The sequence below is a fragment of the Mytilus californianus genome, unplaced genomic scaffold, assembly GCF_021869535.1.
Source record: "Mytilus californianus isolate M0D057914Y unplaced genomic scaffold, xbMytCali1.0.p SCAF_15, whole genome shotgun sequence".
In the NCBI taxonomy this organism is placed as follows: Eukaryota; Metazoa; Mollusca; class Bivalvia; order Mytilida; family Mytilidae; genus Mytilus; species Mytilus californianus.
The window spans coordinates 13,527,596-13,588,543 of NW_026262637.1; the positions used below are offsets into that span (position 1 = coordinate 13,527,596).

At 32.6% G+C, this 60,948-nt stretch overlaps 3 protein-coding genes across 4 annotated transcripts in view; all 3 read left to right on the forward strand.

Annotated features, from left to right (window-relative positions):
• LOC127725453 (uncharacterized) overlaps window positions 1-1,425 on the forward strand; it is a 2,863-nt gene extending 1,438 nt beyond the window's left edge. The window contains exons 4-5 of the mRNA XM_052232416.1: window positions 90-365; window positions 592-1,425. Of these exons, the coding sequence (XP_052088376.1) occupies window positions 90-365; window positions 592-1,080 (765 nt within the window). The 3' untranslated portion in view covers window positions 1,081-1,425. The remainder of the gene's footprint in view (window positions 1-89; window positions 366-591) is intronic.
• Window positions 1,426-5,997: 4,572 nt separating this feature from the next.
• LOC127725454 (uncharacterized) lies at window positions 5,998-9,403 on the forward strand. Its single transcript, XM_052232417.1, has 5 exons — window positions 5,998-6,128; window positions 6,436-6,886; window positions 7,581-7,751; window positions 8,056-8,331; window positions 8,555-9,403. Exons 2-5 carry the CDS (start codon window positions 6,443-6,445, stop codon window positions 9,038-9,040), a joined length of 1,377 nt encoding a protein of 458 aa, XP_052088377.1. The 5' UTR covers window positions 5,998-6,128; window positions 6,436-6,442; the 3' UTR covers window positions 9,041-9,403.
• A 19,667-nt stretch (window positions 9,404-29,070) lies between these two features.
• Window positions 29,071-55,658, forward strand: LOC127725455 (uncharacterized). Of its 2 annotated transcripts, none has more exons than XM_052232418.1 (2): window positions 29,071-29,326; window positions 53,113-55,658. In XM_052232418.1, the coding sequence occupies exon 2, from the start codon at window positions 53,441-53,443 to the stop codon at window positions 55,604-55,606; it is 2,166 nt and encodes a 721-aa protein (XP_052088378.1). In that variant the 5' UTR covers window positions 29,071-29,326; window positions 53,113-53,440; the 3' UTR covers window positions 55,607-55,658. The 2 variants fall into 2 exon arrangements, with proteins under 2 accessions (XP_052088378.1, XP_052088379.1); XM_052232419.1 differs by lacking the exon at window positions 29,071-29,326 and adding an exon at window positions 45,167-45,858.
• Window positions 55,659-60,948: the final 5,290 nt, after the last annotated feature.

Here is a 60,948-nt window from a genome sequence, read left to right on the forward strand (position 1 = left end):
GAAACAAACAATTTTCATCATATCAGAACATTTTGATAAATTCAAGGCACAACATGCTTGTTTCTAAAATATATTTATTACATTTTTAGAATTACGAGAAAGAGGTTCGAGCTAGAGGGTCAACAGTTCATAAAGATTTAGATGCATTATTTGGAAAATTGAGATCAGACGCTGATGTCATGGATACAGTTCCTGCTCCCATAACAAAGATACCATCGTTGACAAAGCCTGGATCTATAAAAGCCCTCAAACCTAGTCCAAAGCCAGTCCTTAAGAAAACTTTAAAGACAAAGACACCAGGTTTCAAACCAAAGCATGATACATTGATGGACCAAAGGAAAAACAGTCTTTTTGATAAATACAAGGTAAGGTAATAAGCAGTCAGTAACAAACTGTGTTAGTGATTAAAATATGTAAAGGAATTTTAGGTACTTGTAGTACCTTTTCGTGCAGTGTTTATTTATTATATAAACGTCGTATTCAAAGATATATCATAGGATAGAAATATATTAAACTTTACAAAAGGCACTTAACTATATAGGACCAATTTGGAAATACAATCTTATAATAGACTACTTTTGTACATTTTAGCTAAAAAACTTGCCAAAACTTATGAGGGAAAATGTTCCAGAGACCAATTTCATGTTGAAAAGCGCACATTGGTCAAAATGGCAGGTAGCAATGGCACCGTCTGTACCAGCTGACGAAGAATACATGTGGGAAAAACGGCATGGCGATTCAGAAGGATACAGAAGGAAAGTAATTTGTGGCGGACTTTTCAAGAAACCAGCTTTATACGAATTCTCAGTGCAAACTGGAGAACGTTGTAAGAGATACGTTGTTTACTGCAAATCAAGTAAAGGTTTCATTTTGGATAGAGGATCATGGGAAACTAGATTGTTGAAAAAGTCAGATGTGAAATCTCAGATTAATGACATTTTGAAAAAAGACATGCGACTGTTTGTCAGAAGTTGTCCATTAATAAAAAGCCAAGAGAAACTACTCGCTTTGAATCATTATGACTACGCTTGGTCGTCTAACAAAGGGCCAATAAGAACCATGAAACATATACAAGTATAGAAAAATACATGTGCATTCATAACTTTTAATTACTAGTGCATTTGTAATAAATAAATATCTTGGAAGGGGATAACTAACAATATATTATGTTCCAGATAAACATCTAAATTTGTATTACGCTGTGCATATTTCATTACAGATAAATTGTATTCCTGATTGTAAATAATGTAAATAATTTAAGTTAAACTAAAGTAAGAAGGCATACTTCAGTCCCATAAACATCTGTGATAATTATGATAACTAAGGTTTCAATATTGTATATCTTGTAAATAATCATTAACCTTCAATATATATATATATATGTAAATACATGTAAATAAAATATGTATCAAATATGATTATTGATCAATGTCGTTGCTGGTTATATCATGTGATATACTAACATCTTGTTTACATTTGATTTTTATCAAAAAACCTGATAATAGTAGAAGTCATTTATTTTACATGCGTTTGGTTTTTTCCTGATAAAAGGAAGATATTTGAAAAAAAACAGTCAGAGATTTCCATTGTCTAAGGTTATACAGGTTTGTTTATTTTTTACCTTTACGTTTATTTTGGAATTTATATTGTTAGGTTGCTGTCTCATTTTCGAATATTCCGCATCTTATTTTATTCATTTTGAGTAATATGTATAGATCTGTCGCTTTTTCGGAAGAAATCGCAAGACGCAACATCACGAACCACACCAAAACAGCTAAGCTGAACTCTTTACTTGTGACACCCGCTGTGTTACTCTTGTTAAATATTAATACTTTTGATGATAGCAGACATCATATAATAGATGTTGGGTTTCTTGTCTAGCCCTAATTCATAACCATCGGTACATATAAACTATCTAACCCTTATCTTTACCAAATGTGAAAGTTGAGATGATAAACAAAACAGGTTTAATGTTTCGTTATATCAGTCTTAATTGTTTTAGCACAAATCAGGTCGTTTCGTTTGTTTTCTCGTTTGAATTGTTTACATTTGGTCATGTCTGGGCCTTTTATAGCTTACTATCCGGTATGGATTTTGCTCATTGTTGAAGGCCGTATGGTGACCTATAGTTGCTATATCTATCCGTCATTTGATCTCTGGTGGATAGTACTACATAATTTTGATTTTGGTTAAGGATGTCCTTCTTATACCTTTTTTGATAGTATTAAATATTAACCAAAATCTGTCAAAAGTGCAGTTGTGAGCGTGGTTAGGCATTGATAATTTGGTCTCGTGTTAGAAAATTCCTCCCAAATGATGTTTAAACTTTAGAGTACACATTTCAATCGATGACACTGTGAATTTTACAAAAGATTAAAGGACTATAATTAGAAAATGGCCCTGGTGTAAAATAAATTCAGGGAACATTTGCCTTTCATCTTTTGATGTTTAGAATCGCATATAACTCTTTAAAAGCAATTCCGAAAAAAAATCTAAATCGAAAAGTCGCTAACGTTCACTAATCCAAACAACAAAGTTTAAAAAAGAGGGGCAAAAGATACCAGAAGGACATTCAAACTCATAGATCGAAAATAAACTGACAACGCCATGGCTAAAAAAGAAAAAAACAAACAGACAAATAATAGTACACAAGACACAACATAGAAACTAAAGACTAAGCAATTTGAACAAGTCGTACATGTACTTGTCATGGATCTGACTTTTAAGTCTTATAACTTTAAAAAGACAAAAAGTAAAGTAACAAAAATACCGAAAATTCAAAACGGAAAGTCCTTTATCAAATGGCAAAATCAAAAGCTCAAACACATCAAACGAATGAGAAACAACTGTCATATTCCTGACTTGGTACAGCCATTTCTTTATGTAGAAAATGGCGAATTAAACCTGGTTTTATAACTAGCTGAACTTCTCACAGTTCTGACAGTTGAATAGAATTCCATAATATTGACAACAGTGTGTGAGCAAAAAAAACCAGACATAATAGGTAAAAATGTAAAAAATTGGGATACAGAGCTTTCTTCATTTATCCCAGCTATTAAACTGATACACGCATGCTCAAATCATTGTGACATATATGCACAATTGACTTTTGAAATATGACAGTGAAAGTCACATATTACTCTGGAATGACAAACATTTTTTTTTTCAAATTGATCCACTATTATTAATCCAAACAACAGCGTTATGTTTCAAGAAAACTCTAACTAAAGCAAGTTAGTGCGCGATAATAGTATACTAGTATGTGAAAATTGCTTTAAATCTCACAGGTAACATCCTGTAACTCTGTAACGAAACACCGGCAAAAATAAAATGGTCAGGAACCTTTCTTCAAAGATTCAATACAAATTGAAGAAATTTGTCTATTGCTTTTGTAAGATGTGTTAAGAGAATGACGGACAGACGGACGGAAAAGGATATACAATAAAGAATACTATGTTTCGTCAACAAGTGGTGTATATAAACTACTTTTCATTGTCGCGCGAAAATGTAATGAGTTGGTATTGTGTGTAAGAAATTGGAGACTGTTATTGCGTAAGCGCAATTATTCTGAAGTACATGTAAAACAGTTGTCAGTCGATTGCATACTGTACAAATACCTTTAATCAAAACATTTAGCACAAAATTAATCACGACTATATCTTCTATTTTTTTCAGCCGTTATAGAATAGTCATACACGCATGCACTTAAAACGGAGTGAGAGCAGGTGCGTCTTTGAGATAGGCTTCTCCAGGTTTGCATGTAAACCCAGTCACATGATTCTAAAGTATTATTGTATACCAGTAGTAATCGTCAATTGCAGAAACATGCCTAGCCTGATACGGTTGTAATAATGTCATGAAATGGATATAGTAGACATATTGTAAAATGACATCTTGGCCCAATATGTCATTTGCGTCGATCTCACAGTGTTAGACATAAGGGTGCTATGACAGCTTTAATTGTCACTATTGAGTTGATAAAGAGACACTTGAACAACCCATGGTGGAAAATTATAACTTAATTGTGAAGTGAAAAATTTTGGAAAACGACAAGATTTGATGCCTATTTGGCCCTATAAATATGTCGAAGATAAAATAATTGGATGACACATTTACGCGTTACTTGTTAAACACCCTCAATACGCTTTATCGCTATTTCTCCGCCATTACTGGACACCACAAAGGTCAAGTAAAATTTTTACGTCACAATAGAACATTTCTGACTCCAAAAACAAAAAAGTGATTGTTGTATAACGTCAAAAGTTCAACTATCGCAAATTCTCAGGTCAAGTGTCGCAGAATCCCAATTAGCGATTAGGTCTATGGAGTCTTTAATTAAAATGACAGTAACTGGTTAGTCTTGATGACGCAAATTGATTGGGATGTCATTGAAGTGACGTCATAGTGGCGACTTACCCAATTCAAGTTAAAAAAAAAAAAAGGCTAAATTCGTGAACATATTTGTTAAATTAGTATAGATCACACTCTTCACCTTAAACATTTGTTTGTCAACAAGTAGTAAGCAAAACATATACATCCTGTGTGGATGCCTTTTTGGGCGAGACGTCTTCTTTGTATTATTTCGTAGCATCTGTGTGTCAAATTGTCACATTTATCGGTAAATTTGTATTTTTACTGAATGCACTGCCCTTTGGTGGCATTATTACCAATGAGCTACAAATTTTTTAAACTGAAAATCAAATGCTTGATTATTTATCACAGATTCAAGATTTCATTCTGCAAATTTAAGAATTTTTCAAATACGATTCTTTATATGGTCAATTTGGTCCGAAACAATACCTTGTCCTTTCAACTTTCGTTTCAAAAACTTCAGTAATTGATCATTTACGCTTCACTTATTTGTCAAATGCTACCATGGCGGATCGTCGAAGACTTTGTTCTAAAATAGGCGTAGCGCTACATCTACGAAAACATTTCCTTGTTGTAAAAGTAACATTGACTTGACTATTTAAATTATTTATTTTATTAACCAAAAAGTTCAGGTTTTTATAATTCAACAAGAAAAAGACAAGATCGAACAACGATTCATATTGCCATACAAAAGCAGTGATTAGGTATCAATTTGATGACAATGAGATAGAAGCAATGAAGATCATAACACTATAAAACTCTTTTGAAAATGTAACTTTCCCTGTTTTATCTAAACAAATTGCTCTTTTTAGAATAAGAAAAAAAAATAAAACTGTTATTAATTCTATGTAAACTAGCTATAGTCGTATCATATATTCTTGTCTGACGCCAACTATATGAGAAAAACTATATATAATACTACCTACAAGTCTCTTTATATTTAAGTAGGGAGAAATAATAAACATAATTTCTATGTTAAAGTTAATATGCATTTTCATTTTAATTATTCATGCGCAAAGAAAACGTATCTAAACTAATTAGAGTGAAGATATTCTTCAATTAAACTATATAATACTATAACATACAATATTCCCATGTTCCTGATTAAATACATTTTGTACATGTACCATTTATCTCACTAAGTATAAAATCTCCCAAGCAGCTACGTACCCTGACAATATTGTAGTAATTGTAGTAAACAAATGCGAACATATATGCATGTGGCCACAGTATAGTCAAAAAAAGAAAAAAATATGACCTTCTTTATACATGATATTATTCATCGAAATCTTTGAACAGTTTGTGCAGGCTAAATTTCAATTTAAACAATTTGGTCATAATTAAAATTCTCCTAACTAAACGGCCATGGATCGATGTTATAAAGCAATATATAAGTTGGGAGAATTTAAATTTAAATTTCATTAATACAATGACTTATCAAATTAAGCTTATCAAAACAAAAAATTAAAATACCAATCAAGTGAACAAGCAAAGCAAATTAAAATATTATTGAGGCAAAATTGATATAGCTTTACTACAAATACGATAACTTTAATAGTTCTGTCGGTATAGTTATCTACTCGGACATCCTCGTGTGTTTTCTTTTAAAGTGTGTACATGATCAGACTTATTTTTATCGATATAAATGTTTACGTCAACAGATTTTAACAGTATATAAACAGAATGATTACTCATATGGATCATAACATATCTGTATTCCAAGGCACACAGACAGCAAGAAATATACTGTAATAAAAGTGAGTATTATTTTCTTATCAACAAAACGCAGCTACAGCAGCTACATATCAGTTATTTTCAAAAAGGATCGACCAAAACGGGTGCCAGTAGTAAATTATGTTTCAAAAAACAAAAATGTTCGGCGATGAGTTGGGCTTAAACAACTTATTTGACCAACTGTATTTGAATCTGCTCCAAACCAGTAACATTTATAGATAACAATAGGAGGGAATACAAGGTAGATAAAAGATGTGTTTAAGCATACCCTGTACATTAAAAAAATATAATTTTCAATTAAGTATGATTAATATTCATTATAATTTTTAGGTAAAAGATGGCTATACCAGGTGGACCGATTGAAATATGCTTTTCTTTTGATACGACTGGATCCATGTCTGGCTGTATCAATGAAGTGAAGGGAAATGTTCAGGACATGATACAACGCCTCCAAGCGGATATTCCTGGTATTAGGATGGCAGTATTTGCTCATGGTGACTACTGTGACAAACACAACTACATCACGAAACATATTGACTTCTCTACAAATGTAGCAGAATTATGTACTTGGGTAAAAAATGTTGGATCTACTGGCGGTGGTGATGGTGATGAATGCTACGAACTTGTTTTACAAAACGTCCAAAAGCTGTCCTGGACACCAGGGTCAAAGAGGGCGCTTGTGATGATTGGTGATGCTGATCCACACGAACCTGGATATAAATATGGCGGGAAAACTTATAAAATAGACTGGAGGAACGAAGCATACCAGCTAATTACAATGGTAAGTTCTTTTGTTTAGTATAATGTTCATAACTATATTTAGAAAAAGACCTTTTCAACGGGAAATATTTTATACTTATTATCCCAAAAATCAACTTAATCTCATATTATAGAAAAACAAAGGATATGGGGTATCCATCCATGACTCAAAATCAGTACATGCACAGCAACAAAAAACCACACACAATAAGCAAAGGAACAGAGCTCTTATTGCTGTTCTTCATCTCAAAGTGAGACCTTCAACACGGAGCAAAAAAAACTCTCACCTCACTGCAAGTTTAAGAGGGCCTCTGGCACCGGCTTGAGCGGAATTCTTTGCAAAAATAAATTTGAACAAACTTTGTAAGATGCAACACCACCTTATCAGGCCCGGTCAAAAAAGAACATACTGGACAGTAGTACATATTTAAAACAAAATAGTTCCTACGCATAGGTGTAAATCTAAAACTTTTTTAGTAATTAAGGTATCAGATGAAAGGTGAAGGACTAGTGATCCTTGTAGAATACATAATTTACTGATAACTTTGAATAATACAAACATGTATGAATGAATTTACATGTTATATATACAGTCCTTTTAAAAAAGGTTGAATTGTCTATATTTATACAAATGATTAGTACATTTGTATACATATTTTTTATGTGATAACTTGCATGTTTTCTCCTTGCATTATTATTGTAAAAACATATTTCAGAATGTTAGAATATATGGCGTACAGTGCAGAGGTTATAATTCAACGAAGGACTTTTACAAAAAGATATCTACTGCCACTGATGGCAAATGTTTAGAATTAGCAGACTTCAGCAACATGTTTGACTTTATGATGGCAATTTGTTACAGAGAACATGATGAAACTCTCCTACAGGTAGATATTTAATATTCCATCAAAATGATTTTGATCTAGAAGACAATTATGAACTCAATTCAAAACAAAACTAACCTAGCCCCAAATGAACGGCTGTAATTATTACATATTGAAATTCAAAAATAAATATAAAAATATCTTAGTTCACCGATCAAGGACCAACAAGTGAAAATGACGATTAATCATTATAGTAGGAGGCATACAAAAGAAACAAACAATTTTCACCATATCAGAAAAGTTTAACATTTATCAAAATTCAAGGCACAATATGCTTGTTTCTAAAAGATGTTCATTTCATTTTTAGAATTACGAGAAAGAGGTTCGAGCTAGAGGGTCGACGGTTCATAAAGATTTAGATGCATTATTTGGAAAATTGAGATCAGACGCTGATGTCATGGATACAGTTTCTGCTCCCATTACAAAGATACCATCGTTGACAAAGCCGGGATCTATCAAAGGCCTAAAACCTAGCCCAAAGCCAGTTCTTAAGAAAACGTTAAAGACAAAGACGCCACGTTTCAAATCAAAGCACGATAAATTGACGGAAAAACGGAAGAACAGGCTTTTTGATAAGTACAAGGTATGGCATTTGGATGTGATATTAGCAGTCAGTTACAAACTGTGTTAGTGATTAAACATATGTAAAGAAATTTCAGTTACTTAAGTTATTATATAAACGTCGTTTCAAAGATATATTATACTAGGATAATAAATAGATTAAAATTTACAAAAGAATCTTAACTATATAGGACCAATTTTGGAAATACAACCGTTTTATAAGAGACTACTTTTGTACATTTCAGCTAGAAAACTTGCCAAAACTTAAGAGGGAAAATGTTCCAGAAACAAATTTCATGTTGAAAAGCGCACATTGGTCAAAATGGCATTTAGCAATGGCACCGTCTGTACCAGCTGACAAAGAACACATGTGGGAAAAACGACATGGGGATTCAGAAGGATACAGAAGGAAAGTAATTTGTGGCGGACTTTACAAGAAACCAGCTTTATACGAATTCTCAGTGCAAACAGGCGAACGATGCAAGAGATACGTTGTTTACTGCAAGTCAAGTAAAGGTTTCAGTTTGGATAGAGGATCATGGGAAACTAGATTGTTGAAAAAGTCAGACGTGAAATCTCAGATTAATGTCATTTTGAAAAAGGACATGCGATTGTTTGTCAGGAGTTCTCCGTTAATGAAAAGCCATGAGAAACTACTTGCGTTGAATCACTATGACTACGCTTGGTCTAACAAAGGGCCAATAAGAACTGTGAAACATATACATGTATAGAAATATATATATGGTCACTCATATCGTTATAAATACTGAAGCATTTGTAATAAATAAACAGCTTGGAATATAATAGCTAACAATACATTATGTCTCAGATAAACTATTATACGTTTGTTACGCTATGCATATTTCATAACAGGTAAATAATTATTCGTAATTGTAAATAATGTCAATAAATGTTAGTTAATTTAAAGTAGGAAGGCCCATTTCAGTCACACTATCTTCTGTGATAATCATGATAACTAAGGTTTTTAGTAGTGTATATCTGTAAATAACTATTAACTTGCTGTATATATGTATGTATACACAAGTAAATAAAATATACATGTCCTGAAATAAAATAAGTATCAACTTTGAATATTGATAACTGTCGTTGCTGGATTTATCGTCGTGTTGCTCATGTAAGTACAAAACTAGTGATAGGTCTAATCAATAAAATTGAGAATGGAAATGGGGAATATGTCAAAGAGACAACAACCCGACCAAAGAGCAGATAACAGCCGAAGGCCAGCAATGGGTCTTTAACGCAGCGAGAAAATCCCGCACCCGGAGGTGGTCCTCAGCTGGCTCCTAAATAAAATTGTGTACTTGTTCAGTGAAAATGGACGTCACACTAAACTCCAAAACATATAAAGGAACTAAAATTAAAAAACATACAAGACTAACAAAGGCCAGAGACTCCTGACTTGGGATAGGCGCAAAAATGCTGCGGGGTTAAACATGTTTTGTGAGATCTCAACCCTCCCCTTATACATGTAGCCAATGTAGAATAAAGAAACACATAGCAATACACACAGTAAAACTCAGTTTAAAAGAAGTTCGAGTCCGATGTCAGATCAGGTAACAAAAGAAACTAAGCAAAATGACAATGATACATAAATTAACAAAGGACAATTAGCAGTTACTGACATGCCAGCTCCAGACCTCAATTAAACTGATTGAAAGATTATGTCTTCATCATACCGTTAGGGGTTTAGTATCATACCATCATAAAATATATGAGAAGAACATAACACGTATCATACAACTGGTAGGTCACATTCGGTGAAAAGGAGGACGGGAATGTGGTTCTGACGATTGGAATATATCCGTCGTCATCTGTGAAAAAGTTATTCCATAGCGGTCAACCAACTCGTGTGATGGTGTCTTAAAGTTATCGAAGGATGATTTCGACTTCACCACTTGGAACTCTTGTTTTGATAGCTTCCTTGTGAGCAGCAACACTCTATCACGGAAATCGTGATAGGAAACGCAAGCCCAAAAATATAGTATCAACTGGGAGATATATACTCCATATGCAGGCCCGGCTGGAATGTTGCTACATAGAAATGGAAAGTTCAACAATCGGGAGGCTGAAATCTTCTCTTTTGTCGTAATGTTTTGTTCTCAACCGACCCCCATTGGCAATTCCTAGATGTAAGTAAAGGATGCTTATCCGCTCCCAAGGATACTAGGTTTGGTTTCTCAAGATGAGAAGAAGATAACGACAAAGAATAAGTGGACAATTAAAAAGTGTATTTGAGAACATTTCAAGTGATGGAAATATTGTTGGGTTTAGTGGTTCCAGAGTTATTGATTCAGAAGCCCGGGAAATGTCCATGGAGGTTGACAAGCCAACAACACCACCTGTGGAGATTGGAAGAAAAATACAAAAGGTCACGAGACCAACTCCAGTGCACGCACCAAGAGGCAAGGTACAGGATTTAAGACAAAAATTGGAAAAGACTTTGGCCCCTAAATTAGTGAGTACCCCTAAGACTCAAACTATTAGGAAAATGGAAACAGTTGATACAAAGGACCGATCCGTAAAGGAAACAAGATTTGTGACTACGTACGTGAAAATAATTATGAAGAAAATGGCAAATAGATCCCCATCATTTAGAAGAAAGTGCCAGCTGATTCGAAGTAGACATTCCTAGTTTGTCTTTAGTGGTAGTCCAAATTCCTACATGTTTGAGCATAACCAGAAATTTTTGTGGTAATAAAACATAATCCAGGATACCAAGATAACCAATAGTTGTACATAGTTTTATTTTGAAGTTACTAATAAACAACAAGCAAGGACGAATGATTTTTTAGGCATGGGTAGTGTAACGAAAATACCTGTTATGGCATGAAATAATTCAGGGGAATGGAAAGGGTTTAGACATGTCAAGTTCGTTTTTTATTTATTTTATTAAGTTCCTCCTAAGTTCAGTGCAGAATTTCTTGAAACACCCCTTTTATAGACTTGATATCAGTCGTGTAACTAGTAAACCTTCCAAACTACCCTTAACTTACAATGAGACTTGAACTCATCCATTTGGGTAGTATATAATGCAGGAGAGGCAGTAGTTCAGAATCGGAGTTTTGATCATTCTCCAGAATGTTGGCGGATTTATAGATATTGTGAAAAGTGAGTATAATTTATTCTTTGGATTAAGATAGTGAATACCAAGTGAAGAGTGAAGTATTATTAATAGTTCTAAGATTCGGAGTTCTAATAATATATTCAATGAATAAATGAGTGATAGTTATTTGACAGTGTGAATATATAGTGTTCAATTTGATAGTTTAGTTGTGTATAGTTGGGTTAATTGATTTTGAATAGTCAATAATTCATTTTGCCGAAGTTGGAGTGTTCTTTTTCTGTTGATCATTCAAATGTAACCATGATTATACGTCATAATGTTTCATATTGCTACCAAGTGGTCAATTTGACAGATAGTGCTAGTTATTGACAATGCCGTTTGACTTGACATGTTTGTTTCATTGTGCTGTACAAATTGACTTGTTTGTTTCATTGTGCTGTACAAATTGACAGTACCGTTTGACTTGTTTGTTTCATTGTGCTGTACAAATTGACAGTACCGTTTGACTTGTTTGTTTCATTGTGCTGTACAAATTGACAGTACCGTTTGACTTGCTTTGTTTCATTGTGCTGTACAAATTGACAGTACCGTTTGACTTGCTTTGTTTCATTGTGCTGTACAAATTGACAGTACCGTTTGACTTGCTTTGTTTCATTGTGCTGTACAACGTGATAGTTGACTACTGTGTTATCTTGCTATCCGGAAGTCAGTTTGATAGATAATGTAAATTAACCGATTAGATGTACAGTGCTGTTTACAAGTGTTACTTTCTTCAGAATTATGAATACGTTGATTTAAGCTATCTTTTTTCATATTGAGGTGATTTGCAGATAACGACTCAGATTTTTTTTTTAGATATATTTTGAAAACTGGAATTCGTTCATTTTGGTACGAATCCATGTGATTGCTCGGGTTTATATGTTAGATAAAATAAAGAAAGAAATAATCTATATTTCAGGAGGATAATCCCATTATTTAAAACTAATCTTCCTGAGAGTCCTCAAAATAATAATAACACAAATATCTAGTGCATTTTCATTCTTTCTTTTTTCATATTTAATGTAAATTTACATTTCATGATAAACCACTTGCCGTACGCAACACGACGGTTGCTAATGATGGTTATTCCTTAAGACCCCCTTTGATCGTATACTGTTGATTCATAATTGTCCATGGGATATACATTTTCGTGGATTGCATTGGTAAAGGAATACTATGTATACAGTTATTCAATGAAATAAAAGTGTTGTATAGGCTTATATGATCACAGAATTAGTGAAAACCACGATTAAAGTATCAATATAATTACAAATTCTCCTGTATCCACGAAAATTGGTGCCTACGAAATCAAAAGAATTCCCAGTATCTTTTAAATTGCTTATGTAGCTGTACATTTTTAACTTTCATTTTTCAGACTTGAGCGAATCTGGTGAAGGTGAATGCAGAAAAGCGCTTCGGACGCAATAAATATTACTTGTTTGTTAGAGTTACTTCTCTTTAAACAGTGCCACATTTTAATATTGATCTACTAGTATTTATGAGAAACTGAACATAAGAAGAAAGAGATAAAACCATGAGGTGCTCTGATCGTATGCACAGCAGTTTTCAGTGGTCAAATTTTATCACTAGAATATCTATGAGTATTCCAATAGCAGTCATAAAATATATGTAATTAAAGCATTTTTGTCTTACCTCGACGAAGATTTTTCCGGTGATGTCGGCATTTGGTTTGTGATTAGATCAGTTTAAGGGGGACCATAGCTAATGGAAAGTCAATGATATTTGGTAGGGAGTTGTAATCAATCTCATTTCTCTTAATATTATTTGGCCTGAACCTTTCCTGGGTTCATTTAGTTCCAAACTTTACATGCTGAATGTTAAAGCTTATGTTTGTTTCATTGTCGGCAGTTGTATTAGCATTGGCATATCTCATTGCCATGAAGATTATTACAGCCCCTCAACATCAGTCAGGGTCCATTGCCTCACATAGTTTACATGTTAATGTGTTGTGATTTCAATATCATGAAGCAGGTGCTATCTCTGAAAGAGAAAGAAGTCTGTATTATTTTTCGGATACTTTTTGATCATCGAATATATAGATTTGCGGGAAATCGTATGCTTTGCTACATGGTAGCCTCTCCCAACAGAATTATAGCGCAAGTTCAACTGTTGTAAAAGAGTTAAAATTTTGGATTCACTAGTTTATCGATTTTTTAACTGTTTTTTTTTTCATTTTATATTGATTTATTAATCAACTGTTGTGTATCTTCCCTTTTCACGAATGTGACCTACCGAATTAGACTATTTACCGGATTTGTAATAACATAAGCAACACGACGGGTGCCACATGTGGAGCAGGATCTGCTTACCCTTCCGGAGCACCTGAGATCACCCCCAGTTTTTGGTGGGGTTCGTGTTGCTTAGTCTTTAGTTTTCTATGTTATGTCATCTGTACTATTATTTGTCTGTTTGTCTTTTTATTTTTGGCCATGGCGTTGTCAGTTTGTTTTCGATCTATGAGTTTGACTGTCCCTCTGGTATCTTTCGTCCCTCTTCTATCGCAAGACTGAATTCTGAAAATATAAATCCTTTGCTTAAAGAAGCATTTACATTGTCAAAACTGTTGGACTTGCATGGTACTTATTCCTAGTTTACATATGCCAAGACTATTTCTCCCAACCAAGATCTTTTAGATAAAATTACAAATTGTATGGACTTAAATGAAGTAAACTCTTTAAAGCCTTTGATTAAAAATGAACTTATAAAAAAAATATAAAAATAGAATAAATAGCTACATGTATGATGAAAACAGTAAACTATTACTTTATAAGAATTTAAAACTTTAGTTAGCTTGGATAGAGAATTTTATTTAGCTTCAAATTACCTTAAATTTCTATAATAGGTTGAGATCTCAAAAATATATTTAATCACACCAAGTTTTGCGCCTGTCCTAAGTCATGAACCTCTAGCCTTTGTTAGTCTTGTTTGTGTGTGTGTGATTTTTTTTGTTTTTTTGTTTTTGTTTTATTTTGGTTCATTTGTATGTTTCGGAGTTCAGACTGGCGTCCATTTCACTGAACTAGTACACATTATCATGTAGGGCCTCCAGGTCCGGTATATTTTTGCTGAGTTGAAGACCCATTGCGGGCCTTGGGCTGTTTTCTGCTCTTTGGTCGGGTTGGTTGTTGTCTCTTTGACACATTCCCCGTTTCCGTTTTCTATTCTGTTCACGAAGTTGGAAATTAGTGACCCTAATTTAGAAATAGAAAAAAGTCGCTATCATACAATTCCTATAGATTAGATCGATTATATAAACTGTGCCACTTGCTGGAGGATGAAAAACACTTTCTCCTTGAATGTAAAATTAACAAACATCTAAGGGATATCCTATTTAAAAATTGTTTACCTTCCATTTTATGTCTCTTACCCAAGAACAAAAAGTAAAAGAAGTGCTAAACCCCTCTACCATGGAACATGTTAAATATATTGACTTCTTTATAAAACAGTCATTAGAACTGAGGGATTAAGTCTTATATTTTGTTTTCCATGTGTTCATTTATAATAAGATTGTTATTTCTTTGCTATATCATGTTTTGTTTTGTCACAAACTAAATATGTTTATATGACAATAAAGATATTATTATGTTATTAAGACTTCGTTCTCTACAAAATGTACATTATACCGTATCGAAATTACAATGAGGCGAGATTTATATTTTGTATCTCTATTTGTCAACTGTTTTAAATGTATTCTGAAAACAATATTGCCTGATCGAGAAGCTAGTGTAAAAGGACTTTCAATGAGTTAATATCAGGGCAAATACTGCAAGAAACACGATGGGATGTGTAAGTATCGCATGCAAAGTCTTCCAAAATCTATTACAACTGTTTTATTTTTTTTTTCATTTGTGTTATTAGCCGAAAATGAAAATGACCTTCAAAAATATTAGATGTTTTAAGTATATAGTGTAATGTAAATGACATAGTTGTTAATGTTGACAAGTCAAAAGTTGTTAATTTTAGAACACAATCTGTGACACAAACAAATTTTGAATTTATGTTGAACGGAAACCAGTTAGATGTTGTATCAATATATATGTATCTTGGTTTATTATTAAATTAGTTTTTGAATTATAATGAGATGGCGAAAATTGTGGCAAAATCAGCCAGCAGATCATTAGGCTTACTTATTGTTAAATGCAAAGCAAATGGTGGTTTTGAGTATTCTACGTTTACTAAACTTTTCGACACTCTTGTTATGTCTGTTATTGCTTCGCATCACGGTGCGGAGCTATTAGTTTCAGTCGATATACACGCCATCTTGAAATAATTACTTATCACATAGATTCTGATTGGTTGCTTTATGATGCGGCTGAGATACAGCAACAGCTATTGGCTTAAATGAAATAAAAAATTACAGACTTTTCTCGTCTCAGGATAAAACATCAAATGCCGGAAAATTAACTATGTGTATTTCAGTTCCGATCAACTGTCATTAATGTTCGTTTTATTATGCATATTTTGCACACTGAAATTCAATATTGAAATACCAATTATTAATACGTGTTTATTTGCTTTGTTAATCTGCAATATGCACGATTTGTTTTGCTAAACAATGTTCCTATAAAATGTTTACAAAAATGCATTATCTGTATTTCATAACTTCTGCCAATCTAGGCACACCTCCAGAGAGGCACACTAAGTAAGTAAGTAAGTGATCTTTATTTAAAGTCGGCTTGCATATATATACATAATAACAAGGAACATGAGCTCTTAAGAGCTCTTTAACCGAGTGATATTAAATAACAAAACATACATGTAATAACATCAGATACATATACAACACAAACATACAGACAGCACATACATGTATTAATACATAGATAGCACATGCAAAATAAAGGCTAAGCAAGATATATATATTAAAACAAATGTCAAATATCAGCACAAGCAAAAGACTGCAAGCAGCTACAGCACAGGTAATGCATAAGCAAAACAAAGAAATAATAAATAGAATTAGAAAAATTGCAAAAAATAAAAATAAAAAACAAACGGCAGGCTTCAAAGTTAAGTCATGGGGCAGCAGCAGTTCAATTATTTACAAGAACTGCAGGTACAATTTTCTGAAAAACACCAAGTAGAGATAAAAAAAAATTAACTGGCCAAAAGTTGATAAGCTCCTTGTCTCATTTGGCAAGGAGTTCCGGAGTATTGCTGCCTCATAACTAAGGCTTTTCTTACCATACCTTGTTGTTTTTGGCCGTGGTAGATCCGCTATGCCTTTGTACCTAAAATTATCTGAATTTTCTTTAATGTTTATCTAATTATGTAGGAATTCCGGACTTGATTTATTAATTATTTTGTAAGTCTAATGCCATAGTTCTCATTCTTCTGATTTTTAGTGCTGGTAGCTTAGACTGTTCAAGGAGTGTATCGTAAGAATTTTTGTAGTCGTCATAAATAAATCTGAGTCCTCTTTCTTGTATTTTTTCTATTTTCTTTGTTTTTTGTTCACTGCAGAAGTGCCATGTAAGAGGACAATAGCTGAGGTTTGACAAGATAAATGAGTGGTATACTGTAAGTTTAGAAAGCCTGGTGAGATCAGTGCCGATTTTTTTAGAACGTTTAGTTGTCGTGCAGCTTTTTTACAGATGTTTGAGATGTGAGTGTTGAAATCCAGTTTAAAGTCTATTGTTACACCAAGAAGTTTCACCTCCTCGTCACATTTTATGTTGAATCCATTTAGGTTGGAGACCATATTTTGAGTGTGTGTTTTTTTACCTATGTCAATTGCCTGGAATTTTTCTGGGTTTGCATGCATTTTGTTGAAGGAGAACCATGATATTAGGGAGCTACTATCTTCCTCTAAGGGTTTAATTAATGATTCCAAAGTAGTACCTGATTTAGAGAGGATGTTATCATCAGCATAGTTATATAATTCGCAGTGTTTAACAAAAAGAAAGATGTCATTTATAAATACTTTAAATAATACAGGGCCAAGTATAGATCCCTGAGAAACACCTTTATAGATATCTTGCATTTGACTGATACTCTGACCTATTTTTACACACTGTTTTCTTGTTGTAAGATGACTTTTTAGCAATTCAAAAGCAGATGGACTAAGGCCATATTTTCCCAATTTACAAAGAAGTAGATCATGTGGAAGACAGTCAAAAGCTTTACTGAGACCCATCAAAATTGCTGCTAAGTATTTATTATTATTTAATATTATCCAGTGCCTTTTTCCAATCTTTCAAAATTTTAAGTAATGTTGACTGACAGCCATAGCCTGATCGAAAAGCCGCAAGGAAATGGTCAAAAATATCATCAAAGCATTTAGTATTTCTATGGCTGTTTCAAAAATTTTAGATATAGCAGATAAAACACTAATGGGTCTATAATTACCCTTCAGGAACACTGTATTTTTTATGAATGGGTGCCACTTGGGGTATTTTTAACGAGTCTGGAAAAATGGAAGTGGATAATGATAAATTTACAAGCTGTGTGATAGGTTTAATCACTACAGGTTTAGCAGCGTGTACAATTTTTGGTAATATACCATCTATACCAGTTGCCTTTTGAACATTAATTTTACCAATTCTTTTAGAAACAAATGTTTCATTTATAGGCTGAAAAATAAGTTTATTTGATGTTGACCCATTTGAGTATTTATTAGAAAATAGCTTCTTTACATGGGTGTTTGTCATTAACCTGTATGTTGTTGTCACCGACGTCCGGGCTTTTGCAACATTTACAAAAAAAGTTATTAAAAATTTCAGATATTTCTTGTTGGATTTTGATGATTTTGTTGTCTTCCTGTAGTATGGTTTCTTCTTGGCTGGTGCATCCTTTGTTTGTTACAAATGGCTTTACTGTTGGCCAGAAATCTTTAGACTCAGGACCACCTGTGCATCGTTCTAGGAAGTATCTATTTATCGACTTTTTTTTAAGTATAGTAACAAAATTTCTTCGAGTTTTGTATGCATCCCATGTCTTGCTGTTATTCATTTTTTTAAATTTGTTATACAACATTTTCTTTTTATAAACTGCAGATTTTAACTGTTTATTCATGTATGGTATTTGTTTTGCTAGTATTTTTCTTTCTTTATAGGGTGCATGTTTGTTTGCTGTATCAATAAACTTCTTGTTGAAGTTTTAATACTCAGTGTTTACATTATTATGTGGGTCAACATTCCAATTTAGCTTTCAAATCTGATAAAAATTATTTACATCAAAATTTTTAAAACTTCTACATTTTCTGTATTTCGTTTTGATGTTTGGACGCTACATTTTATCTGGACCCCAATTAGGCTGTGAACATCACTCAAACCGCATTCAAAATTACATATTTTACCACATTTATTTTCTTGGTTAGTTAAAATAACACCAAGAAGAGTTGGTTTAGAATTTCTAGTATGACAGGTTGCTTTTTTAATCATATTCTTCATACAAAAAATATCACAAGAATCATTTAAAATTGAAATTTTAGTGTCATCAAGTATATTTAAGTTCAAGTCACCCATTATCAAAACATTATCATACTTTTTAATAACTTTGTCTGTTGTGAAGTTAAAGTCAGCACCTTCAGAGTCGTGTCTGTTTGTAAATGTTTTAATTTTCAACAAGTAAAGTGAACAAAATTTTAAAAGCATAGGTGTATAACGCACACTCTTAAAGTAGAACAACATCATTTTCACTGAAACTAAATATTTATTGTTGTTTCTTATTCATTTTTTATCTGTTGTAATCATCTTTTGGTTATACAAGTCTTTGTTTACTCCTTGGTTTTGATTGTTATGGTCCTCATCACTCGGAATCATGTTACTCTTAATCAACATGCCTAAACATTCATATAAATCTAAATAAATTATATACAGAACTAGCAATCAAATCGCAGGTCAATGGCCAGCTGAAAGAACTAGAAAACCACACTCTACAAAAACACATTGACAACTTAACACTGAAAAGCCAGTTTAAAATTTCAGAAAAGTTCATCTTAATATCATGATATACAAAAATTGATATTCCAAGTCGAAGACATCCATTTTATATCAATCAGTATATAAAAATACCAAATTTCCAATACTAAATCAACAACCACATGCACACATATTACCTTAAATTAGGATGAAGCGAAGAAGTCCACAGCTTTTTAGAAAGCTCAAACTTGCTGAATATGGTGCTGCAATATGAGGAAGTAAAGAATAGTATGAACAAAAAAGTTTTTATGTGGGCAAATAATATTTGCAATAATAGACTGAAAAATTGGAACTTCAGTGTACACACAAAGTTTAAAGAAGTTGATATGGAACATTTTTGTAATACTGACTTAATTATTGATAAACATGTTATAAAAAATATTGAGAATATCTGTTGCAATAGATTTAAAGAACAATGGTATAATGATTTAATGTCAAACGATCGTAGCAAACTACGTACTTACAGATTGTTTAAAAATGAATTTGGCTGGAAAAAAATATTTATTTAAAATCATACCTGGAAAATCTCAGAGTGCATTTGCCAAATTTAGAAATGGTACTGCTCCTTTGAATATTGAGAGTGGAAGGTATGAAGGTCTTTTAGTTGAAAATAGAATTTGTTTTAACAACACTTATAATGAAAATCTTTTAATTGAAGATGAAGAACATGTATTAATGAATTGTCCAGTGTATGAAGATTTGCGTTGTTATTTGTTTTATCAAGCATCTCTATGTAATGTTAATTTTATGCATTTGTCTGATGACGATAAATTAATATTTTTATTCACAGATGAAAATATGTACTTTTATTCAGCCAAAATCTACAATGACATTTTATTAAAAAGAAGACGTATTTTATATTGCTAATTTAAGTGTATATAATGTATATACATTTTAGATAGAGTCTCATAACTATTTTTATGGTGGCTCTTGTATGTTTTATGATTATGTTTTATGAACTATTTGTATGTTTCATAAGATGAAGAGGTGAGACTTAAATAAAATATTGTCTTATCTTATCTTGTCTATTATAAACGAAAACTCACTGTTCTGACAGTTTACATTAAAATAATAATCAAGTGAACACAGGCCCAAAAAAAATCAACAAGAAAAAGATGAAAAATTATACTAAACAGAAGAAAATACAAAGCAACAAATCCAATGGTTAAAAATGTATATCACAAACACTTATAAAAACTAACAAATGAAAAATGCATTTGATAACCTGGTACTATTGCTATACTGCCAAAACATATATTTATACATTCATATGCAAATTTGAAGATTAATTTCATTCAGATTAATTCAAACAAGAAAACTGTAAAACTATTTCGTAGCTGTCAACAATAATACGTTGATATTTTATTAAATGTAACACGATATTTCAATTACTTCGAATAGACTGGAAATGAAGTGTATATAAATGACTAGAATTATTGTAGTGAAAAGTTAATATACAATAAATTGTTTATGCATTTTAAACGAGTTGGTAAGCTTCAAGATCTAGTCTATTTAAATGTTTAGTAAATAAAATGCATTGAAAGAAAAAGCTATAACACGAGACTTTTCTAACGGGTCAAATCTCTCTTTTAACATCATAATACTTAAGATTTAATCAGAAACATATATTTATATACTGTCTACAAAATATGTTTATTTTTGTTTACAAAAATAAAAAACCCTGAAAAATAAATTCAATATGAAACATGTTTGTGGATTTATTTCACTGTGAAAGGGAATTTTAATGTAGCCTACATGATTACTATTTTGAATTAATCAAGTACATGTATGGTTGTAACCAATAGGCGCAGCTAAAACTATAATTCGAATAGTGCTTATATAATTTCTACATGTTTTGTTACCTTTATGGTTGTGTCTAAAGATAAATCATAGAATTCGGATATATTACTTCCTGCTGCACGTAATGTTCTCGGTGGCGTCCTTGGTAGTTAGTGATGTTCTCTCTAACTGTGATTTGCTCATTTGTTCAGTTTTACTTTTGAAATCGTGACGAGGCGAGTACTTTTTATTTGACAAGCATTGTTGGTTTCCTGCCGAGGGTCGGCGGTTCTGTCTGGGCACTCCGGTTTCCTCCACGTATAAAAAACTGGCCGCCATGATATAACCAAGGTCTCTAAAAGTTGCGTTAAAACACCAACAAACAAACAAACAAACAAACCCATTTCAATAGACTTTGTTTCCAGTTGGCCACTTTTTTTAAGGGGAAACAACTCCTAGCTTGGACAAGAGATATTATCTGCACTTTCCTTCTCGTGAAATAGATATCGGATCCACTCATATGATAGATAACACATGCATCTGACGGAATTACTGTTTTAAGTAGTAGGTCATTTTGTTTCAGTTGATTTGCAGATATTCAAGCTCAAAGAAATATGAAGTGCAACCATGCACGTGATAATTGCGCTTTTCTAATTATTAGATTTAAATTTAAGTTAAAAGATTCCCACGGAAAAGGCAAGATATAATCTCATACAGGTTCAGACATCAGATTAAAACAAAACATGTTTCATGTGTTAGCTTTGTGTGCATCAAAGATTAGCTGATTATTCTGCATTTTAAGATTCAGAGTTTTTCCAATGAGATAACATTTTAATCATAGTATAGTGTTCATTACAGCAGGTAGACTTCGAATCAATTTTCTGTGTTTTGAGTAACATTTTTAACAATATTTTAGAATTATTTCACTAAGCATATGCGATGAATGATAAAATGTGTTTGGTTTTAGTACTAGTCATTGGTAGATACAGAAGTCTCATTTTTCTATTTGTATATCAATTTGCAGAAAGCTCGAAAAGTATTTTCATGTTAGGCGACAAAGAAGAAAAAACAAGAAATAAAGACAAAAAAAAACCAGCGTAATCTATAAATCACTTGTTACAATGGATTTATTGAAATTCAGTTGTCACACAGTAACCCGGATATATATGTGAAAAATGTTTACTTTATTTTTTTTTCACATTTTGGTTTATCAAGTATCAGTTGAGATTAAGTCCTCCAACACGTTTAAGCGTTATACTTTGCTCTTGAAAATGTCAGTTGACACATACATCCAAAATTAAATAAAAAAGCAAACAGGTGTTTTATAAAAAAAAAAAGCTCCAGCTTTGTATTGAACACCTATTGCAAAATTATTTACTATAATTCATTAACTCTAAATTTCTCATAATAGACCGTCGTTGGTTTAATTTCTATACACTGATGAATTATTTGTTTGATATCTTTTCAAAATATTTAAAAGCAAAACTTTTTTACCCAAATTATATATTTGAATGGAAATCTTTGTTATTTGGTCCAGATTAGCACCTGTTTGAACTACAGGTGTTAATTTAATATTATTAATTGCCAAAATAAATGTATATTGATTCGGTATAGTTATACATCTGATAGATTAGTTGTTTTCTACAATAAACCTACTTTTGTTTGAGTGTCTATTACATGAAATATTGTTATTATAGATTTCAGTTACCTTTTAATGGATAAGAAAACCATACAATATTAATGATTTAAAATAATACTTTTAGCATAAAGAATAAGAGATTGCTAATTTAAATTTTTTTAAAGTAGCCAAATGGCTAAACCAGTGTCAGGGGCGATAATTTACAAATGATTTACCAATGAAGTGGACTTTTCGATTGTTGAAATAACCCGATAATTTTCTTACATGTTTATATTTTTGTCATCATTTACAAAACGCAATTTTGAACAAATGTTTATTGGAATGAAGGCTAAGATTATTTATGAATGCTTGAGATCACGCAAGTGAGAAAGTAACTTCACTATACAAAGAGCCTAACATACATGTCAACATGTCAATGACAGCTATTCACCTATAGGTAAGTGAGTATACCATATTCAAAGACATAAAGCAACAGAAATTTCAACGAATTGTGAGACTATATAAAAAATTACAAACACAAGTTTATGACTGATAAACACGACAAACGAAGATTGATTGTGGTGTTCAAGATGATAATTATTATACTTTTATCGTTTTTTGCTGCTATTATTTAAACTGGGAACAAATACTGCATTAGTTATTCAAACTGGGTACAAATACTGCATTAGTTGCTCAGACTGGGTACAATTACTGCATTAGTTATTCAAACTGGGTACAAATACTGCATTAGTTATTCAAACTGGGTACAAATACTGCATTAGTTATTCAAACAAATTCCTTGTTTGCTGCATAATTCTTTTGCTCACGCGAAATTTTATTCCATTAAAAAAGTCCAACACCGCTTCTTGCTAAATTGTACATTACAATAACAATGTCTGAGAATAGTATACTAATGTCAATAAATTATGTCCCAGTTTATAAACATGTAGATGTGGTTAGGGTTTTACGAAGTAAATCGTTGTCATTTTATAACAGATTAAATTCGTTATAACGCATTCCGGAATAAATTATCATTATTTCTTGTAATTCGTAATTTCGAATAAAAATCGTTTTTTTTTAATTCGGGATAACGGATTAAAATCGTTATAACGAATTTGATAAATCGTTATAACAATTTGATAAATCGTTATAACAATTTGATAAATCGTTATAACGAATTGTATAACTCGTTATAAATGATTAAATTCGTTATCACAAATTCGTAGAAATAGTTATCACATTTTTTTTGTAATTTGTGATATTGAATTCAAATTATATGTTTTGGGAGGTCCTATAAATGGTAAGGGTTTTCAGGCTTTTCATTTTAATGTTTCTATAAATTGTGTAGCTGTAAACAAGGTAAATATCGAGATTTTAGATTGATGAGCATTGTAGCTGAACATCTCGGGAGTTTAGATTGATGAGCATTGTACCTGAACATCTCGAGAGTTTAGATTGATGATCATTGTACCTGAAAATCTCGGGAGTTTTTAGATTGATGAGTATTGTAGCTGAAAATATCGGGAATTACCTAAAGTTTACACACCGTTTGACATCCCATTGTGTTTAAAGGGAAATTACTGGCAGGAACATTAAGGGCCGCATAATGTCATATAAAATCAGCTGGTTCCTATTTATCCTATTTATGTATTCTGTAATTTTTATTAAAAGTATCCCGGTTTTGTTAATTTGATATATGCACAATTAATATTGTAGTTTGTTGCAATTTACAATAAATCAATTCTTCATTGCACAAAACGCCGGTATTAATAGGCCTTTATTCAAAGACGAAATTCAAAACTTCGTTATATAATTACGAATTCTGCGCATTGTAAACTTTCCGTAACCGGACATCCGGATAATAAGTTTCTCTTTACTGCTTATTGAAATGATTCTACGCACAAACACAATGAGACTGAATTAAATTTCTGTGTAATAGAAAAAGAAGAGATGTGGTGTATTAATTGATGGCAGAAAATATGTATAATTGCACTTAAAGCCAAGCAAAAGTGATTTATTTATTTTTGCTTATCATAAACAGACGATTGTCATTCAGTTGTTCTTCTTAACAGGAAATACAATGGGAAAAGTATAATAGACATTTGTTGATGGTAGCTGGTTTCCACATATTCGAAAATACAGTTAATGACTACTCAAACTGTGACAAGACCTTAACAATACACACCCGCTCCTAACCCGAATAATTCTGTCGTTATATTTCGCTGCTCTACGATGGCTACCTCGCAATTACGTGGAGGGACTGAAATATTCGGGTTAACCGCTCCTTATTTGGACAGGTATTCTATATAACATAGAACCCCTGAAAATATGATTAGTATAAACACAGACAACACCATGGCTAAATAAAAAATAAACTGCAGTCCTAATATTAGTACTCGACCGCATATTAAACTTTAAAATCAAAACACACTTTGATGGACATAGCATAGACAAAACTGTTGCCGATAGAAACACTGCAGTAAATGCAAATAACATCAAGTACCCTGATAGTGGTTTTCCTGATCCAATAGTTGTAAATCAAGAAAGAATCGGGTGATATAGCGCTTTCAGTGATAACATATGATAAAAAAGGATGACAAACGGTTGTCATTGTTGACACAGAATTTCCATAATGGTCAACAGAATCATGATACATCGTCTGTATAACTTTCAAGTCATGACTTCATCTACGATAATTAGTAACCGCCATTGAAGTAACCAGTTCTCTACGAATGCAATTCTGTTTGCCGCGCTGGATGTATAAATACGCAGCAACGTCTTGTTTCGATGACTTTTAAAAGGGCATACGATACAGTTACAGGGGAGGTAATGACGTTGTTAACGTAAAATGCCAAATTGTGAAATATCGGGAAAAGATGTATTTTTCGACTGATTCTAATCATAAGCTTGAAAACGAGTACATTGACCCTCATTTTTTAAATGAAATATGGTTTGGTTATGCATAAAGATTATTTGTACCAATTTTTATGAAAAAAAATCACCGATTTTTTTTTTTAAATTAGATAAATACACACCGAAAAAATGCCGGTTTTTTTCTAAAAACATGAAACTTCGATAAGAATGAGTTATTTCCAAACAAAAATTGTTACTCAAATTTATAGCATACTGATGTAAAGAAGGTTTTATAAATGTATTACAAAAATCCACTTGTGTTTTTCTTTAAAAACAAAAAAAAGTTAGGTATGTCTATCCAAAGGATAAGAATGTCCAAGAAACCGACATTTTGAGTAAATGTCTAAAATTCCGACCCAATTTGTCTCTAAAAGTTGCACATGAAGGTATGTTTTATTACATATTTGAATTGACTAAGTGAAAAATTATAGCTTGTATGCAAATTTTCGTAAAAAAATCACTGTGGGATCAAAACTGTATCGTATGCCCTTAAGGGCGAGTGCTACGCATTTTGAACGTTATAGAATTCTTGCAACAACTGTATGAGTGGCCCGATGGAAGATTAAATTTCAGCCTTATCCAACATTGTGCTCATTTTTCTTTGTCAATTTCTTAGTCTCCATCCAGGTCGACCCATTTTGCAGAATCTTCTTATTAGATTAATCATACATTTCTTAAACAAGATGTAGTTAGGTTAGCTGTCCTTTGTTATGAAACAAATGTCTTTTAGTAAATGAGGAGGAATACTTGTGTAAATAGAAGACGGAAGCTTATTGGTTCTACGAAAAGAGAAGGGCTTATATTATATGTACTATAACAGATCTTTCGCATTACTTAGTATCCACGTCTGATTTACATCATCCCTAGATCGATTAATTGATTGTTGTTTGTTTTAAGTTCAGTGTCAAATATTGCATGCATTCTAGTGACAAGATCATATCAATAATTCCAAACAGCATTTAGGTAAAGTAGGTCGACGGGATGAAGGACGTAAATTCAAATTAAGTCACTAGAAACAGAGGGCATGTTAGACATGGGCAAACATTGACCATGCTTCATGCCACCTATAGACCTAAGTTCTTAACCGTTAAGAGAGCGGCGAAACCTTTCACGTGGCATCGAATATAAACTCCACAATTTCGACATAACGTGGATGTGTACTTATACATCGCAAACAGCCAAACAAAAGGGTTTAAGTGTCGTATCAGTCAGAAACCCGGTTTTGATTGCTGATAAAACTGATTTTAAAAATTCATTAAAATAAGAAAATATGGAACTTTTGACAGACCAAGAAATCAAACGTTGAACACGTTTGTACCAAAAAGAGTGAAGTATGGTCTCGTATCATTTTTGGGTAAAATTTCAAAGGAACATGAAACAGATCTTTGATTTTTCTTATTTCATCTTCAGTAAACAAGATAAACTAAAATGAAAACAAATTGCTGAAAACAAACATGCATTTTGCCAACTGTTTCGCTCTGTATGCTTAGAAGTTTTAAAGGATGACCTCCTTCTACATATGTTATTTTAAAAGCGTGCAAGCTATAACAACATCAAAAATTATTCATAAAAATACGTCAACAACAATAAGGGCGGTTTTGTGGTTTTACCATTTTACGATAGCATAAATTACGCTTTCTATGAATGTTATTTTAGTTTTGATCTGGTTAGGTATTTGTAAATTGGGCATACACTAATGCATTGTAGAATTAGATTTAATCTTTATTGAATTTCAATTTAAAAGCAATCTTAAATCTTTTAGACTTTTTATGAGTATTTGGATTTGAAATTGATGTTTATATTAAAGTTTAATTAACACTTTCCTGTTGAAAGTGCCTGTCAATTGGAAACAAAATACGCAGTCAGGGTTTTAAAATAAAATTTGTTGAAAGGTGTAAGTTTCTAGTCATAGTAGTAACAATAAATATACGTTCAAAATTCTTATCAAAATCAGCAAAACAAAATGCTTCGGGAGGGTAGCTAGGATTGTCTGTAACAGGGAGGGTAGCTAGGATTGTCTGTAACACAGATATTCCGTAAAGTTAATGCTTCGGGAGGGTAGCTAGGATTGTCTGTAACACAGATATTCCGTAAAGTTAATGCTTCGGGAGGGTAGCTAGGATTGTCTGTAACACAGATATTCCGTAAAGTTAATGCCTCGGTAGGGTAGCTAGGATTGTCTGTAACACAGATATTCCGTAAAGTTAATGCTTCGGGAGGGTAGCTAGAATTGTCTGTAACACAGATATTCCGTAAAGTTAATGCTTCGGGAGGGTAGCTAGGTATGTCTGTAACACAGATATTCCGTAAAGTTAATGCTTCGGGAGGGTAGCTAGGATTGTCTGTAACACAGATATTCCGTAAAGTTAATGCTTCGGGAGGGTAGCTAGGATTGTCTGTAACACAGATATTCCGTAAAGTTAATGATAATTATAGGTTTCACAACGCTGGAGAATTTGATGTCGTAACTCGAATTATTTGACTCTAATATAAGACATATACATGTAATGATAAACGATTGTGACCCTTGAAAGTCATCATTCACATAACGAAGAGCCAATGAAAATTTCTCAACATATACTTTTCAGGATAGGCCAACAAAATTAACGCATTTTTGTATCACTCATTCATATCAAATTCCATTCAGTGTGATACGAGAACTATCTTTTCACGCAATCAATAGATACCTCTAACAAACCACAAAACCTTAAGAATGAATTGTATGTGATATCGATGGCTAGCCTTTCGAGTTTTCGTTGTTTAGAAGTTTCATGTTAGAAACAACTCTCTATCAAGGAAACATGAAACCTTGAGTATCACGTAAACTATTGTGCTTCTTATTGATATAAAAGTGCCAAGTTTGGAAAATCGTTTAATTTCTTTTCAAACACATCTTCCTTGTCACGTTTTTGTAGCCTATTTTCAAAGATGAACGTAGCATAGAAACACACATACTTTGTGTGATGTTTTTATTTTTGTTTTTCTCTGTGTGACTGTCAAAAAATTAAAGTGAAATATAAAAATTAAGGTCACAAATGAATTAAATATTTGTACACTCTGGCTTTAATTAGAATATTCAATTCAATGATTGTATGTAAGACCAATTTATTTTTGTATTGAAGCACCAAAAGTCACAGTTAATTGATGATTAACAAACGTGACAAATATTCTGGGTATTATGGTCTACTTATTTTAACATTTTCAAACAGAAATTCTAAGGCGTCTAGATTTTTTTATTTAATATTGAACCAATTAATCTAATTAGTGTAATTATTTCCAGTCGTATTTATTGACCATGTTTGACGTATAGATAACATATAACGTGAAATGCTTCGATGGATTTGAAGTTTTAAAAGAAGTTTAAATCTCTATCTACAATTTAAAAACCTTTCCGTCAGTTTTTGTTCAGATAGAAAGTAATACTTTAAATCACATTTGTTTACAAAACTTTAGGACGATTGATTAGTGATTTTTCTCGCTCATTGATCAATCATTACAAATCGATAATATAAACGACAAGAACAACTTCTATTGTGAAATCGGATATATTTAAGGTTCGATTTATTTCTGATGTTAATATTTTAGTAGTTCACAGTTACAGCTACAGGATTAAACGTTCGGTTTAAGACTTTACAATCGAGAGGTATGTACATGTACGTTATGGTATTTTTTTAAATGTGTACATTTAAGAATAATTTGATTATGTAGTCTAAGATTAAGTCTAGGCTGGAACAAATCTTATATCCAGAACACGTGGCTTTGTAAGTACTTGTGGTTCGGCATGTTGTTAGGTATATCTGGAAGTTAAAACATTAATTTGCCCAATTGCGTTGACAAATATTATCGTCTTTAAACTCTTAATCACGGAATAAATATTTTCCCATTTGTGAAAACATATATTTTACTCAAGATGTCACAAAAAATTAAATGTTTATACATAGTAAATGGAAACATACACACTGTGTTGACAAACTTGTGTTGTCGGGTGGCTGTCTCATTTACCAAGTCAGGAATATGACAGTTGTTGTCCATTCGTTTGATGTGTTTTGTCATTTGATTTTGCCATGTGATTAGGGACTTTCCGATTGAATTTTCCTCGGAGTTCAGTATTTTTGTGATTTTACTTTTTTTTTAAGTATACTCTTTATCTTTTATTATTCATATACAAGAAGAGAGTCTTATAGTCAGTAAATGAACCGATCTATCATTGAGGTCTTGATGTCTGTTTTGTTTGTGTCCTTGGGTGGCTGTCTCGTTGAAGTATACTCTACATCTCATTTTATTCAAATTGTGAAGCAACAAGTTACATTATCGTCCTTTGGATTTTGTAAACCACAATAAATACCCCTCTCCATATTTCTTTACTAGTAAATGTTAAATTCGACCGAGACCAAACAGTGTTTAGGACACTGAATAAAACTTTGAAACAAGTTCTAGAGGTTTTATTTCGAGGTTATTCATACATTGAAATTGCCTTATATTTTACATCTTCATTAATAACTGTGTTAGATATTTTATACAGAATGTTAGTGTATAGGAATTTCTGTAAGAAGTTTTTTTAAAACAAATTTACAGTTTGTATAGCTGTTTTACCTTCTTTCCAAGATTTCAACACATTAACAACATAAAAAAATTGTGAACGTTATCACACCTATGAGACAAAAAAGTATTGATTAATAAGAAATGGTAACCTCCATATATATCCTTATTTCTGTTGGACGGTATAAATAATCAGCAAAGTTAAGAGCAGTCAACTTAATCTTTTTGTTGCATTGCATTTATACATAAAATCATCTCCAAACATTGTCTTTAATGTTAGAAATATAAATAGTAAGATAACAAAACCGTAACCGCTTTTCAATTTTTTTTTCTTGTGAATGTTGTTCGAACAAATGCATGTATTTTAAATCCGAAAGTAAACTACTTCAAAAGCTTAAAATTCTACAAATATTATGTCAACTGAACATTTTTTCAAGCGCATTTTCAATTTAATATATATATTCTCAGTACAAAAACTGAAGCTACGAAAATCTCTTATCTAATTGGTAAGTGAACACAATATAAAAACATAGCTCTAAACATCATTTACTGTATGCATGTGGCATGTATAGCATTTGCTTGGAAGACTTTCGTATTTTGTTTTACATTCACATATTTCGAAAGCGGTTTGCCGAAAAATTCCCCTTAGTTTCAGAAATCGTAAAGAGAAAAATAGAACAGTGATGAAATTCACTTAAAACATTACTAACTTGAAGGTCATTGCTTTCTATGTGAGTACACTAGCTTGGATTGCAACCTTTGTTTTGTCTCATCATCAAAATTTATTTTAAAGACATGGGTGGAGTGGCCAAGTAATTAATTCCGTGTTAGAGACATTGCACACCATGTTTGAACATTGCCAGATTACTACATTCCTGTTTTGACTTAATTCCAACCTGGGACTATTACATGCATTTATCTACCAATATTACATTGAAAAAGTTGTCATTTATCGGCAAATTATTTTGGAAACGTCAATAAATTTCCCTTGAGTGATAAAGAACTTACATTTATTTCTTTTTACTTTTAGGGGTTTACTTATCTCCAATCAGACGTGTATAATGAATATCTTTGTACGGTTTGAATTGAAGTTTGAACTGTGTGAATTTCTATCAATACTATCGCTATCCCATTGATCATTCGACTTTTTAACTGATCCAATACTAGAAATATGAGTTGAATACAAATTTCCAAAAATCTTTTCAGTCAACGATACATAATTTTACAGTATTTAAAACAAAATAATTGAACTCTCTGAAGAGATCTGTCAACTTATTATGCTATACATTAATATGTGTGCTTGCTTTTAAATCCGATTTTACATGAATTGAACAGTTGGTATCAAGTCATATTTCACTGTTTGTACAACTAATTAACATAAAGTATATATGATTGAATACTCTTTTATGTGTTTGACCTTCCTAAGACATCACTTTATAGTCTTTTACAGTTTGTTGAGGCAGCAGTTAGGTGATCCATGGTTTAATACATCTATGAGTGATCATTTCCATGTAAGGTTACACAGAATAAAGTCGTTTTACAGTTTGTTGCAGTTTGGTGATCTATAGGTTCAAACATCTATGGGTGATCCATGGGTTTACACATCTATGGGTGATCCATAGGTTTATACATCTATGGTTGATCCATGGGTTGATACATCTATGGGTGATCCATGGGTTTATACATCTATGGGTGATCCATGGGTTTATACATCTGTGGGTGATCCATGGGTTAATACATTGTACATCTATGGGTGATCCATGGGTTTATACATTGTACATCTGTGGGTGATACTTGGGTTTATACATCTGTGGGTTATCCATGCGTTTATACATCTGTGGGTGATCAATGGGATTATAAATCTGTGGGTGATCCATGGGTTCATACATCTATTGGTGATCCATGGGTTCATACATCTATGGGTGATCCATGAGTTTATATATCTATGGGTGATCCATGGGATTATAAATCTATGGGTGATCCATGGGTTTTTACATCTATGGGTGATCCATGAGTTTATCTATCTTTGGGTGAGCCATGGGCTTATACATCTGTGGGTGATCCATGGGTTTATACATCTATGGGTGATCCATGGGTTCATACATCTATGGGTGATCCATGGGTTCATAGATCTATGGGTAATCCATGGGTTTATACATCTGTGGGTGATCCATGGGTTTATACATTGTACATCTATGGGTGATCTATGGGTTTATACATCTGTGGGTGATCCATGGGTTTATCATGGGTTTATACATCTATGGGTGATTCATGGGTTTATACATTGTACATCTATGGGTGATCCATGGGTTTATACATCTGAGGGTGATCCATGGGTTTATAATCTATGGGTTATCCTTTCCATGTAAAATTACACAGAATATATTACGTTGACCAACATTATTTATGCGCCAAAAAAAGTGAAATATTGCTTTTGAAAGATATTAATTGTTTTTTTTATGCATAAAACATTGAAGTTTCAATGAAAAGTAGCATTGCCAGTCGACCATAGTTAAGTGGTCATTATCTTATTTTTGTTGGTCTGTGCGTCCATCCGTTCTAATATCAGGATAATATTTTGGTTTAAAGGTAGTTTAACATCACGGTGACGTGAAAGTCACATAAACGTGATGATATGAATGTTTTGAGATATATGCCGAGCTTAAGGTTCTGACACAGATTTATAGGCTAACGAACATGCAGGGAAATGTGGTAGCTGGAGCAGGGCATAGTGTTCTATAATGTGACAGTTGGGGCAGGCCATAGTGTTCTATAATGTGATAGCTGGAGCAGGCCATAGTGTTCTATAATGTGATAGCTGGAACAGGGCATAGTGTTCTATAATGTAATAGCTGAAACAGGGCATAGTGTTCTATAATGTGATAGTTGGAGCAGGCTATAGTGTTCTATAATGTGATAGTTGTAGCAGGGCATAGTGTTCTATAATGTGATAGTTGGAGCAGGGCATAGTGTTCTATAATGTGATAGTTGGAGCAGGGCATAGTGTTCTATGATGTGATAGTTGTAGCAGGTCATAGTGTTCTATAATGTCATAGTTAAAGTAGGGCATAGTGTTCTGTAATGTGATCTTTGGAGCAGGGCATAGTGTTCTATAATGTGATAGTTGGAACAGGGCATAGTTTTCTATAATGTGATAGTTGGAGCAGGCCATAGTGTTCTATAATGTGATAGTTAGAGCAGGGCATAGTGTTCTATAATGTGATAGTTGGAGCAGGGCATAGTGTTCTATAATGTGATAGTTGGACCATCCATATTGTTCTATAATGTGATAGTTAGAGCAGGGCATAGTGTTCTATAATGTGATAGTTAGAGCAGGGCATAGTGTTCAATAATATGATCGTTGGAACAGGGCATACTGTTCTATAATGTGATAGTTGGAGCAGGGCATAGTGTTCTATAATGTGATAGTTGGAGCAGGGCATAGTGTTCTATAATGTGATAGTTGGACCATCCATAGTGTTCTATAATGTGATAGTTAGAGCAGGGCATAGTGTTCTATAATGTGATAGTTAGAGCAGGGCATAGTGTTCTATAATGTGATAGTTGGAGCAGGGCATAGTGTTCTATAATGTGATAGTTGGAGCAGGGCATAGTGTTCTATGGACATATATTCTTGTTCGTTTTAAATTTTCATTAGCGTCTTTATATCATATATTTATTTGCATTGTCATTTCTAAAGACATATTTTAATAATTGATTTTTTTAAAATGGTTGTATACAATTACATATACGCTAATGAATGCCAATAAATGAAATATAAAGCTAGAAATTTAGAAATTTCTATTTCAAAAGCAACGTGAATTGCCTCGTTTGGTTACCCAATAATAGTTTTTTTTAACATTCTGTCTTAATTTGAAAACATTTATGTTATTGGTATTTATTTAATATTTTCTTCAAAGGACAATTTTTAATTCATTCTAAAAGTTATAAAAAATATGAATTATAAATAAGTGGATTTCATTTTCACACATTCTTTAATCCAACCCTGAGAAACTTTTATGAGAGAAATTTAATAAATACTTTTCAATTCAGCAGTTTAAAAAAATATTTAAAAAACTATATTTAAGGGCATACATTTCAGATATATAGAACAACGTTAAAATACTAAACTACGACCACGATTTATGCTGTGCAATAAAATGCCAATTCAGATAATAAATAAAACACTGCATAAACTTTTGTAAATTATAGATGTCAACGGATTATAAATATGAAGTTTTGTACACAACCAAGACACACTTCAAAACAAGTAGCTATGAAGTATCATGCTTCAGTTCAAATAAATACATTTGAATAGTCTGTATTTTATATTGTTTAATTCTACTACAGCGCAAATGACATTGTCATTGAATTGGTGCACTTCTATATTGTGATCGACATGTGCTTGCGAAAAGGTTCTTGAGTTTTTTCATGATTTACAATTTTGTTTAATTTAAAACATTAAATTGAAAAGATATGGGATAGATTCACATAACTCCTAAATTTTTAAAAGTATAGTAAAATAAATATAAAGAACAAATCCTCCAGTATGATGCACGTGAAGGACACAGTGTCCTTGAAGTAATACATGCGATTAACAAAACCAGACATTCCCGCGTACAAGCTATCTTCCGTATGTGCAATTGTTAGTGCACAATTGTTATGAAAAGGTTATTATAATAGGTATATGCATATTTTGTATCTATGTATCATAGAAAAACCCATAAACGGTAACCGTTAATCAAATGTAAAAAATGTAAACGAGGTTTCAACTAGTGTCATTTGCATTAGAAAATAAGAGTTTTTTGTGCACCTATTTTGTTTTGGGGGGGGGGGGATCAAACTCATTTTTTGCGGTATCCTTCAGCAAATGATTTGTACACTACAGTTCACATTTATATAAGTTACATGATCTCCAGGCCTCCATAACGACGAATCAGTATTTGATAATACATGTTCACGTACATGGTATAATTCAAAAATATCAATTCATTCGCATACACAAGGTAGCTGCAAACTTTGTTATGAAGATACTTTCAGCTGCAAACCGTTTTTGTGGTTGAAAGATTATTTGATAATTTATGATTTCATGGTTCTAACAAAAGATATATTTCTAACATTCAATGCATTTGATGTTTTCCTTGTAACAATCACATTTATCATTTGAAAAACAAAAATATTAGTCATTTGATTTTAAGAAAGGAGGAGGCGCATATCTAGATTACATGATAGCTATCATCACGTTGTGTTTTCGAACGTTTCTTTATTGTTAAAATGTGGGTTGTATAAGTGATCCATTTCTGGCGGACGACAATTTGTTTGATAACATAACAATGTCTTATGATTGCCAATGAGACAACTCTCCACCAGAGACCAAAGTGACGTAGAAGTTAACAACTTACGGCCTTCAACAATGAGCAAAACAAATAGCAAATAGCAAGCCATAAAAAGCCCCGAAATGACAAATGTAAAGCCTTGCGGCCTGATTTATGTACAAAACAACAAACGAAAAAACAAATATGATTTTCTGCAGCAAACGGCAACCACTTAATTATAGACTTGGGATATGCACATACATAATTTGGCGGGTTAAACATGTTTGCGGGCGCCCAACCCTCTCTCTAAGTTTGTTTATAATTGATGCTTTACTGCATTAATGTTAGAAGATAATTCACTGAGGTTATTTTTGTTAAAAAGTCAATTGCAATTCTGTAAGTATCATCTGCTAAATTGACCAAAACAAAAATAGTAATACTGTGTAATTATATTTACTATAGCTAAATTGTTTTAAATCTTTTAAAAAAACGTTTAAACGTAAACAAGCAAATCAAGTACATGTTTGGAAAGTACAATATCTTCTTGCATTGCATTCAGTGAAAGGGAAAAGTACAACTACGAGTTGTCACACGTATGTTGATTTTTATCTTTTGAGTGACATTTTCCCTTGCTAAAAGTCTGCACTTAGAGTTAATTGCTATGATTATAACTGACTCAACATATAAATTTCTATTGTTATATTACATTACAATAGTATTGTTTATTGGTAATTATTTCGATTAGGAATTTAATTAGACTTCTTTCATTGTTAGACTGTCAGTCAGATCGTTCTAGTTAGAGAGTATATTAGTTGCCAGATTGTAGACTTTACCAGTTATACTTTCATTGTTAGCTTTAAACTGATCAAAATGTTACAAAATAGTTAATGTTGAAATTAAGACAAACTTTGCTAGCTTTCGGAATCGAAATTGAACAGAAACATTTGTCTGAACCGAAACGTGTTAGGGGTTGCAACTGCCTTTTTTTTTTGTCCTACTGAAAAAGTTGTTGTTCATCATGTCAATAGTTTAAGCGGAATACGTGGCCGGGGCCAATAAAAAACCGTTAGATGATTTAAGGAGGGGGCATGTATCAATTAAGAAAATGATATAATTTGTATTATTATTCTTCTCCAGGGTATCCAGTGGTGTAGAAATTGTTCAAAGTTCTTCCGTCTAAGCGGAATGACTCCCTTGCAAGGTTGGTCCGTTTGGCTGTGAAGGATGTATAAATACGCGTTCGATTAGAATTATGACATTAAAACTGACTCTTCGTGTAAGGAGATTGTCACGCTCTCTGTGCGTTAAAGAATCCAAGCAACATATTTTGTCGTGATCTGTATCTAGAAACCATAAGGCAAAACATTTGTGGTGTCTATCATCCTCTAAATTTTTCTGTAGAAGCCCAAATCTGGACCTACTTTGCAGAGCATATCAATAAGATTATTGTTAATGTGCTATTCTTGTTTTGAACATGCATCACATATTTCAACTGAACTTTAAGCAAACAAAAATGCATTCATATTTACATTGCAGTGTGGGTTGTGTTGACTGAGGAATAATTAGGCTGTTCTGTTTAGGCCTTCTGGTTTTGATTTACAAACATTTGATCCACGTTGTTCTCTAACTGTTGATTTATATCGACTGCACGTATCTGATTAAGATTTTTACTAAAACATGTATTGTGCGTATTTGTTTCAGCATATAAAATCATATAAAGTTACATGATATGTCCTATCACTAGATAATTCAAACTTTGGTGACTATGTTGACAGCATTCATCGATCGTACTTGAAATAAAGGATACCACAGATATAGTAACGTCTGCTGCATATCTGGATTAGAATTTTCCATTTCTTAGTAGCAATATTACAGCAGCGCCTGGATATGGAGTATATATCACCCAGTTGATACGATAATCCAGAGCTTGCGTTTCCTATCATGATTTCTTTGATAAAAAGTTGCTGATTACATTGAAGCCATCATGATTTAGATGACCGATTTGGAACATCTGTGTCACAGATTACCATTGATATCATGTTGCAATTGTCGTAGCCACAATCCAGACTTCTTTCCCCCAAATTATAATAGCATTGAATGCGACTTTTCACTCAACATGAGTAATACGATGGGTGTCAATAATGGATCTGAATTTGTTTACCCTCCCGGACCACTTTATATCACTCCGGTTTTTGTTGGGTTTCGTGTTGATTAGTCTTTAGTTTCCTGTGTAGTGTTTCATAGAATGTTGTTTGTCTTTACGTCGTTTCTTTAATTGCCATTGGGTTTTCTGTTTCTCCTCGGCTTATGATTTTTCATTGTGCCCTTGGTATCTTCTGTCTCCAATTTACTGGACTTGAACTATTCATGTAAATAAATTACAACTCACAATACTATAAAAATAAAGTACAATCACATTTGTGAAAAATATACTGACTATAGTAACTGACTGCGGTATTGCACATAAAACAGATAAATTATATTTTGCTTTGCCCTTCATCTTCAGTATGTCGTTTTGTAAAAAATGTGTGCTATATGTGGGTTTTCTGAAATAAACTTTGTCCCGTAACAAGTATAAAGTTACGTTTCATTTTGACGCTTCTTATGAAGGTGCTACACGATCATTTAATTGATATTCTGTCATGATTGTGACACGAGTTTGCAAACACAATTGCAGTAACCATGCTAATAAAAGAATTTAAATACTAAATTATTAATAATATTCAGAGATTATTGCAACTAAAATATATTATGACAAGATTACATTTTAAAAATGATTTAATCATTGTATGCAGTTTTAAATGTTTGAATAGAAAAGAAGGAATATCGTGTATTAATTCATCGTACAAAGTCCATACAAACACTTGAATTAACTTGAAGCAAAGTTGCTATTCCTGTTCAAAAACTGCAGCGAGGTCTTCAACACGAACAATAGTTCTAAACCTCATTACAAGTTCAAGACAGTCTCTAGTTCCGGTTTTAGCAGATTTCGATTACCCGATATCTGTACACTGAGACACACAGATACTGGATAATATTAACGTTTATGCAAATAAAAATAACAAAAAATTGTCATAATTTACCCTAAAATCACATTTGGAGTTGCCTGGTTGACATTTACAGAAATTGTCAATGTATTCATTGCTCGATTTGTCTTTACATCAGATCAGTTCTGTTTTATTTCTTAAGATCATACAATGTGTGTATTGAAAACAGTTTTTCTAAAGATTCGGTGTGTACTGGTGACAGTTTCCTTGAAGATTCAGTGTGAATTAATGACAGTTTCTGAAGTTTTAGTGTATAAAATACATGTACGGATCTGTGGTCTGATTGCCAATGAGCCAACTATCCTACACAGTCCAAATAACATAGATTTAAGCAATTATAGGTCACATATACTGCAGTCTTTAACGACAAGCAAAACCAATACTGTGTAGTCAGTCCACTATTAAAGGCCCTTGCATTACAGAATGTGAAACAATTCACTGTATTGATGACAGTTTTACTGAAGATTCAGTGTGTACTAAAAACTGTTTCTCTGAAGATTCAATGTGAACTGATGACAAATTCTCTAAAGGTTCAGTGTGAACTGATAACAGATTCTCTAAAGATTCAGTGTGAACTGATGACAAATTCTCTAAAGATTCAGTGTGAACTGATGACAAATTTTCTAAAGATTAAGTGTGAACTGATAACAGATTCTCTAAAGATTCAGTGTGAACTGATGACAAATTTTCTAAAGATTCAGTGTGAACTAATAACAGATTCTCTAAAGATTCAGTATGAACTGATGAGTTTCTCTGAAGATTCAGTGTGAATTGATGACAGTTTCTCTGAAGATTCAGTGTGAACTGATGATAGTTTCTCTGAAGATTTCAGTGTGAACTAATGGCAGTTTTTTTAAAGATTCAGTGTGTGTATTGATGACAGTTTTTCTGAAAGTTCTTTATGTTTACTGATGGCAGTTTTTTTTTTTCTGAAAATTCAGTGTGTGTATTAACAACAGTTTTTCTTAAGATTCAGTATGTATTGATAAAAGTTTTTCTGAAGATTCATTTTAAACTGATTACTGTAACAGTTTTTTTCTGCACATTGATTGGTTATTTCTTATAGTTTTTCTGAAGATTCGGTGTGATTTGATGACATTTATTTCTGAAGAGTAATTGTGTATTGAATTTCATGATAGTTTTTTTAAGATTCAGTGTGATTTGATAGCAGTTTTGATGGTTTTAATGCAAAACTCCAAATCTTTTAAAGGAAAAAAAAACTATTGGAATTTAATTTCAAAATCGATCAGAATATATTATAAAACACTTTTACGAATCTGTTCAATTGTTTAAATGACGTTGTACTTTTAAAAGTCAACCATTAAGTCGAAACAAACCCTTGTGCAAATAAACGTATTTAATATACCAATTTCAAAATGAAAAACTTTTATTTATTACGTCTGTTTCTTTACGCAAGGCTTAGTTGTATAAAAGCTTTCAGAATTTTAAGTACGAAGTCTACAAGCACTTAAATAGGACCTTTCTGATAATCCTCAAAACTACACCAAATACCGTCCTGCACTGAATAACACTGCACATTCAATGAAAAGAATGTTTTTTTTTAACTTGTTGAGAACCATTATATTATACAATATAGAGTTCTTATTGTAGTCAGAAAAAACTGTCAAAACAAGATAGCTATACGTAGTTCTAATTACCGTGATATTAACTGGATAGCTACATGTAGTTCTAATTACCGTACGCGTGATATTTCATGGGTCGTGAACGAAATCAGTAAGGACAACGAGACAAATTACAAGTTAACAACCAACGGAGATGGTCATAACTAGGGACGGGCAAATAATCATTTGACCTTTTAACCTGTTTCGATTTGAGCGCCACTAATGTTGCTGGTGTAAAAGAACTCTCGTCTTACTACGTATGTCCCTTTGGTATATTTCGTATTTTTCTTATAAGATTAGTTAGTATCTTTGAAGTTTTTTCATAATCTTGTGGGATTACATGTTAACAAACTTTAAGATTACCGAATCATCCCAAATAAGGGGTCATAAAAATGGAATCAATGAAATTGAAGCATTCATTTTCTAGACAACCCAACATATTCAAACAGAAATAAGTAACAGATGACACATTCATTTTACTATTGTGTTCAATAACTAAGTCATAGTTTTACCAAAAAAATTATATCATAACCACCCAGAAACTGGCTGCCCCATAGTTCAATAAAAACCTAATATTATTACCAAGCATGCAACCAGAAACTCGGTTAGCAACTGTATTACTAACAAGCTATAAGGTTAAATTGTATTTTTTCCCTGAACATTTGAACAAAGAAATAGACATTTAACAGCAAAAGATTGTTGGTTTCGCAAGTCCATAATCTTTTTAAAAAATCTGTTTTTCCTCAAAATTTGAGATAAAAAACGCACTTCAATGTGGATTTATTATCGGGAATCGTGTCCATGGTTTATCATCAGGAATCTAGTCCATGGTTTATGTGAAATGAAATTTAGGTTAAAACATCTGTGGTCTTCGTTTGATTTAATTATAACCTTGCAAGTCTTGGGGTTTCTTGGGATTTGATGTGCTTGAGTTTAACTGTTGCAAGTTACTATAGTATTTTTTTATTACAGTGACATGTGTAATACAACATCCATATATGTATGTGCAACATATAATCCTACCAAAATGCCAAAGGAATCCATAAATTACCTTTTACTTTCAATATTGTATGTGGTAGACTTCTGCTTTTTGAAACTTATCGTTTACACTATAAGATAGTCAGGGGTCAATGCAATTTAGTCTGTCTTATACCTTTCGACATGTTTTCAAACTATAGTATCATCTGTACGGAAATTTAACATGCAATTTAATTTACAAAAGAGAAATAAAACTTTTATACATATCACACGTGTCAATACCGTTGTTAGTATTGAATCAACACCTTTGATATGGTTCAATAATATTTGATTTGATTGATTGATCCGTCAATAGTCTGATTAGCAGACAATACACAGGTACATATCAACCATAGGGTTGTATTTGCTGTGAACAAATAATGTTTTCCTTATCTCTGCAGGTATAACAAATGTAATCTTGGGTGGTTTGAGATTGTCTACATAATATAGCAAATAAAACTGCTGGGTTTACATGTTGTAGAAAATATATTCGGGAAACACTGCAGCAGTAGATTAGGTTTCAAGATAGTGAACCGTATTGTAACTATTTTTTGTAAAAAAAATTGAATAAATCATTTTATCTTCTTTAAATTTGTTAATTCTTTAAGTAACGTATGTTGAGTACCGGAATTTCTTGGACTGCAAATATAAATAGGTGACTGAAGAATAAAATTTGGTCAATTTGGTGTTCTTCCGATAGGCAGTACAACCCTTACCAAAGTGGGACGTCCGTTTGGCTGTACGGGATGTGTAAGTGCGCAGCCACTTCCGGTCAGAATGGGGACGTTAAATCCGATGCCATGCTCTCTGCTCGCAGAGAACCCTTTCAACAACTTTTTGAGGTATTCATTAGTGGCCTATTGCACGGCAAATGTCTTCATATCGAATATAACCTCATTTCCCCGACCTTGATATCAGACGGCATCTATTACAGGCCTTACCTATTGTATTAATTGTTCACTTGTTCTCGTCCTGAACATGCATGAAATATTTGCCACTGGGCGTTAAGCAACCAACAATCAATCAATCAGTCAATATAAATAACAACGGTATCAAATGTAACATTTATCAATTTTATATTTGTTATAGTTTATACCAGTACCTCGAGTTAACAGCTGATTTATTAACTATTCCGCATACTACTGGTATTGCTTGTGAACAATTACTGGTACAGCTTGTGAACATTACTGGTACTGCTTGTGAACATTACTGGTACTGCTTGTGAACATTACTGGTACTGCTTGTGAACATTACTGGTACTACTTGTGAACATAACTGGTACTGTTTTTAACAAATTGTATATAAATTATAATAAGCTTGTCTATCTATAATCTTAGCAATATTGATCACCGAAAAAGATGTTAATCATACCACATCTTAATTTTCATAAAATTTTGAATGTATACTGTTAGAAAACAATTTAATTCTCAGCAGTTTTCGGAAACTAACAATATCTAGCTTGTGTCGACTTACAGAAAGTCTGCTGCAGGACGCAAGTAATAAGATATAATAATTCATTAAATCTTTTAGGATAAATACACATACAAATTGATGATTGGCGTCACACGAGTGTCGTGTATCTTTATTGGAGAGTTTCAAGGTTCCTTCGATTCTGACATGTATATTTACTATCTACTTCAAGTCAGATTTTTACCCATGCAAGCTTTGAACCACATTAAAAGCCCTTTTTATCTTTAATTGCATACTGTTTAAATGTTTATTTTTTCTAAAGTCAAGTAAATATATGTCTTGTAATTGACAAGGGTTTGATCTTCTCTGGGCACACGCATATTTGGAGTTTCTGTTACAGAATAATAAGATTTGTTTGCATTACGTTCTGTTTCTTAGGCGGGATTTATTTATTTAGTGTAAAATATTCAAGTATTAAGCTCATAACATGTACTTTGTTAATCCTGTTATCAATACTGAATGATTTCATTACAACCTATTGACCTAGCGCGTTTTGAGTTTCAACGTTTGAAAACATATTTCGCACTGTCCTATTTTTATTCTTATTTTTTTAAGACGCAATTTATTTTTACATACTTTTATTAAAAGGTAAATTAAGCTAAAAAGGTCATTAATACTCAAATGATAATATTTGTTTTGAAACAATATTATGCACAAGAATGCGAGTTTCTGATATAATTATTCGTGGAATATGTTAAGCGATCTTTAAACTCTTGTCAGTAGATTCGAGAACTTTCTATTCTCTGACATTTAGCGTTCATACCAAAATCGAACGAAGCTACTTCTTTGTGACAAGGGTTCAAGTCGTTTATAGAATACAAGTGAAGAGTCCAAATAGACTGTTTGGATCAATGGGCACGGTACACTTGGAGATTTATTTATTTTTTCGTATGTCTCTGCAAAATCATAAAAATCAGTACTGTTTTTAAAGGAGTTGAGTAAATTTTTTCTGAATTTGTTTCACACAAAGGCCATTTTCAAAAAGTCTTTTAATCTTAACTTAAATTCCCAGTATCACAGCCCAACGTGTGTTCTTTCATGTTGTTTACTTAATTAGTATGACTCATTTCTACAAATCAAGAAATTATAAACACCAGAACATAGCCAAATACACCAATTTTGGCAGATTTTTTGGGGCAAATTTTGAGACCTTATCCCAAAAATATGTAAAGACATCGTTAACAAAACTAAAATTTTAATTTAAAGCTATGGCGCACTGTCTTCAGAATTACAGTGAATTCATGTCGGTGTAATAGAGACTTCCGTCGGTGCAAACACATTTAACAAAAACATGTAAAATTTGCAATCAAAATGCCTTCAAGAACAAAATGTGCTGAATAGCATATTTGATTCAATGCAAGTATTTGGAACTTTTGCATACGATATATTTCTTTACTATTTTATTTCCAGTATGATTCGATTACCTTTTGATTTTGACCATGTGAGTGACATAATTACTGGAGAAATGGGCTTTAACACTATTGGATTTTGATGAAACACTATTGCAATATGACCACCTTAAAGTAACCATTCTGTATAGATAAATATGATAATTATTATAAGAAAATATTCACAATGGTAGACATCAACATAAAGTTTACCTAATGTGTATCTACATTTTAAGCCATACCTATGGTACTGATAAAAAAAGATATGTATCAGTAAGACAACTTTTTTCAGCTTCAATTTAGATGTATTGAAAATGAGACAACAGTCCTCGAATTAAACTATAGATACATTTGTAAGGAAAGAAGACACTCGTGTGTTATTTTTTTACATCAAATAAATTTCCTAAATTAAATTGTTAGTAAAAAGGTCATTAAAGGTGTTGACCAGGTTCAGGGAGATAACTCTTTACATCAGTAATACGTTGAAGCGCTCATATGAAAAAGAAGTAAAATAATCAGTCTTACTTAGAAGCTTCAAACACTTTAGTGAAAATGTTTTAAACAAACGTACCAGTGACCCTTAAGAGTTGTGGCTCTTACCCTAGATTTACATGTACCACCTTAAATCTAAACTATTGTTTCATCAGATTATGCCCAAAATATCAAAATAATTGCGCTGGTGTAAGTACAATGTATGCTCCAGTTTTACATTTGGACACACTTTATTTTTCATTCTTAGAAAATATGTTAATTTTAATGTTAATTTTATATTTGTGCTAACAATTTGGCCATACAACATCAACAAGTTTGACAAAATAAATAAAAACACTATCGATGGTGTTTCGTGATTTTTTATTACTACAAATAAAAAGCACTAAAAAAATTGTACTTGTATACTATTTATATACATTTAAAATTATCATGTCAAGATCTAGAGAAAACTATGAAGTTCGAAAAGATTCCGTATAAAAGGAATAACTACTCTTTACTAATGGCATTTCAAAAATAATTAATGTTTGACATTTAACAAAAAACCACACTTGAGATTTGAAAAGATTTAATTTATATAAGATTTTGCCTTCTTCAGGGCTATTTTAGTTCGATAAAACACTTTTACTGTGATAAATGTAAACAGATTGGTATACCTTTATTTTATTATAATGGTAATTTCTATACAGATTTATATACGTCTGTACTAGAGACGCCTCATAGTGCCGTTAAATACATTTATAAGATAATGGACCTTCTATACATCGCGTTAAATACTTAATAGAATCTTGCCGAGTTGTAAAATATCTTTATGATAGTGCAAACGAAGGTAAAAAAGGATTAATCTTTTAAATAGTGCCAAGCTTAATTTACAATTATATTATTTTTTTTACGAAAAGTCGTTGCCTTTGCAGTTTATTTGCAATTTAAAGCACACAAAGAATCAGAGAAGAACTCGTCCATTAAATGAAACGTCATCTAAGGATTTATACAGTGTGAATGAGGATAAACACACCATATATTTGAAACGATCAACTTGTACTGTACTAATATATAGTGATATATCATATGGACCCTCAATTTTGATATCAACGAAATAACAAAATAAACATTAAAATTGTGACCATTACCATGTTGACATTGAGGAATATTCAATTACTTTGGGAAATCATACATTGGTCCTTGTCAACAAGAACAGTGTAGCTGTTGAATATTAATATTCGTACAATGCTAGATATAGGGATAATTAGCCTATATATCAATATTTCACAAACTGTGTACCATGTAGGTAAGATCATACGAAGTAGTTTAATATCTCATAATATATACATGTTATTATTCAGCATTTTAGTGAAATCATGTACAGGTAGTTATAACTTTTTTGAAGAAAAAGAATTAAAACAATTGAGTCATTTGTGACAGTCTGAATATATATATCATGTATTATATAATGTAAATGGATTGACGATAATGTAAAGCAAATATAACTATAGCGGTTATATAATGCTTATATAACGAAGGAAGTTTGAATAACATTAAATTTTCTGAAACGGATGTATAATTTGATTTTTTTTAAACGACACAACGAAATGATATTGCTATTAGATTTAATGAAACATGTAATTTACTGCCAATACTACTTTTTGATGTCTATATAATTATTTGGTCTAGATAATACTAATGCATATAAGTAACAATAAAAAGTTATAATTGTTTGTTTTATTACATGCTGCTCTAAGTTATTTCAATATGCACAAATCTAAACAAATACTCGTGTAAAAGCATGATCCGATCGCTTCTCACGTTTTAAACTTTTAACCTTGATACTTGTAACCTTTATTGCTTTTAATTGACTATGCGTTACAAATATTTGCTCAGCAGCCCTTACATTTCTCATACATTTTTTAAATTACATTTCAAATACATTTGAAGTCAAACATATTTAAATGAAAAAAATATACAGTTAATCATTTATTTATTTCATATAAAAAGATACTTGTATCGCAAAAACAAGAACATCTCGGAGGCAGATTTGGGCGGTTCATAAAAGATAAATGGAGCTTCATATATGATAAATGCATAGACTTTTTACAAGTAACACTCCAAGTTTTGGCCCCCTTTTTAAAAATCATGGTTCCACACCTGCATCTCTATTCTTCAGTAAATGATGTATTAATTTGTATTACAATGTATCAAATGGCTCATTTAAGTAAACTTATTTTGGATCTCGGCATGTATATCAATGAATTGCGGTAATTTGAAAATCTTCCATTGAGTGATTAACTCCCTTGTACAGTATAGGGAAAACGGTACTATTTATTCTGCCATAGGCGAAAATACTAACATTTTCTAAATTTACCACTTTTTATAATAAAAACCCCGATAAAACAGTTATGTGTGGTGTTAGTACTTTATTATTCTGTTTTGAAAATTGAAGCCAAATAGTATCATGACCAACTTCCAATGGAGCTTGTTAATGTTATCCATGCCCACCGTCATTTTACACCAAATTTATGAAATTTTTGAAGTCTTTTCGAATAATTCTCTAGAAAATATTTCAATAGGTTTCAAAATTTATATTGTAAATATACACACTGCAGTTATTCATAGATAAATAAAAAAATATATTGTACCCTAACATCCAATCACAGCGCTCCTAAGTTGACTTCCTTCACCTGCCTTGGGTACACAAAAGACCAACCTAATGCTGGGAAAATGTAATAGTACCGTTTTCCCTATACTGTGACATAAAGATATAAAGAATTCTTTTGACACCATTAATGCAATACTGGGTTATTGTGAAAACCTTGGCTATAATAAATACTTGTATGTTCCCATTACTTAAAGAAACATGGATCATTTAATGTCCCCACCCCTACATGCTGGTTTACCTCTTTCTCTACTTCTTTCAGATAAGGCTTAATAAACAACCTGTATCCAATCATATCTTATCTTATTTAAAAAGAATAATAAACAGTTCCATTTAAACAGATAAAAATAACAGTTCCATTCAATTTGTATTCATTTCATCTAAAATTTACAACATAAGCACAAACTCAAGATTTTTCATACTAATCTCCATTCCATGCTTTAGTATATGCCATACTGTGGTTCAAAATTTCAGAGCTTGTTATAAAATCCATTATTCTGTCTTGAGATGATGAGAACAAAGATATTAGACACTTTCAACATTAAATATGCAAAATACTCAGCTGTAAAGTTGCCTTTGTTGCCTGTATTAATCTATGAAAAAGCTGAATTATGTCCCTTTGGAGTATTAATTTCCAACAAAAGTCCTTTCAAACAGTAGAAAATGAAAAATTATATATGCCTGATATAATAAAAGATAGAAACTACAAAATGAAGCACTATTGAAATATTTGCTGCATGAATTGCCAAGAATATGACCAATTCTTTACACAGGAGAGTATAAATTCTATCTAAATTTAGCCTCAAGTGGGCCTCTTTTTTCCTTAAATGGACAATTTTAACACTGAAAATGCTTCTAGTATGACCAAATGTTGCCTTACTCCATAAACAGTACAAACTTAACCAGACAATTTCCCATTTGAATAGATTATGTCTACAGAAATACCCAAGTGATACATTTAGGGAATTACACAGCAAAAAAGGCAAATATTTCAGTTAAAAATATTTGTCGCGACTTGAATTCTGGTGTTTCCAATTGAATTAATCATTGCGAAAGGTGAAAACAAATACAAAAGAACTATAGTTTGGTGCATTTTATACAATATAGTTAATATTGAAATCCTAGAATAAAGTTTTATATCAGTACCCATCAATTTGACTTATTATGATGACTCAGCACTTCTCTCAACACAGTATTGTTCTCAGTGAAAAAATTCTATTCTTTGTGATAAAAATCAAATGTACTAACCAAAAGCTTCAAAATAGTTTACTTTAACTGAAGTCTGATTGATTTTGATTTCCCTTGCTATCTTCAGTATAGGGAAAACGGTACTATTTATTCTGCCATAGGCGACAATACGAACATTTTCTAAATTTACCACTTTTTATAATAAAAACCCCGATAAAACAGTTATGTGTGGTGTTAGTACTTTATTATTCTGTTTTGAAAATTGAAGCCAAATAGTATCATGACCAACTTCCAATGGAGCTTGTTAATGTTATCCATGCCCACCGTCATTTTACACCAAATTTATGAAATTTTTGAAGTCTTTTCGAATAATTCTCTAGAAAATATTTCAATAGGTTTCAAAATTTATATTGTAAATATACACACTGCAGTTATTCATAGATAAATAAAAAAATATATTGTACCCTAACATCCAATCACAGCGCTCCTAAGTTGACTTCCTTCACCTGCCTTGGGTACACAAAAGACCAACCTAATGCTGGGAAAATGTAATAGTACCGTTTTCCCTATACCTTCAGTGCATAATAGAAAAACAAATAGAAAGGCAGAAAAGGATAAGGGTTAAAAACGATTAAGATTCTTATGGTATTTCGTTAAATTACGTGATGTTTGGTTGTTTCATATACTTCCTATGACATCTTTGGTCATGTGTGTTGTAGGGTAGCTGTCTGATGTCTGATTAATGGATATCAAACATCTCCTTATATTCATCAACAGTTATATTCTTTTTTATTTTATAGTGGTCATTTAAAAACTTGATTTCGTGTTCTGAGGATTTGTTTCTGTTTAACAAATACATATATATTATTTTATGTGTGTTAAGTAAAGGCATATAGATATATTTTTTATAGAAAAAGGGCTTGATATCCTGTGGTAGATTTGTTTATACAGATTTGCGATATTTGCTGAATTTGGTTGAGTGTCTTTAGAAATATTATGTCATGTAACTTAATTTTCTAAGTGGGAAAAGTTTGATGTTTAAACTCGTACATGTAATGTATCCCAAACATTCTATTTACAATGAATGAACATAAATGGGCCCATTATTCCTGAAGATAACTTGGGTCATAAAGCACATTTATGTGTAGACAATACGCAATATTCAAAACTACGTCTGGTTGTAGTTTTCATGTTAGTCTACGCATGTTAAGTGACTTTTTCAAGATGTTTTTTAATCGGAATATTCCATGTGATATCTATCGATATCTGGTATGACGTTTGTTTACCGAATGACCTTTCCTGGTCTTACTTCCTGGTGAATCAGCAGGATGTTTGCGTAGATCTGTATCCAGTGACTTAAACCAAAAGAACACCTTGTTGTACACATTGTGACTTGAACGATGTCGGACTTCGTGTGGTCTGATATCTCTCTTAAAATGTTAAACAAAGATCATGGTACACCTTGCCCTTTATTGATTGTAATAACATTATCTCTCATTCGCAATCAGATCGATGTAAATATCATTATATCACTTAGTGTTAAACAAATCAAAATAAATTACCTCTCTTTGTATAATTTAAAGTATCAATAGATTAAGAAGTATAAATTACTTAATAACACAAAGATTAAATACCCTTATGTATATTCTCAATGACCTATAAGTATATGTTGTTGATACGTATACTTCAGACCTTTATTTGTTCTTTGTAAACACTAAAACAATGACTAAGTTGATATGATTATATGGCCGTTATTATGCAGATTCTAAAAGTAATGAATTCCGAAAACCTCATACAAGAGAATATGGATGCTTTTAACAACATTGGCCCGTAAACATGACCATGAATATTTACCAAAACATTCTTTTTGGACCTCCTTTATTTATGAGTATGCTTAGTCTGTCAACAATCGGACCGGGGTATCAGAGGAAGTATTTCCTAATACTCAATTTAGACCGTGGCAAACCTTGGCCTTATTGAGTTGAAGTTCAAACAAAAACTCTTGTGCCCTCAAAAAATCTAAGAGTTGATGCCTTATTCATTTCATTCATATACGCTCAATTCAAGCGTAATAAATACATTTGTGTAATGAGGTACATTTGTAAGACAGAACGGATTCAAAACCAGGATGCTCCAATGGTGACTGGGAAATAGAAATATGGTTACTTTGGTCTTCTTATGACCGGCAGTAAAACCCTTGCCACAGTGGGGCTTCCGTTTGGCTGTGAGGGATTTACAAATATACAGCCACGTCGTCCGGTCAGAATGGGGACGTTAAATCCGATACCTCGTGTAAAAAGAATGCCATGCTCTCTGCACGTTAAGAACCATTGCAACAACTCTTTCAGGGATCTGTACATGGCCTGTTGCAAGGCTGAAGTTCTGTTTCTATCCAATATACCCTCATTTACCAGTGGCAGTCCACATTTCCCCGATCTTCATCATGGACGGCCCCCCATTACAGGACCTACCCATTGTACTTTTTGTTAATTTTTTCTCATGAACATGCATGAGATATTTGCCACTGGACGTTAATCAACCAATAATCAATCATTCAAAATAAGGACTTATTTATTATAATTTTTTTAGTGCCAGTTGTAAATGTCACATCTGCCTCGAATATATTTTTTATATAATTTTACAAAATACTATCCTTGGAATTTTTAAAGATAATTATAAAGTTTACATATCTGGTAAAACTAAATAAAAAATGGCAAAAATGTGTTAAAGATTGCCGTATTTGTAACTTGCTTCAACAGATATTTTCAATTGACATAATTTATTTTGGAGTTGTTTCCCTTGGCCGCAATGTTGGAGGGAAAACTTCTTCATTTACTTACACTCTAACATTAACCAAATTGACACTTAGAAGATCGTGGTGATAAACTTTACAAGGCGAAGTAGAATTGTCCGAAAACAACTTTTTCCTTAGTCAAGCGGTCAGCACAACAGGTTGAATTTGGTTGATTTATAAATTAATTTGTGCATGTTGACCTCCAACATGGTAACAAAGGGAAATAATGCTTACTCAAATAAGATCAATCGGACATTTTCTATGCATGTAAATCGGAAAAGAATAAGTTCTGGGTGTTCTCTGTTGAACTTCTAAGAAATAACATTTTGGTGAGTGCTGTTTTAAGTATCGAATGTATTATGATACATTAGAAATATTGGAAAATATAGATACTAGACTTATTTAATTATCTTTATTCGTTTGAAAAAAAATTAAAAATTGCCGGCATAAGGATGGTTATAATGAATAGGAAAAATGAATGTTAACAATTTGGCAAAATTTAAAAGATATAACAAAATTTGTAAATGTGTTTGTCAGATGTATTTGACATGTCTACAACATCAGTCGAAGAAAGAAATATAACTCCATTACAAAAATAAAAAAGAGAACAAATAATAGTCCAACAAACACTATACAGAAAAGAAAAGAGTTAAAAACATGCAGTTACAACAGCCTCGTAACTTGTGTCCAAATCAGATAAACAGTCCGTGGTTAAGGCAGATGTATTCTGTTTGATTCTGGTAACAATAACAAATTCAAAACATCTTCATTATAGGCAAATTATCTACCCTGCGACATTCTATAGCTTATCTGTTATATTGTTATATTGAACCGCTTTGTTTAGTATACAAAGCACAAGTAGAAAGGTAAGTAAAAAGTAAAATAACAAAAATACCAAACTCCAAGGAAAATTCAAATCGGAAAGTTCCTTATCAAATGGCAAAATCAAAAGCTCAAACACATCAAACGAATGGAAAACAACTGTCATATTCCTGACTTGTACACAAAGGAGAACGTTTAACAACATTTCAATTTCCTTTCAATTTTCAAAATAAAACCAAAATGACCATCTCCTCCAATTTCAAAGCATTTTTTTTACACACATTTCATGGGCCAAGGAAAGAAAAAGACTGCAAACTAACAGTGTAGATACTTAATAAAACTTGTTAAATTCATCGTCATCATCATCATTGCATGTTTTTAGTCTTACTCTTTACTTACCATTTTCCAATTTATGATTGATGATTGGATGCATTTGTCATCTTGACTACAAGAATTGGTCTCGTAAAACAAATATATGTTACAAATTCGCAACTTCGAATTCTCAATTAGCTATACTTTCCTGATTCTTCGTGTGTCAACATAAGAGTACAATAGGAAAATATATATAACAACAAAGTATTATGCAGACTGATAGACTTCGTTGGAAACAAAAAGAAGACACGTGTTAAGCATCTAATAACACAATTTATTCATACAGAAATATCATATACAGTACATGTGCTGATGTGTATCTATATAATTTAAAACAAGAATGTGTCCATAGTACACGGATGCCCCACTCGCACTATCATTTTCTATGTTCAGTGGACCGTGAAATTGTGGTCAAAACTCTAATTTGGCATAAAACTAGAAAGATCATATCATAGGGAACATGTGTATTAAGTTTCAAGTTGATTGGACTTCAACTTCATCAAAAACTACCTTGACCAAAAACTTTAACCTGAAGCGGGACGGACGGACGAACGAACGAACAGACGGACGAACGGACGCACAGACCGAAAAACATAATGCCCCTAGGTGGAGCATAAAAATACGGATTCAACAATGGATTTCTTGTGAAATTTCACATCTAAATAATACATTATTTATTACATTATGAATTCATTTATTTTTAATTTACATTTCAGATTTAATTACAACCTCGGAGTAATCGCTATTAGTTGAAGCAACGATCAAGTCTATATACAATGGATTTATGTATTTATTCAAATAAGATATACTTATGATCGAGTTCATAAATGGATCAGCTGAAATAGAAATTTAATGGATTAGATATAATGATTATAAAGATTATTAAACCAAGGATTACGTACTTTACGATGTGTGTTAATACTAAAACGATTTATTTTTGTTCCCTGACCTCCTAAAACCCTATCTCAATGTATAGTTTAAGTAATCTAGTTTTGTTCGTGAAGGTAGATGTGTTAGTCGTAGAATTTTTCTATTTCAATAATAATGAGTGCTGTGGTGTTAGTGGGTGATGCTTGGAAACCTTCCATTGTACAAATTGTCCCGTTTGCTGACCAAAACATTCAAAATTGTGCTAAATATAAACAATCAGGTTCATCGGGGACAGATAACACCAGCAGGTGCTTTCCAGTATTAGCAGTAACAAGGAGTAAATCTGGAATATCACTGAATACTGTAGATACGTATTCCTCACTTGATTTTAGTGATTTTCAGTCAGAGGTTTCGGACGCTGTGTCTTATTCAGGACGTTTACCCACAACGTGCGTCAGAAAAGATAAAAAGTTCCGAAAAATTGCTAGACATTCATCGATGAGGGAAAATCGCAGCGACATGATGGTTAAATATGCAGTTCAAGATTTGAATGAACAATGTGGTGCTGTAACGCCACGAAGAAATAGTATATCAAGTATTGATACCGGAGTGTCCATGTCAACCGTCTCAGCCTCGAGTTCCGTATCGAATGGGCTTCCAAAGCCAACACTGTCTGATAAAAAATACTTGTACAAACAGAATGGATTTAAAAAAACACTGCCGTATACTCCTGGAGAAATAGAGTTACAGAAACAGAGAGAACTGTATGCAAAGGAACAGGCTCAGAAACGGAAAAAGTACAAGTTGAATGTAAATCAACTACCGCGTAGTAATACGCCTATCACTGATCATGACCCTGATAAACTTAACATGAAACAAGTAATAAGGTTTTTACAAAAACAAAAACCATCTGGATCCCCACGACCTGACACATATAACGTAAAATCACCCGAGCGACGGTCAGCTGATAGTCCACTAAAGACAGCTCCAGCTAATTTTACCGTTGGTGATAAAATCAGATCTGATTTAAAAACGAGTGACTCTATGAGATCATCACGATCGAGTGAAATAAGCATAGCAAGTCGGAGTAAATTATTAAGTCGTGATTCAGAGTTGCCGTCGAAGACTTCTCCAAGTCCAAGGCATAATAGTCGATACCATTATTCACATAAACATGACCATAGTTATATAGAAAATTGTTCTACGGACAAACGGGATAGGCACCGGAAGTCAGAGGGAAATGCAGATATAAAACATCGGTCGTCTCATGACGGCAGGGAACACGATCGAAATAAACACTCGAAAAAACGTGAAAAAGAGTTTAAATTACATAGATTTCTCGCTTTAGCACCGAATGGAGAAGGACAGAAAACTAACCCCCTGATTATTTCTAACATACCTCATGTAAGGACTAATAATTGGACAGCAATGAGAGAAGGATTGAAATCCGAAGGTGCTAAAAAAACTCATTCCAAATCTGAGGAAAGAACATGCATTAGACGAGTTTCCTCCGAAAGGCCTACAGCCTCTCACTATAGAGCGTTGAACAAGGAAAATACAAATATTAACTTTCATCAAACTGATAAAACCGATGTCGAACTTCCGCAAAATAAAACTACAGCAGATAAAGACAAATATAATATAGGAAAATCCACTACCATAATGCATCAGAGAACGATTCGTTTTCAAAAGGTTAATCCGCGAGATGACACGTCTGTCTCAGAATCTGACGACGGTCGTATGTCTCAGACAAATTCTAGTATGATACGTCTTCCAAGCGTACATGATTTTGTAGAGGAGGAAGACGAAGAGACAACAACAATTCATGACTCATCAAAGTCAGACATTGATAGGAGAAGTCCGACGCAAGCTAGTGACGTTGACTCAGATCAAAAGCGAGAGACAAATATTTCGCGTATTAGTTTGGATTCTTCAAGAAGCTCTGTGTATAGTATTCCGATGTTATCACCTTCTCATAGGAAAGGATTTATTTCTAAGGCTAAACACAGTATTCATGTAAGTATTCCAAAAGAGGAAGAGGAAACAAAGGAGGTCAAATTATCATTGCGACAGGAAAAAGATCTAACGGCCCAGCGTAGTTATATGCATGATATGGCCTCTAGTAGAACAACTGACCAATCAGAAGTCATGTATAAAAATACTAACGGGCATACAGTGTCTCCATCTAGTGACTCTTTTTATGACAGAAATGTCTTCCGTATTTCAACGGTATCTATGCAAAGTAGAAAATCCGAGGATTGTGGGATATGTGATGGAACAAGACTGTCACCTGAGTCTCATATGACATCTAGGTCCATTGGTGCTCTTTCTAGAAACTAATTTGTAAAGTAGTATTTTTATATATTTATTAAATTGAAATTCCTGGCATAAATCTAAATTATTTAGTACTGAAAAAAATGTAATGGCATGCAGGTCCTACGTACCATACAGTAGGGTTGGGAATTACAAATATAAATAGGTACAGTTAAGGGACTATATCACTTGCGGTCTATCCTACATAACCCAGGTAGAATTTATGGACTATATCACTTATGATTTATCGTACATGGACCAGGTACATCTCAGGGATGTACAATGTTGAGTTGGTATATTCGTGCTGTTACATCGGAATAATAATGAACTCGTTTAGATCTATGATACCAGGGACATCTTTGAGACTTAAAATATCGTTAAAATCTACAAAACAATGACTTCATTTTAACTATAAATGTCATTTAGATCTATCATAACCGGGTCATTTTTTAGACTAAAAATATCATTTTGATCTTCTTTTATATAAGGGTCATCTTTGGGACTATAAATGTCATTTAGAATAATCCTTACAGGCGCATTTGAAGTTTTCTCTAAGAATGGCTATCTCTACAGAAACACTTGAGGTACTTCAAATGTCTTTAAAACGTAACCAACAAGGTACACCACATCAATTTCGAATGACATTTATGTAGATCTGTTCTAATAGGTAAGTTCTGTGCAAATAAAAAAATGGTATTTAGGTTTATTTTAAATTGTACATGCCATTGTCAAAACACTTATTACGATCTATATAACTTTTTTTTTTTACAACAAAAATTGTTGGCCGTAACACTTACAAGACATATCGAAGAAACTTGGACGCCATTTATTTTGAAATTAAGGTGCGACGGCGCAATGTTAGAGACTTTCTTGGTTTTACAAGAAATTTTAATTTTGGCGAGATTTTATTGCCGACCCAAGGACCGAATAGGGTAGAGAAATGTGGTCATCGCTCGGACTTCATCCGTCTGACAGTACGGGACTCTATACGGGATATATAAATACGCAGCAACTTTAAAAAGGGAACAAAAGTATATGATGCCTTATGTCGAGAGATAGTGCCACCCTCTCTGTACGTACATAAACCCCTGCAACACCTCTCTGAGTGATCCATAGGTAACCTTTGTTGCAAGGCAAACATTCTGCTCATATCCAACTAGCTCTTTTTTTTAAATGGCCAATTAAATTCTCGCCTTTCGGGCTTGTCGACTCACATGCAGAACGTTTTGTTATCAAATTTTACCTCAATAAAATTAGAAAATTCATCCTAAATAAATGCAAATATATATCTACACTGCTCATATTGTGTAGCTTGGGAGTTGTAGGAGATGTGAGTTTAGGTATGAATAAGTGATGCATGGCAGAAACCAAACAAAACAAAACAAACATTTACACATCAATAAACAGTCTTCGACATTATACACGTGTTTTACAATATATAGCCCTCTTAGTTGTCCTTGGTCTAGATAATATAAAAATTCGAGGTACGAATTTAGAATTTTGTAAAGAGGGAAGTTATTACCATATAACATTCACTTGAAAAGTTACAACTAAACTGTCTCCGCATTCTCTCTGACATTTATATTAAACCTCCACAACATGTGCCCTATTGTGTAAAGAACAACAGATACGAAGTATGCTGAAATAGTTGAACTTGGTAAATTTTTGCTCAGTGTTTAGTATTCCATGCACCGTTTGTCCGTTCAGCTTCTCCGGGATTTTGGTAAGTAATATATGGAATTTCCCCGTCAATAATGGTTTTATTTATGTAAATTGAAATAATCGGAATATTGCGTCACTGAGGCAGTAACCTCTTTAAGATAATTCGACAGTGAGCATTTACAAATACAAAAACGAATATTTTCAAGTCACATATAGACTACATTTATCAACACAATTTGGCTACGCTGTGAGTAAAATTGCATACTATTATTATTAAATTCGTTGGTCGAATGTTTTAAAATATGATACCTGTATCAATTGTCTTTTCATTATGATATAGAAATAAAGAGATATGTTATGGTTGCAAATGAGACAAATATCCATAGTCCAAAGAGCAAAGATGTGAACAATTGGAGGTCCACATATCACTTGCATAAACACCGTTATATAGGTAAGCTATAACAGGCCGCGATAAGACAAAATGTGAAATAATGCAAACGAGAAAACCAACGATCTGATTTATACGCTTCCGTAGATTTATATGTTTATAAAGCAATTAACGAAAAATAAACATGACAGGCAGCAACACATTTTCTATTGGCAGTCCAAATTTTCCGTGCAACATCACGGTCGACTGCTATTGTATGACCTACCTTTTTATATGTATTGTTGATTTGTTCTCGACATGAACATGCATGAACTATTTGCTACTAGACGTAAAGAAAACAAAAAGCAATCAATCAGACTACATGTTACTGGCTTGCTGATAATTTTTTTTTATGTTTGTGCAGTTTTTCTTTTTGTTATAAATAAGGAGATGTGGTATGAAAGTCAATAGGGCAACTATGTGCAAGAGACCATATCGCAAAAATGTGTGAATATCACAATTCAAAGGCAATATTTTGTTTAAGGAGTCGACGGACAATTTCGGTAAATTCACCTATTTGTAGATCTTGTATAGCTGATCATTTTTAATGTTACAATGCACAGTTTCTCTATATATAGATATAGGAAGATGTGGTATGAGTGCCAATGAGACAACTCTCCATCCAAGTCAAAATTTATAAAAGTAAACCATTATAGGTCACAGTACGGTCTTCAACACGGAGCCTTGGCTCACACCGAACAGTAAGCTATAAAGGGCCCCAAAAAATTACTAGTGTAAAACCATTCAAACGGGAAAACCAACGGTCTAATCTATATAAAAAACGAGAAACGAGAAACACTTATGAACCACATCAACAAACGACAACTACTGAACATCAGATTCCTGACTAAGGACAGGTGCAAACAAATGCAGCGGGTTTAAACGTTTTAATGGTACCAAACCTTCGCCCTTTTTCTGAAACAATAGTGTAACATCACAACATAGAAAGACACACTTTAAAATATCAACTGAAATAGCTTAACTCAATCAAAGGACATATTAACACCATTGAACATACGCTGAACAAATAAATTTGACCTATGACACAATGTAAATACTATGTTTACGAATGGGTAAAAATTGTCTTGAAAGGTCAAAACATCATATTAGGGGTCGACTGAGAATTTCAAACTTATGTTTAGATCTTGTGTTGCTAATAATTTATGTTATGATATGTTTTCTCTATTTATTACAGTTTTCAAGATAAGAGACAAAACTATTATCTAGACGCTCATCTGGATGTGCTTCTTCATTGAGTATAACTTTCAATAAAGACCTCTCTCCAACATTGTAGAATGCAATTCATGACTAAATATCTTTTTCGTTGATTTGGTGCTAGTTTTTTATGTTGACAATTTCTCTCTTTCAAACATAGGTTTTGAACAAGACAAAAATTTCGATTTTTTTCAACAAAAATTTACGACGAAAGGGACGAATTTTCGTTCCTTATTGTTTATTTCCTTTTTTGGGCCGTGATCTTCCTTTTGTATCATCTTGCAGTGTTTATAAAGCCCAACTCGATTGTTAAGTCCGTGTCTGTAGTGATGTTTTAGATTTTAATTAGCGTATTCTATGTATCAATGGGAATGTACATGTATTAAGTCAGGGATTTCGGAACCACACATCACTTTTACCCTTTACTAAATTCTTCCCTAGATACAAATGTTTGGTTTGGAAGTTTGACTGTACCTGTAGAAAACTTATTACAAACGGGATATTACATTCTTATTTTTACGGGGATGTTGTGTATAGATCCCATAAATAGAGAAGCAGCATATACCAATTTAAGTCGTTAGTTTTACCCAGCCTAGGATTGAACCCATGACTTCCCAAACTCAAGGAGGGCAGGCTACCATGAGACCATCAAGGCGGTTAGAAGCGAAATAATGTAGGGTCATACGTTTATAGAACTGTTTAGCAATACATATTTAGTTAAGCATTTAAGTTTAGCACTAAAAAATCGTACTCTAATTCTTAATTGACAACACTATTAAGAACGAGGTTATTCAAAGAACCAGACTGAGTACCAAAAGGTTAATATGGATTGCATCTTTATTTGTGTGCTCTATGAACAAGAGAACCGTAAAAGAATATGATGTTATTTATTTTGGTTGACTTAATCTGCATTCCGAGATTTTTACCAGCCAGATTCGGAACTTAACACTATGAATGCAAGATTCCTTCATCATCCCCTCCCCCCCACACACACACAAAATATAAAAAAAATAAAAAGTTTTAATGTTTAGCACATATTAAACTATAAGTGCAATATTGTTTCACATTTAATAGAACAAAAGCCATCCTGAGAATGTTGTCCTGGTATATTGATCACTTCTGATTGTACCTTCATGGCCTGCACCCTGTGATCTGGTGTAAACTACATCCCCAGTTTTGATAGTATGGATGACGAACCCAGTAGAACAGTGTTCTTCACCATGCGTTTCGGAATCAACATAAATACTTCCGTGGACTTTACTGTCGATTACTAATTCCACTCCGATCTCACTATTAACGCTTCCACTGGCACACACTGTCCATGTAAATGCATATGTCCCTGGCGCTGATGCTCGAAAGATTCCAGTAAAGTTTTCATACCCATTTCCAACATTGCATTCAACAAGGTCATAAATGAGCGTATGTTTAACGCCAAATGACGGAGCGTCAAAGGATGCCGATTTGTAAGCAGAGAAGGCCACACCAGGACCTTCATCCAGAAGAAACCTTTGATGTCGACTTTTACCTGTAATATATATCTCTTTCTATAAGTATAGGACTTTGAAACCCATCCTTTAACATACAGAGTATATAGTAGACCTACTAGTTATATCTTAAATAAAATAATTAGATAATTGTGGCTATTTTGTATTTATGCATGTTCCTGGTATTATTGACAATTATATTCCTCGCGGCGGGAGCGCGGCAGGGGACAACCAACTAGAAAACAAAGAGGGGGGATTTTAGTGGCATCAATAATGTTCTCTTTATACTAGTATCTGGTTGATCAACAAAAGGCTTACTTGTACGCTAGATGCCAAACAATTCTATATATATATATATATACATGATAAAACGAGGAATGTACTTCACAAAGACAGTTTGCAACACAATAAGACAGAAAAAAGGCGATTGTCTGTCAACAAGTAATCTCCAACAAAAAGAATAATTGTGTCTTCCAAAAAAAGATGTTTGTTTACCCCGAGTCTAGAGTGTTCATGAACAAAAGAAGAGGGAGAGATATGATGAAAGCCATTATATTAAATTTCAAAAATAATACCTATAC

Bases quoted from the DNA above. Each gene is read 5' to 3' on its own strand.
- LOC127725454 (XM_052232417.1), top strand. From the start codon at position 6,443: ATGGCTATACCAGGTGGACCGATTGAAATATGCTTTTCTTTTGATACG. The intron at 6,887-7,580 runs GTAAGTTCTTTT...AACATATTTCAG, and splicing joins CATACCAGCTAATTACAATG to AATGTTAGAATATATGGCGT. The intron at 8,332-8,554 runs GTATGGCATTTG...TGTACATTTCAG, and splicing joins GGCTTTTTGATAAGTACAAG to CTAGAAAACTTGCCAAAACT.
- LOC127725455 (XM_052232418.1), top strand. From the start codon at position 53,441: ATGAGTGCTGTGGTGTTAGTGGGTGATGCTTGGAAACCTTCCATTGTA.